The sequence below is a fragment of the Muntiacus reevesi genome, chromosome 9 (assembly GCF_963930625.1).
Source record: "Muntiacus reevesi chromosome 9, mMunRee1.1, whole genome shotgun sequence".
NCBI classification, from domain to species: Eukaryota; Metazoa; Chordata; class Mammalia; order Artiodactyla; family Cervidae; genus Muntiacus; species Muntiacus reevesi.
This window is the reverse complement of record NC_089257.1, coordinates 44,998,884-45,070,972: the sequence shown is the minus strand read 5'-3', so window position 1 is coordinate 45,070,972 and position 72,089 is coordinate 44,998,884. Positions and strand designations below refer to the sequence as shown.

General features: G+C 39.0%; 1 pseudogene; it reads left to right on the top strand.

Moving 5' to 3' along the window:
• The first annotated feature begins 20,061 nt into the window (after positions 1-20,061).
• Positions 20,062-50,948, top strand: LOC136174780 (interferon-induced very large GTPase 1-like; annotated as a pseudogene).
• The last annotated feature ends 21,141 nt before the right edge of the window (positions 50,949-72,089 follow it).

Sequence of the window (72,089 nt, the reverse complement as noted above, 5' to 3'; positions counted from 1 at the left end):
GGAGAAGCACAGGTACACTGGGTGTGGAAGGGGAAATATGAGATGGCGTAGGGAGACTTTCTAGAGGTCCTGGGAAAATGAGTATGAGGTTCTCCTCCAAGAAGACATGTGTAGACATACACAGCTTGAAACAGAGGAACAACGGAGCAGGCAGTACAGTTTACAAACAAAATCATAATGAATTAAATCATGCTGTAAGATAATAATCAATGAAACAAAATGCTTTATATGAGATGTGGACTATATAGAGGGTCTGTACCAGAAAACCCTGGAGAAGGAAATGGCAACCCACTCCACTATTCTTGCCTGGAGAACTCCATGGACAGAGGACCCTGGTGGGCTATAGTCTGTGAAATCTAAAAAAAAAAAAAAAAACTTATACAAATGAACTTATTTACAAAACAGAAACTACCTCAAAGATTTAAAGAACAAACTTACAGTTACCAGGGGAAAATGGTGGAGGGAAGAGATAGATTGGGAGTTTGGTACTGACATGTACACACTGCTATTTTTAATATAGTTAGCCAACAAGAACCTACTGTATTGAACAGGGAACACTGCTGAATATTCTGTAATGACCTAAATGGAAAAATAATTTGAAAAAGAATAGGTACACACGTGTTGCTAGTACACTTCAAACTTTATACCATTTATGTCCTCAGACTTGTATTCTGGGGCCATAAAATTAACTACTTACTTATTCATCTCTCTCAAACTTTACTGGTAAGTTTTAAGCCCTCCAAGGCATGACCCTGTTTTATACTTCATTCTTTGGTCATCCTGTTGCCTCACACATAAAATGACTCGATTTATTTTTGGAAAGAATATAGCATGTATTCAAAAATGATAAACAATGAAACCGCTTTGACATAGAGAAATAACAGTCATTATCCTTGTCTTTTTTTCTTTCTAGAGATTTAAAAATATCTTTCAAATTATGTCAAAGAAAACACCCAATGAAACTGCCTCTTCTCACAGAGACACTCAACTAGTCAATAATAAGGAAGAAACAATCCAGAATCAACACTTTCCTGACTTGATCAAGCGGCTTAATCTGGAAAGTTATTATCCCAAAAAGATGACCAAAGTAAATTCTCTTTTGATGAATAAGGCCTTCTTCCATTAGCTCATGTTAATGTTGAATCATCCAAATCAGTTAATACAATTTTGAAACTTTGTTAATTTTCAAATCAACCACACAGCTAGAACAATAAAGCAGTTAAAGCAAGCTCCATGAGGAAGATATTCCAACCTGCCTTTGTCTCTTTTCCAAAATTCTTTCCATATCCTGTTTCCTCCCATGTTCTTTATCTGGTGCTCACCCCAGTCAGTTCAGTTCAGTCGTTCCGTCGTGTCCAACTCTTTGCGACCCCATGAATCACAGCTCGCCAGGCCTCCCTGTCCATCACCAAATCCCGGAGTTTACTCAACCCATGTCTATCAAGTCGGTGATGTCATTCAACCATCTCTTCCTCTGTCGCCCCCTTCTCCTCCTGCCCCCTAACCTCCTAGCATCAGGGTGTTTTCCAATGAGTCAACTGTTCCCATGAGGTGGCCAAAGTATTGGAATTTCACCTTCAGCATCAGTCCTTCCAATGAACACCCAGGACTGATCTCCTTTAGGATGGACTGGTTGGATCTCCTTGTAGTCCAAGGGACTCTCAAGAGTCTTCTCCAACACCACACTTCAAAAGCATCAATTTTTTGGCACTCAGCTTTCTTCACAGTCCAATTCTCACATCCATACATGACCACTGGAAAAACCATAGCCTTGACCAGATGGACCTTTGTTGGCAAAGTAATGTCTCTGCTTTTTAATATGCTATCTAGGTTGGTCATAACATTCCTTCCAAGGAGTAAGTGTCTTTTAATTTCACGGCTGCAATCACCATCCGCAGTGATTTTGGAGCCCCAAAAAATAAAGTCTCTGTTTTCACTGTCTCCCCATCTATTTCCCATGAAGTGATGGGACCAGATGCCATGATCTTAGTTTTCTGAATGTTAAGCTTTAAGCCAACTTTTTCACTCTCCTCATTCACTTTCATCAAGAGGCTTTTCAGTTCCTTTTCACTCTGCCATAAGGATGGTGTCATCTGCATATCTGAGGTTATTGATATTTCTCCCAGCTATCTTGATTCCAGCTTGTGCTTCTTCCCAACCAGTGTTTCTCATGATGTATTCTGCATATAAGTTAAATAAGCAGGGTGACAATATATAGCCTTGGTGCACTCCTTTTCCTATTTGGAACCAGTCTGTTGTTCCATGCCCAGTTTTCACTGTTGCTTCCTGACCTGCACACAGGTTTCTTAAGAGGCAGATCAGGTGGTCTGGTATTCCCATCTCTTTCAGAGTTTTCCACAGTTTATTGTGATCCACACAGTCAAAGGCTTTGGCATAGTCAATAAAGCAGAAATAGATGTATTTCTGGAACTCTCTTTCTTTTTCGATGATCCAGTGGATGTTGGCAGTTTGATCTCTGGTTCCTCTGCCTTTTCTAAAACCAGCTTGAACATCTGGAAGTTCACAGTTCACGTATTGCTATAGCCTGGCTTGGAGAATTTTGAGCAAGTGCCCTTGTCTCTTTTCTGAAATTCTTTCCCTATCCTGTTTCTCCCATGTTCTTTGTCTGGTGCTCAGCCCAGGCCACCATAAATAAACATGCACACATACCACCCCCACCCCCGCCCCCAACGTTAGTTGGGGGAATCACAATGTGAATACAATTATAAATCACAATTATCTAATCATAATTATATAAATAAATATAAATCTCAAGTATAAATAAATGAATGATTGAAAGAATGAATAAATAAATAAGATTCCTTAAAATCAGCTGATTTTTTAAAAGAGGGGGGGGGGGAAACAAAAGTGAAACCAGTTTTTCACTTCCTGCTTGCCCTTTCACCACAGAGGGAGCTGGAGTCTAGGCTGGAGATATAAATAAGGAAACTGCCAGACTCTGGGAGGGAACCTGCTCTGCTTTCTCTTTAATGTCTCTGGAGCAAACTGAAGACAGAAGCTTGGCCTCAAGGAGACAGGTAAGTGAAGGGAAAGGAGAGAAATGGGTAGACAGGGAGATACAACAACATACTCAGAGACTAAATAAAAACAGAGATTGATGGAAATGGGAATAGGGACAGTCAGAGATCAAGGCAGATTAAGGCATGATGAGAACACAAACATCTAACATTCTCATTGTTCCCACAACAGTTCCAAATCTGAGGGAAAGGGAGTACATTATCAAAAGAGACAAACAATTTGGTAACTTCTATCGTCAAGTAAAAACAAATCTACACTTACATAAAAACAGACTTCATTTGAAAGGATTATTTAAATAAAGGGAAAGAGACTATTGTAATAGAGAAAACAATTCAAACAGAACTGCAAGCATCTCAAAGGACAGGCAGAAAGGAATTTTCTTTTGTAGGGAATGGTAAACAGGCTAGAATGAACAAAGAAAAGAGGGTGTGTATAAAAAAATATTTTTATTCTTAGGAGGGATCATTAAGGAGGGGTTGTATGCTGGATCAGAATGAGGATGGGTCAACCTTAAGGGAGCTAAAAAGGAGAGAAGTTTAATTAATGTTTAGTTTCAAACACTCCAATTGATCAGGGAGACAAAGAGCTCAGTGAAAGCTTCATGAGGCAAAGAATAGAATTTAAAGGGTCTTTGTCTATATTTAATATAAGTAACCAAGAAAGATCTGCTGCTGCTGCTGCTAAATCGCTTCAGTTGTGTCCAACTCTGTGCGACCCCATAGATGGCAGCCCACCAGGCTCCCCCGTCCCTGGGATTCTCCGGTAAGAACACTGAAGTGGGTTGCCAGTTCCTTCTCCAATGCATGAAAGTGAAAAATGAAAGTGAAGCGCTCAGTCGTGTCCAACTCTGTGCAACCCCATGGACTGTAGCCCACCAGGCTCCTCCATCCATGGAACTTGCCAGAGTCCTGGAGTGGGTCGCAAGTTCCTTCTCCAAGAAAGATCTACTGTATAGCAATAAAGAAAGAAAGAGAGAAAGAAAAGCAGTTCATTTTTAAAAGGGGGGTCTGTGTCTGGCCTCCTTATAAGTAATAGGGAAGCACACAAATGAGTCTTACCTAAGTCATATGCAAAAAGGTGGCTCTTTGCAGTAGGTTAATTCTCAGGGCACAAAAGTTTGCATGGATTTCTTTTAACCATCACTACTTTCCAAGAGCAAAGGACTCTGTGAAAAGTTTAACTATTATGACTCATGTAAGTAAGAGGTGCTATGGTAAATACAGTGAAGAGGGGAACTAAGCAGACCTGGAAGAATAAAAGAAGGCTTCACAAATAAGGAGAATTGGGCTAGGAGTATAGTATCCTGGGAAATACTTATCTAATATAATATTTTGCTGATTTAATATTTGAATTGATACAAAACAGATGAACAGGACAAAGTCAAGTTTAATTACATACTTATGTTGCAGGAAGGGGGACCCCTTCCAGGGCCTGAAACTGGGCACTTGGAAATGAATTGTCCAAGGAGACACATGTGCTGGCAAACCAAGAGATTTTATTAGGAAAGGGCACCCGGGTGGAGAGCAGTAGGGTAAGGGAACCCAGGAGAACAGCTCTGACATGTGGCTGGCAGTCTTGAGTTTTATGATGATGGGTTTAGTTTCCCGGTTGTCTTTAGTCAATCATCTGACTCAGAGTCCTTCCTGGTGGGGCATGCCTTGTTCAGCCAACATGGATGCCAGAGAGAAGGATTCTGGGAGGTGGTTGGACATGCAGTGTCTTCTTTTGACCTTTCCTGAACTCTTCTGGTTGGTGGTGGCTGATTAGTTCCCTGTTCCTAACAGGATCTCCGGGTGTAAAACAGCTCATGCAGATGGTTACTATGGTGCCTGGCCAGGGTGGGTGGTTTCAGTCAGTGTGCTTCCCCTAACTCTTACAGAATCCCCACCAAGACTCAAAGATGGTCTGGCAATTGAGGCATATATACCATCTCAAGCTAAGGAGAAGGCAGTAGGGGTCTGGGGCTTCAAAGAGGGGGGAGACAATTCACAAGAAGATGGGAAGAGCAAATGATTGGTAAGCAAACGTTTGCGATGCCGTGCAAATATGTCTTTCTGATAAAAAACTGTCTCTGGTAATAGCTCTTTCTGGTACAGTGTTAGCCGCTCAGTCCCTCCAACTCTTTGCTACCCCACGGACTGTAGCCCACCAGGCTCCTCGTTCCATGGAGTTCTCCAGGCAAGAATACTGGGAGTGGGTTGCCATCTCCTTCTCTAGGGTTTTCTGGTACAGACCCTCTATATAATATTTTTAGGCAGTTCAAGGACAGGTAAAAAAGTTTTTCCTGCAACTGATGGGTCTGAATTGCCTTCTGCTCAGAAAAATCCACATGTCAAAGTGGCAGATTTGAAGGTGGCATATTCTGTTCCATCTCAACATACAGGGTTAAAAATACTATGAGATTGAGGAAAGATGACAACGTAAAGCTTTTAAGGGAAGAAAAGTGAACTAGAAGTTCGGAAAAGGGAAAAGAGTGGTTGTAAAAGGAATTGTGTTGGGAATTCCCCGTCACTCCAGTGGTTAAGACTTCACCTTCTGTGGTTCAGTCCCCAGTGGGGGAGCTAAGATGTCACCTGCCTTGCAGATGGAAAACCAAACCAAAAAAACAGAAGTAATATTATAACAGAAGGCTCAGATGGTAAAGCATCTGCCAACAATGTGGGAGACCCGCATTCAGTCCATGGGTCGGGAAGGTCCTCTGGAGAAGGAAATGGCAACCCACTCCAATATTCTTGTGGATTCCATGTTCCAGAATCCAGTATTCCATGGATTCTGGAAAATCCATGGACAGCTACAGTCCATGGGGTCACAAAGAGTCAGACATAACTGAGCGACTTCACTTCATTTCAAAGAAAAAAAGAGGAGATTGGGTTGATTGTTGCCAGATTATGAGGGGCACTTAATGCTAGGACCAAGTAATTTGATCATATCATAAACCAATGAGGACTTTTCAAATTTTGTAAACAAGTCATGACTTACTTATGAGTTTCAGGATGCACTGTGAAAGGTGGACCATACAATGATAGAAATACAGATTTGAGAGCTTTTTATACTGAGCAGTCAAATAGCACAAACTAATGCCCAGCATTTAGCAGGTAACTAACAGGGGCTTCCCTGGGGCTTCCCCAGTGGCTCAGAGGGTAAAACGTCTACCTACATTGTGGGAGACCTGGGTTCTATCCCTGGGTTGGGAAGATCCCCTGGAGAAGGAAATGGCAACCCACTCCAATATTCTTGCCTGGAAAATCCCATGGACAGAGAAGCCTGGTAGGCTACAGTCCATGGGGTGGCAAAGAGTCGGACACGACTGAGCGACTTCACTTTCACTTTTCAACAGGGACATAGTTTAGGTGAAGAAGTAGGAAAAAAATGGCTTTCAAGAAATAAAAGGTGCCCACATCACCATTTGCCCATCAAATGGAATAATACTCTCAAAGGGCCAGAGTTAGGAACTCAAAATAAGTTTCTAACTGGATAATTCATTCAACACCATAAATCTAAGCCCAAAGAAGAGCTACAGAAATAGTAAAATCTACAATAGGAGGTAGAGATTAAGAGGTAAGCTAACATTTTGTTACTTTTTTCTCTTTGATTGAGGTATAATTCACATATAATATTAGTTAAGCTGTGCAACATTATTCCATATGGCTATATATTGCAAAATGATAACCTTCAGCAAGCCTAGTAAACATCTGTCACCACACAGTTATAGTTTACTTTTCCTTATGATGAAAATTTTTAAGGTCTTCTTAGCAACTTTCAAATCACAATATAGTATTACCAACTATAGTCATCATGTTGCACATAACATTCCCAGGACTCATTCCTTTTATAACTGGAAATTTCAGCCATTGTACCTCCTTCACCCATTTTCCATCCTTCTCCCCCATCCTTTGGCAACCACCAATCTGTTCTCTGTATCATTTAGCTTGTTTTTGGTTATGTTATGTTTTGCTTTAGATTCCATATGTAAGTGAAGTAATATGGTATTTATCTTTGTCTGACTTATTTTACTTCACAAAATGTCCTCAAGGTCAAACCATGTTGTCACAAATGGCAGGATTTCTTTCTTTCTCTCTCTCTCTATCTTTTTTTTTTTTTTTTTTTTTTTTGGCTGAATAGTATTCCATTAGAAATGTACCACACTTTCTTTACCCATCCATCCATCAATGGACATTTATGTTGCTTTCAACCTTGGTTATTGTAAACAATGCTGGAGTGAACCTGGTCAGGGATGGGGAGGATCTTTTCAAATTAGTATTTTCTCTTCCTTTAGATAAATACCCAGTGGTGTCACTGGTGGATCATGATATTTGATAGAAACTGGAAAAGGCTAGACACTGCATAAAGAGCCTAAAGCAGCTCATGATTAGCAACAGAGTCTTTGAACACATATTCTGTAACTACATGATTAAAAGCAGTCTCAGGTTACTCTCCATCCAATTATCTGATTGTTCCTTTGATAACACTTAACCTGAAATTATTTTCCTTCTTCAAATATTTTGAAGTTTATGGTCTGCTTCTCTCAGGTAGAGGTAAACACTGTAGAGGCAGGGATCTAACCTGCCTTATTCATTAGTCAACACACAGTACTTAAAACATTTCTCAGCATGCCGAAAGCCCTCAATAAATATGTGTGAAATGTGTTAGTTGGTTGCTCAGTCATGTCTGACTCTTTGCAACCCCGCAGACTGTAGCCCACCAGGCTTCTCTGTCCATGGAATTCTCCAGGCAAGAATACTGGAGTGGATTGCCATTCCCTTCTGAAGAGGAATTTCCCAACCCAGGGACTGAACCCTGGTCTCCTGCATCGCAGACAGGTTATTTACCATTTGAGCTACAGGGAAGTCCTAAATATGTGAAATAAATGTTGACATTTAAAAAATCTTTACCAAACTTCCAATCGGCGGTACTTGTATGATCTCATTCACTCAAAGGCACATTATCATGATGGGTAAAAGAGAAGAGCGATGGTCAACAAAGAGGAGCTCCCAGATTTAACAGGATAGAAGGCTGGAAAGGCTCCCTGGGCTGGAAAATTAGAATGTGAATATCAGGCTTCTAGAGAACTTTTTCTTAAAAAAGGTGAGGGTGCAAGCGAAACTAAATAATAATATGTGGATAGGATACATTCAGTAATTTATTTCATCAACAAACATTTACTGAGCCAGAAGTGCTAAACCTGAAATTCCTTTTTGAGAAATCTGTCAATAAAAGAAATACAAAGGAAAGCTTATGGAGGAGGCAAGATCCACTCTATATTTAAACAAAATGGGAAGATGTATGTTTTCTTATCCAAAGTGAAGCAACCACAAAAGTAAAACACTCAAGATATTTTAGACCCAAGATAAAGAAAAAGAAAAAGAAATAGCTCAATGGGAGGTGAGTAGCAGCAGGATTTGGAGGGCAGAGTTAGTATTGCAAAGAGGTTAGGGATGCCTCTTCCTTAGGGACCAAGGGAAGAACACAAGAATGGATAATACTCTTAATTTGAAGGTGACAATCTTTGAAGATGAGGAAGATCTGACCACATAGCTTCTACACTCTGTAGAAATGGAAAGGGACATCACCAAATGTGAGAGGAGCCTCAACTAATGCTCTCTTTGATGTAATCTTTCCTGCATTCATAGACCCGTCTCAATGCTTCTGGACTATCGATTCAAAGGACCTACTCAGCCTTTTTCTTATTTATCTCTCTAACCCCATTGTCTCCAAAAGGGCCTGGCACTTAGGAGTAGACCAATAAGTGTAAATTATATGTAAAATTATGCAGATGAGTTGTTTGATTGTGGGAAGTGAAGAAGAGAAAGAAGAAGAATCAAACTAGACTTTTTGGGGGCCTGAGACACAGGGAAGATGGATGCATTGAGAAAACAAAAGGCAGAAAGAGGTTTAAACAAGTTATTGGGTGCAAGCTGGGATGCACTTATATTCCACCTCAAGGGTCTCACCTGCTGGTAAGTACAACTCTGTCCTAAGCTGTTCCCATACTGGTTTCACATTCCCTTGGGACCCCAGGGATTCAACTTTTTTCTTCAGTTTCCTCAGTTATCCAAAAACATCCTCTATACACTTGGCTGCTCCTGTTTCAGGTACCAGTTCAGTTTCGTTCTGTCCTCAAGACAATACTTCATGTTTCAACTGTAGCTAAGGCATTTGCTACTAATCACTAGATACGAGAAGAAAACAATGTAAAAACCAAGGAAAGGGAAAAGATCTTCTCTTGCTCTGTGGTTTTAGAATGCTCCCAGAAGCCTCACTAGTCTAAAAGCAAATTAGAATATGGGAATAAAATCGTCTCAAAGAAGTCATGTCTAAGTGTAAGCATACACTCCCGCATAAATGGACCCTATGTTCTCGCACTTGAAAGGTCCCACAGAAGATGGAATCATGTGGCTTCCTCTATCCTAGTTTAAAATTATTTTCTTATTTTTATGTCAATTTTATTAAGAAATAACCTATGCACACAAAAAAATGCATCCATTTAAGATATACATCTTGATAAATTTTGCCAAGTTGTAACCACTAACCCCCAGAAACCATTCCCATAATCAAGACATAAAATATTTTTATGATCCCCCAAAATTTACAGTGCTCCACTGCTGTTTATTCCTCCCTCTGCTCCAGTCCCGGACAACCACTGATATTCTTCGGGTTACTATAAATTAGTTTGCATTTTATATAAATGGGATAATACAATAAGTATTCTTTCGTTGATGGCTTCTTTCACACAGCATAATAAATTTTAAATTCAACCATGTTGTTGCTTGTATGAGTAGTTATTCATTTTTATTATTAAGCAGTATTTTATTGTAAAGCATATTTTGTTTAGCTATTGGATTGGCCAGAAAGTTCATTCAGGGGATGTTACACGAAAACCCAAAAGAACTTTTTGGCCAACCCGGTATCTACCTATTTATGGACATTTTGAGTATTTCCAGTTTTTAGCTATTATGCAAAAATCTACTATGAACTTCTATACACAAATCATCATGTGGACAAAGATTTTTCATTCTCTTGGATAGATACATAGAAGTGACATGTCCAAGTCATACCGTGTGTGCATGTTCCACAAGTACCTAACAAGTTCCTGGAATGGTTACTACCAATAGTGAGGCATGTTCTAGCTGCTCTACATCCTCTCTGACACTTGATATTCTCGGTCTTCTTAATTTTAGCTTTTCTAATGAGTTTGTTCTGTTTTCTCATTGCAGCTTTAATTTGAATTTCACTAATGACTAATGATGTTGACCATCTTTTCACGCACTTACTGACCACTCAATATCTTCTTTTATGAAATCAGCTATTCAAACACTTTGCCCTGTTCTTACTGCATTCTCTTACATATTATTGAACTGTAAGTGTTTCTATATAATTTGGATACCAGTTTTTTGTCAGATATGTTCATTGAAAATATCTTCTTCCATTCTTTAGTTCGACCTTTAATTATCTTAATGTAATTTTCAGAGAGCCGAATTTTTCATTTTGATTGTTTAATTGATCAGTTTTTTTGTGGCTCATGATTTTAGTGTCCTAAGAAAGTTTTGCTCACTGCAAGGCCATGAATATTAATATTTTTCTCTCTTCTTTCAGTCAGAAGTTTAATAGGTTAATTTTTACATTTAAGTTTTGGTTTATTTTGAGTTATTTTGGGTGTGGTGTGATGAGCTATCTTGGGTGTGGTATAAAGCAGGGTCAATGATCAGGTTTTTTCCACATGGATATCCAATTGTCCCAGCACCATCTGTTGAATAGATTTTCCATTCCTCTTTGAAAATCGGTGTAGCATATATGTATGAGTGTATTTCTAGATCCTCTGTACTCTTCCATTTCCATTGACCTATATCTGTCTTCATTAATACCATCTTGTTCTAGGTAGCTGTATGTAAGTCTTTTTTTTTTTTTTTTTTGTATTCACACTTTTTTTTTTCCAGTGGGCTTTGTCATACATTGACATGAATCAGCCATAGAGTTACGCGTATTCCCCATCCCGATCCCCCCTCCCCCCTCCCTCTCCACCCGACTCCTCTGGGTCTTCCCAGCGCACCAGGCCCGAGCACTTGACTCATGCATCCCACCTGGGCTGGTGATCTGTTTCACCATTGATAATATACATGCTGTTCTTTCAAAACATCCCACCCTCACCTTCTGCCACAGAGTTCAAAAGTCTGTTCTGGACTTCTGTGTCTCTTTTTCTGTTTTGCATATAGGGTTATCGTTACCATCTTTCTAAATTCCATATATATGCGTTAGTATCCTGTAATATTCTTTATCTTTCTGGCTTACTTCATTCTGTATAATGGGCTCCAGTTTCATCCATCTCATTAGAACTGATTCAAATGAACTCTTTTTAACGGCTGAGGAATATTCCTTGGTGTATATGTACCAAAGCTTCCTTATCCATTCGTCTGCTGATGGGCATCTAGGTTGCTTCCATGTCCTGGCTATTATAAACAGTGCTGCGATGAACATTGGGGTGCATGTGTCTCTTTCAGATCTGGTTTCCTCAGTGTGTATACCCAGAAGTGGTATTGCTGGGTCATATGGCAGTTCTATTTCCAGTTTTTTAAGAAATCTCCACACTATTTTCCATAGTGGCTGTATTAGTTTGCATTCCCACCAACAGTGTAAGAGGGTTCCCTTTTCTTCACACCCTCTCCAGCATTTATTGCTTGTAGACTTTTGGATAGCAGCCATCCTGACTGGCATGTAATGGTACCTCATTGTGGTTTTGATTTGCATTTCTCTGATAATGAGTGATGTTGAGCATCTTTTCATGTGTTTGTTAGCCATCTGTATGTCTTCTTTGGAGAAATGTCTGTTTAGTTCTTTGACCCAATTTTTGATTGGGTCATTTATTTTTCTGGAATTGAGTTTCAGGAGTTGCTTGCATATTATTGAGATTAATCATTTGTTTCTTCATTTGCTATTATTTTCTCCCAATCTGATGGCTGTCTTTTCACCTTACTTATAGTTTCCTTTGTTGTACAAAAGCTTTTAAGTTTCATTAGGTCCCATTTGTTTATTTTTGCTTTTATTTCCAATATTCTGGGAGGTGGGTCATAGAGGATCTTGCTGTGATTTATGTCGGAGAGTGTTTTGCCTATGTTCACCTCTAGGAGTTTTATAGTTTCTGGTCTTACATTTAGATCTTTAATCCATTTTGAGTTTATTTTTGTGTATGGTGTTAGAAAGTGTTCTAGTTTCATTCTTTTACAAGTGGTTGGCCAGTTCTCCCAGCACCACCTGTTAAAGAGGTTGTCTTTTTTCCATTGTATATCTTTTCCTCCTTTGTCGAAGATAAGGTGTCCATAGGTTCGTGGGAATCTTCTCCAGAATAGGTCACATCCTGGGCCATAAATCTGGTCTTGGAAAATTCAAAAAAATTGAAATCATTCCAGTCATCTTTTCTGACCACAGTGCAGTAAGATTAGATCTCAATTACAGGAAAAAAATTGTTAAAAATTCAAACATATGGAGGCTAAATAACACGCTTCTGAATAACCAACAAATCATAGAAGAAATCAAAACAGAAATCAAAATATGTATAGAAATGAATGAAAATGAAAACACAACAACCCAAAACCTATGGGATACTGTAAAAGCAGTGCTAAGGGGAAGGTTCATGGCAGTACAGGCTTACATCAAGAAACAAGAAAAAAGCCAAATAAATAACCTAACTCTACACCTAAAGCAATTAGAGAAGGAAGAAATGAAGAACCCCAGGGTTAGCAGAAGGAAAGAAATCTTAAAAATTAGGGCAGAAATAAATGCAAAGGAAACTAAAGAGACCATAGCAAAAATCAACAAAGCTAAAAGCTGGTTTTTTTTAAAAATAAACAAAATTGACAAACCGTTAGCAAGACTCATTAAGAAACAAAGAGAGAAGAATGAAATTAACAAAATTAGAAATGAAAATGGAGAGACCACAACAGACAACACTGAAATCCAAAGGATCATAAGAGACTACTACCAGAAGCTCTATGCCAATAAAATGGACAACTTGGATGAAATGGACAAATTCTTAGAAAAGTATAACTTTCCAAAACTGAACCAGAAAGAAATAGAAGATCTTAACAGAACCATCACAAGCAAGGAAATCGAAAGTGTAATCAAAAATCTTCCAGCAAACAAAAGCCCAGGATCAGATGGCTTCACAGCTGAATTCTACCAAAAATTTAGAGAAGAGCTAACACCTATCTTACTCAAACTCTTCCAGAAAATTGCAGATGAAGGTAAACTTCCAAACTCATTCTATGAGGCCACCATCACCCTAATTCCAAAACCAGACAAAGATGCCACAAAAAAAGAAAACTACAGGCCAATATCACTGATGAACATAGATGTAAAAATCCTTAACAAAATTCTAGCAAACAGAATCCAACAACACATTAAAAAAATCATACACCATGACCAAGTGGGCTTTATCCCAGGAATGCAAGGATTCTTTAATATCCGCAAATCAATCAACGTAATACACCACATTAACAAATTGGAAGATAAAAACCATATGATTCTCTCAACAGATGCAAAGAAAGCCTTTGACAAAATTCAACACTCATTTATGATTAAAACTCTCCAGAAAGCAGGAATAGAAGGAATGTACCTCAACATAATAAAAGCTATATATGACAAACCCACAGCAAGCATCACCCTCAATGGTGAAAAATTGAAAGCATTTCCTCTGAAATCAGGAACAAGACAAGGATGCCCACTCTCACCACTACTATTCAACATAGTGTTGGAAGTTTTGGACACAGCAATCAGAGCAGAAAAGACGTAAAAGGAGTCCAGATAGGAAAAGAAGAAGTGAAACTCTCGCTGTTTGCAGATGACATGATCCTCTACATAGAAAACCCTAAAGACTCTTCCAGAAAATTACTAGAGCTAATCAATGAATATACTAAAGTTGTAGGATATAAAATTAACACACAGAAATCCCTTGCATTCCTATATACTAACAATGAAAAAACAGAAAGAGAAATTAAGGAAACAATACCATTCACCATTGTAACAAAAAGAATAAAATACTTAGGAGTATATCTACCTAAAGAAATGAAAGACCTATATATAGAAAACTATAAAACACTGATGAAAGAAATCAAAGAGGACACAAACAGATGGAGAAACATACCGTGTTCATGGATTGGAAGAATCAATATTGTCAAAATGGCTATTCTACCCAAAGCAATCTATAGATTCAATGCAATCCCTATCAAGCTACCAAGGGTATTTTTCACAGAACTAGAACAAATAATTTCACAGTTTGTATGGAAATACAAAAAACCTCGAATAGCCAAAGTAATCTTGAGAAAGAAGAATGGAACTGGAGGAATCAACCTGCCTGACTTCAGACTCTACTACAAAGCCACAGTCATCAAGACAGTATGGTACTGGCACAAGGACAGAAATATAGATCAATGGAACAGAATAGAAAGCCCAGAGATAAATCCACGAACCTATGGACACCTTCTCTTTGACAAAGGTAGCTGTATGTAAGTCTTAAAATGAGACAATGTGATGACCTCTTTCTTTTTCACATACACACCCAAACCACACATACATGTGCAATTTACTTAGGACAAAAGAGTAAAAAAAATCCCTATTTCTGAGAGAAGACTTCTTGAGTTTGAATAGCTCAAAGCTTCCTGACAATCTCAGCAACTTGGAATTAATAGTATTCATGAACTTTAACAAGCTAGAGATCAATATAAATTAGAAAAATGAATGAATATCTGAACTTTTATAACATCTATGTCATCAACTATATCCCTTATACTGAATTTCTGCTAAATATAACTGAGAGGCCTGTTCTCCACATTATTCCTCTTTAGAACCTGAGGTATAATAGAAAGGGAACTTTGAGTTAGGAGATGTCAGAGAAGATCTCTGAATACAAATTATCTGATGTTCTTTTCCTGTCACATAGATGTCCACACAGATTTATCTGTGTTTTTCTTAGACAACAGGAAATTAAACAAAGAATTATGCTCTCCTTTTTACAGGGGACAAGTCATTTAATAATAAGCCTCAGTTTACCTGCTAGTCTCTGAAAATCTCCATTTCCCAGTGACCTGACCCTTAACCTAAAGAACTACAAGTCTTTCTCTAGTCCCGTCCAACTGTACCCTCAAATCTGTCTCAGACCGACCATCTTCAGGCTTTTTAGCTCAGGAAATAACAAACAGGTTCTCAGGGGTTTTCCCATATAAGGTCTGAGATTATCTGCTTTCTGTTTATGTGACTATGAAAGATTTGAGCCCAATAACCATAAAACATGTGCCTGTGACTTTACCCTGATTAGGAACAACACAGATTAACTTGACAGGCCTCCTGGGATGGAACAAAGACTGCTTTGGTCTTTTCTCCTGGTCTCTTTGATCCTTCCTCCACTGACCAATCACTTCTCAACCCATAGAGAAGCTCACGTCATGAAATTAGAGTCTACCAGCATCTATAGTTTAATGAAGTAGCACAAATTTACCATGTAAGCATGCCCAAATGGAGTATTAGAACACGGCCCATATTCCAGAACAATCTCTCATACTCTTAGCTACTTATCATTAATCCCTCTACTTCCTAACAGTTTAAACTAGTCATTACGCAAACTTGTCATATTACAAATTCATTTTGGTAGGTATTTATCTTTCTGTATATGCAATCATAGTATATGTATTCTTTTGTATTTGACTTGTTTCAAAACTTAAAATTGTGAGATTTACCCATACTGTTGTGTATCACCATGATATTGTTTTTATTATTATATGAATATATAACTTTTTATTTACCATGAGACTGTGAAAGGACATCAGAATTGTTTCCAATTTTTTGCTTTTATGAATAGTGGTGCTATGAACATTCCGGTATATGTCTTGATGTATGTTTACACACAGTTCCATTGGCATATACTAAGGATGAAAAACTTGACTTATTCCTATCACCTATTTACATGTACCCATAATTTCTTCCTTTGAATTTTTTGTTGCCTACTTTTGTGATACCAATTGAGATTTCTTTATTTCATTTTATTATTTCATTAGTTAGGATGATGGACAGAGAAGCCAGGGGGACTACATTCCATGTGGTCACAAAAAGTTGGACATGACTTAGCATGCACACACACACAGAGAAAGAAATCACCCTTTTATGTCATCACTAACTTTCATTCTTATCTGTTAAGTTCAAAAATAAATTTTTACCACCTTGGTACATTTTCACTCTCATTATCACTAAACACACACAGACACACACACATACACACACACACAGTATCCTCACCTCACCTATACCACCTCGTCCTGTATTGAGCTAACTGGAATTTTTTAAGTTTTTATTGAAGTATAGTTGCTTTATAATATTGTGTTAGTTGCTACTGTACAGCAAAGTGAATCAGCTATACAAATACTTATATCCTCTCTTTTTTGGATTTCCTTCCTGTTTAGGTTACCACAGAGCACTGACTACAGTTTCCTGTGCTATACAGTAGGCTCTCATTTGTTATCTATTTTATACACAGTATGTACATGTCAGTGCCAACCTCCCAATTCATCCCATCCTCCTTTCCCCCTTGATACCTACGTATTTGTTCTCTACATCTGTGTCACTATTTCCGCTTTATAAATAAGATCATCTATAGCAATTCTTTCAAATTCCACATATATACATTAATATATGATTTTTTTTTCCTTTCTTGACTTAATTCTCTCTGTATAAAAGTCTATAGGTCCATCCACATCTCTACAAATGACCCAGGTCCATTCCTTTTAATGACTGAGTAATATTCCATTGTATGTATGAAACACATCTTCTTTATCCATTTCTCTGCTGATGGACATTTAGGTTGGTTCCATATCCTGGTTATTGTAAATGGTGCTGCAATGAACACAGGGGTGCATGTGTCTTTTTGAAATATGGTTTTCTCTGGGTAACTGCCCAGTAGTGGGGCTGTTGGGTCACATTTTAGTTCTATTTTTAGTTTTTCAAGAATATTTATACTGTTCTCCTTAATGGCTGAATCAATTTACAATCCCACCAACAGTGCAAAGGGTTTACCTTTTCTCCATACCCTTTTAAGCATTCATTGTTTGTATGAACTAGCTAGAATTTTCATTATAACTGTTTTTAATTTTTACCTTATACAATAAAAATCATTTACACTAGTAGCGTTACTTTTTCCTTTACTAATTTGGTTGACAGATAATCTTAGGATCCAAATCATACACCTTAAGAATATTAAAAATAATGCTATAATACCATGTAGCAATACCATGCTGCTACTGGGATCTCTGACATCTGTCTGCTTTTATTAATAAGGTATCTGTAAATAACCAAGATTGTTCATTTGTTTAATAGTCAAACTCTTTACTATCTATTCTATGAATAGGAGAGTATTTCTAGGATCTATTAATTTAGAGTTGTTTCTGTCGTTGCTATTAACTTCATACAACGTTTGATCTAAATTTTCATTATGGCCAATCAGGCCTACTACAGCTCTGGGAAATAGCCTATTTTTTTACTTTAATAATTTCTGAAATTATCAGAAATTTCAGGTAATTTTTCTGACCATATTAGACTCAGTCATATGTCAGCAGCATTTCTAGATCCAGCCCACCTGTTTCCTTACAAAGGTTTATATCTCTGTGCAGGCCTTTCCATTTCTTTATCCTTTGAAGTTAAAGTCTTAAAAAATTTAACTCAGTTGAACGTTCTAGCACAGTAGTTGAATTTTCATGTGTATTCATTCAAATACTGAGATAGAGTACTTCAACTGGAATCTAAGAAGTAAAGACAGTCAAATGATACATCATCATGTTCAGGCCAACTGAAATGGCAAATTAGTTTTTTATATTCCCACCTTTTCTCCACTAAAAAATGTTTTCTTAGAATAGAGTTTTTTTTTCCAAAATGTGATTTACCACTTGGCAGCATTTGTAGAATGAAAGTTGAGGTGTTTATAAAAACCAGAGTTCCTGAGCAATAAGCTAGACACTCTATGTCAGATTCTCTGTGAGTGGGGCTGGGAATCCACATTTTTAAGATATCCTCAGGTAATCATTATGCAATATAAAGCCTGAGGACAACTACTTTGAAAGATTAACTCATGTTTTTAACTTTAAATTGGTTTAAAACCAAGTCAAGTTCAATCAGACAGAGGAGTGAGGACATTAGAATCCTTAATACCTGCATTAATTTGCTGCAATTTCTGCCTTTTTTGAATAGATTCCTGCCTTTTTTAAATCTGTCTCTATAATTTGGCACTCTAATAACCCAAAACGATACACTTGCCTGGTGACTCAAACGGTAAAGAAACTGCCTGAAATGCAGGAGACCTGGGCTTAATCCCTGGGTTTGGAAGACTTCTTGGAGAAGGGAATAGCAACCCACTCCAGTCAGTATTCTTGCCTGGAGAATTCCATGGGCAAAGAAGCCTGGCAGGCTGCAGTCCATGGGGTCACTAAGAGTCGGACACGTATAAGAGACTAACACTTTCACTCCATTTTCACATGATAAGCAAGGTAGAGAAATCATTGATAAAATCTTTCCAGCACCACGAAGAATGGGTAAATAATCTACCTCTAGCCCAAAAGTCCTTCACTGTAAGCAAAAGCAAAGTAGACAGGAACTAAAAGAATCTTTTTTTCTCCTCAACCTTCTTCCTACTACACATACCTCTACTTCTCTTTCATTGACACAACACCAGTATCAGCTCTGAGGCACACAAAGCTACAAAGGATGATATCAATATCGTTGATATTGGAAACTATCAGAACAAGTGCCTTATACACAAATGCTCAAATATACAAACTGTTTTATATGTATTTTTCTTAGAGAATAAGTCAGTGAAAGACAAAACAGGATCTTCAACAATGATATAGTTTTATGATTATTACTATGACTAGATCCTTGCTGGAACTGACAAACTGGATTCTTATATGACTTCAAAGGATTTCTTCCCAGATACTCTAGTTGGAGACGGAAAGGAGGGATCCTGGTATACAATTTAACTGTAAAACGAATTTACTCTTGAGGAAAATACTAGTGTGTTCTGGACCTACATATACCTAGTAAAGGCCTTTGCATTCATCTTCAGCAGAGATCATTTTCTTAGGTTACAATAGATACCAAGGATTCAGTCTTTAGCAAGAATTAAACATATGGATTGATTTCCACATGACACTTTCTGTAGTCAATATAAGATTTTACTTTTACCATGCTGCTTGGTGTACAAAGGTTGTGTTCATTGGGGTATAAACCAATGCTCTCAAATCACAGGCAGATCATCTCCTAATGTGTGGATATATCCATAGTGTGCCAGTTCCCATCAGGAAAGGTAATCTTGAAAAATATCTTCTAACACATTCAACCCCTACCCAACACTCAGTACAGTTACTCATGCAGAATGAAGAATTACAGGAGCCTGACAGTATAACAGGACAGACTCCCCAGCCTTCCAATGTCACAACAATATCTGTCCAAATCTGAACCAGATTGTCCAGAAGAAACAATCATTGAGAAGTCTACCCTCCTCCCTATGTGGTTTGTCTGTGTCCTCAAACTGACAGCTCCGAGAATTCTAGGTCAGTAGACTTAGTGTTAAAGCCTTAGAAGGAAAAACCAGCTACACCTACTGTCCCACATTTTTTGTTCCTTCCTGACCTATATGGAGGTCAAAGACTATGGGATTGCAAATGCTGAAGAGGCCTTCTTTGGGTTACCATCTCCCACATATCCTGAAGGAAAGCATCTCCCCATTTTGAGACAATAAGAAAATAATAGAATTGCTAAAAACATTAGCAGAAAAGACAAACAGCATCTCCATTAACTTTCAGTCTATATCAAAATGTTGAAAGTTATTTTCCATGTTGCAGCAATTTCCATATTGCTACTTCCTATTACTTCCTAACTGGAAATTGGAAATTTCCAAATTGCTATTTCCTAATATTGCCTATTATCTCCTGGCAGAAGCTTCAGGAAATGGGAAGTCACTTCTGAAAGAAAACCTACAGGATCAGCGTTCCTGACTGCAGCTGTGGTATGTAGTTTCTGGTTAAAGTAAAAATCAAACAAACAAACAAAAAAACCTTGGCCTTAATTTAGACCCTTAAGTCTTGATCTTTCCTTTCATTCTTCAATGTATGTAAGCTTCCCAATCTTTATTGGACTTGACATATTATCATTAAACCCTATATTTATTCACCGTACAGTGGTGGGTCTTACATTCTACTTTCAATCTTCATGGTTTCCTGGAGATGGGAACCTGCCTCTACCTTGGGGAGCTTCTCTTTTTCCTACATCTCCATTCTTGGTCCCCTAAGATGCTCTAGTCCTTGGAATTTATTCATCCCATTCAAACAGGCTTTGTCTCGTTTCATGATGTTTTCCCTGATACACTTGCCACTTTCCAGGTTACTTTAGTTCATGGGCCAATCTCAACTGAATATCATCTCTTAAAATTTGCCTCTATCACCTGGAATAGGTATAGGCACCAAATGTATTCCAAGTACAGGACAGCTCAGTTATAATCCTAAACCACCTAAACTCCAAGTCCCTTTGGTCAACTAAAAGGATATCCTGAAGGTTATATGTATCTCCATATAACAGCCATCTTACTTGTTTGGATGGCATACGCTCCCCGCACTATTCTTCTCTCTTAATTCCTTTCTATACTCTACCTTAATGCACTGAAAAATTCCCTGGAACCTAATCTGCATATGTATTCTGTCCAAGTTCTCTGGTTTAGGTCTTCAAGTCTCCACTAACAGTTGCTCTCTCCAGATTTTCCTAAACTGTGAAGCATGCTCTCATAAGTAAGAGACTCCTATTCTCCTTTGGCTAGGTGGTGGCAAACTGCTTTAGATCCTCCTCCCCTTCAGTGGGATTTACCTCATTGAGTCCCACATCCCTCTGGGCACTGAGACTGCGGTTCCAACAGAAATTTTAGAAAAATTGAAAGATAGGAGGTGTTAACATTTATTGAGCTCTTAGTCTGTGTCACACACTGGACTGAGGATTTCACACACGTTAGTTACCACTTGGCAGGCAGATGAGGGCAGCTCCATGATTCCAGGCCCACCTGATGGCCTCCCTTTGCTGCTAAAAAATAGAATGTGCCATAGATGAGGGAATTTTCAGATAAAATGAAGGTCCCAAATCAGTTGATTTTGCTTTAACCAAAAGGAAGATTATCCTGGATAGGTTCAACTTAATCAGGCCAAAGGCCTTAAAGAGACATTCAGCCCTTCTTTAGAGATAATTTTCCCTCCAGCTGACATACAGAAGTAAGCTATCATGTTGAGGGAAAGCCTATGGAAAAGATAATGTGGCCAGGAACTGTGAAGAATCCTAAAATCTCAAGAAAATTAATTCTGTCAATACGTATACGCTAAGAGCAGCTTTTCTAGTTGAAACTCTAGATGAAAATACACCTCCGTCAACACCTGGAGTGCTGCCTTATAAAACCTTGAGTACAAAATGCAGCTAAGTCATTCCAGACTCCTGACAGAAACTGGGATATATTTGTGTTTAGAGATACTAAGTTTGTGGTAATCCATTATAAAACAATATAAAAATAATACAGATTTTGATGCCTAGAAGTGGTACCTAAAAACTTGGAAATAGCTTTGAAATCAGTCAAGTGAGCAGAGACTAGAAGAGCTTTCAGAGAAAGCCTATATGTTTTCAACAGACTGTTGGTAGAAATCTAATCTTTAAGGATGCCACAGTGAGAGTCAGAGGAAATTGAGAAACATGTTATTAGAAACGAAAGGAGGAAGATTCTTGTTACAAAGTGATGAAAAAATAGCAAATTATATCCTGGAGTTATGTTCAAGAAAATACTTAAAAGCTGGTTCTATACTTAGGGAGACTTCAAAGTAAAGTGTTAAAAGTGACCTTTGAATTCTTTTTTCTCTTTCTGATAATATGTGAGAGAAGAATGATAAATTGAGGAAAGAACTGCTAAACAAAAAGAAATCAAGACCTTATGAGTTTGAAATTTCTCATCATCTGTAAGAATTAAGAGACTCACAGTCTTAATCTCTGTTTAGTATGATTGTACAACTTCTCCCTAAAACTTCAGAAAGATTAAAAAGTAAAGGAATCAGGCACAAAAATAGGTCTTCCTATCATTTTAGGATAAAAGTTCCTTATAAAACTAAGAATAAATCTACCATATGACCCAACAATCCTACTACTGGGCTATATATACCCTGAAAAACTCTTAGTAACTGAAAGAGACACCCATACCCCAATGTTCACTGCACAACTATTTATAATGGCTAGGACATGGAAGCAAACTAGATGTCTATTGACAGATGAATGGATAGAGAAGCTATAGTATATATATAAAACAGAATATTACTCAGCCATAAAAAGGAATCCATTTGAGCCAGTTCTAATGAGGTGGATGAACTTAGAGCCTATTATACAGAGTTAAGTAAGAAAGATAAAAGCAAACATTGTATATTAACACATATATATGGAATCTAGAAAGACAGTATTGATGAACTTATTTACAGGGCAGCACTGGAAATAATCCTAAAAGATGATGCTATGAAAGTGCTGCACTCAATATGCCAGCAAATTTGTAAAACTCAGCAGTGGCCACAGGACTGCAAAAGGTCAGTTTTCATTCCAATCCCAAAGAAAGGTAGTACCCAAGAATGCTCAAACTACCACACAATTGCACTCATCTCACACGCTAGCAAAGTAATGCTCAAAATTCTACAAGCTAGGCTTCAACAGTACATGAACCGCGGACTTCCAGATGTTCAAGCTGGTTTTAGAAAAGGCACAGGGACCAGAGATCAAATCACCAACATCCGTTGGATCATCAATAACAGCAAGAGAGTTCCAGAAAAACATCTACTTCTGCTTTATTGACTATGCCAAAGCCCTTGACTGTGTAGATGACAACAAACTCTGGAAAATTCTGAAAGAGATGGGAATACTAGACCATCTGACCTGCCTCCTGAGAAACCTGTATGCAGGTCAAGAAGCAACAGTTAGAACTGGACATTGAAAATGGACTGGTTCAACATTGGCAAAGGAGTATGCCAAGGCTGTATATTGTCACCCTGCTTATTTAACTTACATGCAGAGTACATCATGCAAAATGCCAGGCTGGATGAAGCACAAGCTGGAATCAAGATTGCCCAGAGAAAAATCATAACCTCAGATATGCATATGACCCCACCCTTATGACACAAAGCAAAGAAGAACTAAAGAGCATCTTGATGAAGGTGAAAAAGTTGAGGAGAGTGAAAAAGTTGGCTTAAAACTCAAACATTCAGAAAGCTAACATCATGGAATCTGGTCCTATCACTTCATGGCAAATTTATGGGAAACAGTGGAAACAGTGACAGATTTTATTTTGGGGGGCTCCAAAATTGCTGCAGATGGTGACTGCAGCCATGAAAAAAAAGATGCTTATTTTTTGGAAGAAAAGTTATGACCAAACTAGACAGCATATTAAAAAACAGAGACATTAGGTTGACAACAAAAGTCCATCTAGTCAGAGCTATGGTTTTTCCAGTAGTCATGTATGGATGTGAGAGTTGGACTACAAAGAAAGCTGAGCACTAAAGAATTGATGTTTTGAACTGTGGTGTGAGAGAAGACTCTTGAGAGTCCTTGGACATTGAGAGTCCAAGGAGATCCAATCTGTCCATCCTAAAGGAAATCAGTCCTGAATATTCATTAGAAGGACTGATGCTGAAGCTGAAATTCCAACACTTTGACCACCTGATGTGAGGAACTGATTCATTGGAAAAGACCCTGATACTGAGAAGGATTGAAGGCGGGAGGAGAAGGGGACGATAGAGGATGGAAAGGTTGGATGGCATCATCAACTCAATGGACATGAGTTTGAGTAAGCTCCAGGAGTTGGTGACGGATAGGGAGGTCTATCGTGTTGCAGTCCAAGAGGCTGCAGAGTCAGAGACGTCTGAGCAACTGTACTGAACTGAATGGAAACACAGACACAGAAAACAGATTTGTGGACACAGTAGGGGAAGGAGAGTTTGAGATGAATTCAGAGAGTAGCATGGAAATACACATTACCATATGTAAAATATATAGCCCATGGGAATTTGCTATAGGATGCAGGGAGCTCAACCCAGTACTCTGTGACAACTTAAAGGGGCAGGATGGTAGGTTGGAGGGAGGTCCAAGAGGGAGGAGACATATGTATACCTGGCTGATTCATGTTGCTGTATGGCAGAAACCAACAGAATACTGTAAAGCAATTATTCTCCAATTAAAAATGATAATAAAAAAATAATTTTAAACACACCCTTCCCAAAAGAGAGGATAAGGGTTTGCCTCACAGATATCAACCAAACTAGAAGTCCTCTAGGAAGCTTAAGGGTACTGTTTCCTACTATTTCAGTAGGAGGGAAAGACTTAGAAGGGTTTGTCTGGAAATGATGTATAAATGTGGCTTTTGCGTACAGGAGTGAATCCCACTGACCTTTACAGAAGATCCACAAAGTTCTTGAGAAAATCTGTTCAGCAGAAACACTACAAAGCTGAGGTTGGAGAGAGTGTCTGTTTGTGTCTGTCAGATATAGCTGGTTTAGAGTATTATTGAACTCTCGTATTTGCTACTGATCTTCTAATTCTTTATCCATATGGAAAGGACAGCATTGAAATCTCCAACTATTATCTTAGAACTGTTTATTTCTGCTTTCACGTCTCAATTTTCACATCTCAACACGTTCTATGTTTTAGAGTTCTGTTGTTAGATTCCTAGGTTTATATATTCCTGATGGGTTCACATTTTAATCGATATTTAGTGTTCCTCCTTGCCTCTTGTAACAATTTTCAATTGAGTCCATTTTATCTGATCTGAGCTCTGATATCTCAGTTCTCTTTTAGTAACTATTTGCCTGGAATGTCCTTTTCCATTCTTTTACTTTTGACCTATTTGTCTTGGATATAAAATGAATCTTTTCTAGACAGCATATAATAGCATTTTGCTTTAATCTATTTTGAGAATATTTACCTTCTAAAGAAGAGTTTAATCTGTTTATAATTACTGATAATGAAACATTTATTTCTGCAATTTTGCTTCGTCTTTCATATGTTTCATAACTTGTTTGTTCCTCAATGTCACCATTAACTGCCTTCTTTTGCATTTGGTATTTTTGTAGTGTAAAATTTTTATCCCTTTATAATTTATTTTTCTGTATATTTAAAAGTTATTTTAGCACTGGTTGTGCTGGCACTTACAATTAACCTCACAAATATGTAACAATCTATTTTGAATTAATATCATATTAACTTCCATAGGTATGTAAAAATTCTGATCTTCTATTTCTCCATCCCTCCCCCTTTATGTTACTGTGTCACAAATTACATCATTCTACTTTGTGAGCACATTTAACATAGGCTTATCGTTATCATGTCATGATTTGTCTTTTTGATCAAACTGGGAAAGAAAAAGGAGTCACAAAGGAAAAATACACTAATATTGGTTTTTATATTTCTTTACCTGTGTTATTTCTTCACATGGCTTCAAGTTTACTGTCTAGTGTCCTTTCATTTCCTCCTGAAGGGCTCTTTTTAGCATTTCCTATAGGACACATCTAGCATCACCAACTCAATGAACATGAAATTGAGCAAACTCCAGGAAATAGTGAAGGACAAGGAAGCCAAAGCCTGACATGCTGCAGTCCCCAGGGTCACAAAGAATGGGATACAACTCAGTGACTGACCAAACAGGACACATCTGCTAGTGGTGAATTCCCTCAGCATTTGTTAATCTGGGAGTGTCTTAATGTCTCCTTTATTTTTCAATGATAGTTTTGCCAGATATAGAATTATGGGCTTTCTCTTTCTTGAGGTACTTTAAATATGTCATCTCACTGCCTTTGGCCTCCATGGTTTCTGCTAAGATGTCCAGTCTTTTTCTTAATGCTGCTAAGTTGCTTCAGTTGTGTCCGACTCTGTGCAACCACATATATGGCAGCCCACCAGGCTCCTCCATCCATGGGAGGACTCTTTCCAGCAAGAGTACTGGAAATTTTTCTTAATGAGTCTCCCTTAAATAGGACATTCATATCTCTTTTGCTGCTTTCAAGGTTCTTCCTTTGTCTCTGGTCTTTAAAAGTTTTATTAGAACTTGCCTCACTGTGAATCTCTTGTTTTTCTGTTCTAAAGTTCATTGAGCTTCTTGAATATGTAGATTCATGTATTTAATCAAAGTATGACTTATTGGTCATAGTTTCTTCAAAATTCTTTTACATCCCTTTCTCTCTATAGGATAGAAAAGTTTTCTATCCTTGCCAAGGCATTGCTGAATTAACAAAAAAACGAGAAAAGCTACTGTTTCTGGAAAATGAGAGAAAGAGAAATAAAACTCAAAACATTCCCACAGCAGTGGGTAGAAGCAAAGGAGAGGCTCATCCTGACAGCTGGGTGATGAATAGGGCTTATATGTGTGATGTTCCACCCAGGGCACTCACACACATACACTAACAAGATAACCCACCTTATAATCAGTGTCCTCTTCTTATAATAATATTATATTATATTATATTATTATAAAATATATTATATATAATATATATTATATTATATTATATTATTATAACACCATAAGATATTGTAATTAATATTATATTGTTATTATTTATTTATTATATTATATGAATTTATGTATGAATTATCCATCTCCTCACCATGGGTGAGCAAGGACATCTCTGTCTTCTTCAGCAAGCAATCTATAGAACCTAGAACATTACTGGCAAAAAAAACAGTATTGGTAAACACTGAAATAAATGTGGGGCATCCTTGGTTTGGGCTTCCCTGCTGCTTCAGATGGTAAAGAATCTGCCTGCAATGTGGGAGACCTGGATTCAATCCCTGGGTTGGGAAGATCCCCTGGAGGAGGGCATGGCAACCCACTCCAGTATTCTTTGCCTGAAGACTCCCCATGGACAGAGGAGCCTGACAGGCTACAGGCCATGGGGTCACAAAGAGTTGGACACGACTGAGTGACTAAGCACAGCACAGCACACCTTGGTTTATTTTTGCTCACTCTGATCTATAACATTTACTGAATTAAACTAGCTTAGATAAACACAAGAAAGAAGAAGAAGGTTTCATTGGTCTTAACAATAAGGAAGATGAAGAGAGTACAAAAATGTTATTTAATTTAGCAACCAGAGACTGAAGGACAGGATTGTGTTATTAAAAGTCATAAGGTACAACCAAAACTTATGAAAAAATAATAAACTGAATGCTCATTAGCTTATTTAGTCATCGTATATTCATATTTGGGGGCTTCCCTGGTGGCTCAGATGATAAAGAATCCGTCTGCAGTGTGGGAGACTTGGGTTCAATCTCTGGGTTGGGAAGATCCTCTGGAGGAGGGCATGACAACCCTCCTCTAGTATTCTTGTCTAGAGAATCCCCATGGACAAAGGAGCCTGGTGGGCTACAGTCCATGGGGTCACAAAGAGTCGGGAGAGACTAAATGCATTCATATTTGATGACTCAGAGAGTAAAGAATCCACCTGCAGTGTCGGAAACCCAGATTCATCCCTGGGTTGGGAAGATCCCCTGGAGAAGGAAATGACTACCCACTCGAGAACTGCCTGGAGAATTCCATGGACAGAGGACCCTGGGGTACTATAGTCCATGGGGTCGCAAAGAGTCAGACATGACTGACTGACTAAGCACAGCACAGCACACATAGTCACACTTACTAATATAATGTTTCAAGTGTTGGGAAATATTATAGTGAAAGGAATAAAGAGACTGAGAACTTAAAGAGGAGACAAACTAACTCCAACCTGCATTTATTTAGAATAGCAATGCCTGAGCTTGTCTGGGGGCTAATATGACACAATCAGGGGAACAAGACAGATGCAAAGTAAGAAATAAAGGATAAGTGAGAGAGCAAAGCTCAAAGAAGGTGGATGAACCTTATGCACTCTGGAGAAGGGAATGGCAAACCATTTCAGCATTCTTGCTTTGAGAACCCCATGAACAGTATGAAAAGGCAAAGGATGTGACACTGAAAGATGAACTCCCCAGGTCAGTAGGTGCCCAATAGGCTACTGGAGAAGAATGAAGAAATAACTACAGAAAGAATGAAGAGACGGAGCCAAAGCGAAAAAAATGCCCAGTTGTGGATGTGACTGGTGACAGAAGTAAAGTCCGATGCTGTAAAGAGCAATATTGCATAGGAACCTGGAATGTTAGGTCCATGAATCAAGGTAAATTAGAAGTGGTCAAGCAGGAGATGGCAAGAGTGGACATCAACATTTTAGGAATCAGTGAACTAAAATGGACTGGAATGCACGAATTTAATTCAGATGACCATTCTATCTATTACTGTGGCAAGAATCCCCATAGAAGACATAGAGTAGCCCTCATAGTCAACAGAGTCTGAAAGCAGTACTTAGGGGAAAACTCAAGAATGACAGAATGATCTCTGTTTGTTCCAAGGCTAACCATTCAATATCACAGTAATCCAAGTCTATGTCCCAGCCAGTAATGCTGAAGAAGCTGAAACTGAACAGTTCTATGAAGACCCACAAGACCTTCTAGAACTAACACACAAAGAAGATGTCCTTTTCATCTTAGGGGACTGGAATGCAAAAGTAGCAAGTCAAGAGATACCTGGAGTAACAAGCAAATTTGGCCTTCAAGTACAAAATGAAGCAGGCCAAAGACTAACAGTTTTGCCAAGAATAAGCACTGGTCATAGCAAACACACTCTTCCAACAATACAAGAGAAGACTACACATGAACATCACCAGATGGTCAATACTGAAATCAGGTTGATTATATTCCTTGCAGCCAAAGATGGAGAAGCTCTATACAGTCAGCAAAAACAAGACTAGGAACTGACTGTGGCTCAGATCATGAACTCCTTATTGCCAAATTCAGACTTCAATTGAAGAAAGTAGGGAAAACCACTAGACCATTCAGGTATGACCTAGATCAAATTCATTATGATTATACACTGGAAATGACAAATAGATTCAAGGGATTAGATCTGATAGAGTCCAATCCCAAGAAAAAGAAATGCAAAAAGGCAAAATAGCTTTCTGAGGACGCCTTACAAAGAGCTGAGGAAAGAAGAGAAGCTAAAGGCAAAGGAGAAAAGAAAAGATATACCCATTTGAATGCAGAGTTCCAAATAGCAAGGAGAGATAAGAAGCCTTCCTCAGCGATCAATACAAAGAAATAGAGGAAAACAATAGAATGGGAAAGCCTAGAGATCTCATCAAGAAAATTAAGGATACCAAGGGAACATTTCATGTAAAGATGGGCAAAATAAAGGACATAAATGGTATGGACCTAACAGAAGCAGAAGATATTAACAAGAGGTGGTGAGAATATGCAGAAGAATTATACAAAAAAGATCTTCATGCACCATATAACCATGATGGTGTGATCACTCACCTAGAGGCAGACACGTTGGAATACAAAGTCAAGTGGGCCTTAGGAAGCATCACTATGAACAAAGCTAGAGGAGGTGATGGAATTCCAGTTGAGCTATTTCAAATCCTGAAAGATGTTGCTGTGAAAGTGCTGCACTCAATATGCCAGCAAATTTGGAAAACTCAGCAGTGGCCACAGGACTGAAAAAGGTCAGTTTTCATTCCAATCCCAAAGAAGGGCGATAGCAAAGAATGTTCAAACTACTGCAAAATTTCACTCAACTTACTCGCTAGCAGTTCAGTTCAGTTCAGTTCAGTCGCTCAGTCGTGTCCGACTCTTTGTGACCCCATGAATCGCAGCACGCCAGTCCTTCCTGTCCATCACCAACTCCTGGAGTTTACTCAAACTCATGTCCATCGAGTCAGTGATGCCATCCAGCCATCTCATCCTCTGTCGTCCCCTTCTCCTCCTGCCTCCAATCCCTCCCAGCATCAGGGTCTTTTCCAATGAGTCAACTCTTCGCATGAGGTGGCCAAAGTACTGGAGTTCCAGTTTCAGCATCAGTCCTTCCAATGAACACTCAGGACTGATCGCCTTTAGGATGGACTTGTTGGAGCTCCTTGCAGTCCAAGGGACTCGCAAGTGTCTTCTCCAACACCACAGTCCAAAAGCATCAATTCTTCAGCGCTCAGCTTTCTTTACAGTCCAACTCTCACATCAATACATGACCACTGGAAAAACCATAGCCTTGACTAGATGGACCTTTGTTGGCAAAGTAATGTCTCTGCTTTTTAATATGCTGTCTAGGTTGGTCATAACTTTCCTTCCAAGGAGTAAGTGTCTTTTAATTTCATGGCTGCAGTCACCATCTGCAGTGATTTTGGAGCCCCCAAAAATACTCTGACACTGCTTCCACTGTTTCCCATCTATTTGACATGAATTGATGGGACCAGATGCCATGACCTTGGTTTTCTGAATGTTGAACTTTAAGACAACTTTTTCACTCTCCTCTTTCACTTTCATCAAGAGACTTTTTCATTCCTCTTCACTTTCTACCATAAGGGTGGTGTCATCTGCATATCTGAGGTTACTGATATTTCTCCTGGCAATCTTGATTTCAGCTTGTGCTTATTCCTGCCCAACATTTCTCATGATGTACTCTGCATATAAGTTAAATAAGCAGGGTGACAATATACAGTCTTGACGTCCTCCTTTTCCTATTTGGAACCAATCTGTTGTTCCATGTCCAATTCTAACTGTTGCTTCGTGACCTGCATATAGGTTACTCAAGAGGTGGGTCAGGTGGCCTGGTATTCCCATCTCTTCAGAATTTTCCACAGTTTATTGTGATCCACACAGTCAAAAGCTTTGGCATAGTCAATAAAGCAGAAATAGATGTTTTTCTGGAACTCTTTCGCTTTTTCAATGATCCAGCGGATGTTGCTAGCAAAGTAATTCTCAAAACTTTCCAAGCCAGGCTTTTACAGTACATGAACCGTGAACTTTCAGATGTTCAAGTTAGATTCAGAAAAGGCAGAGGAACCAGAGATAAAATTGCCTACATTCATTAGATCGTAGAAAATGCAAGAGAATTTCTGAAAAATAGTTACTTCTGTTTACTTGACTACACTAAAGCCTTTGTGTGAATTGCAACAAACTTTGGAAAATTCTTAAAGAGATGGGAATAGCAGACCACCTTATCTGCCTCCTGAGAAATCTGTAGCCAGGTCAAGAAGCAACAGTTAGAACCGGACATGAAACAACAGACTGGTTCCAAATTGTGAAAGGAGTACGTCAAGGCTGTATATTGTCACCCTGCTTATTTAACTTATATGCAGTGTACATCATGCAAAATGCCAGACTGGATGAAGCACAAGCTGGGATCAAGATTGCTGGGAGAAATATCAATAATCTCAGACACGCAGATGACACCACTCTTATGACAGAAAGCAAAGAGAAACTGAAGAAGTGATGAAATGATGAAAGTGAAATAGGGGAATGAAAAAGCTGGTTTAAAACTCAACATTCAAAAAATAAAGATCATGGCATTTCATCCCATCACTTCATAGCAAATAGACGGGGAAACAGTGAAAGAATTTATTTTCCTGGGCTCCAAAATCACTACAGATGGTGACTTCAGCCATGAAATGAAAAGATACTTGCTTCTTGGAAGAAAAGTTATGATCAACCTAGACAGCATATTAAAAGGCAGAGACATTACTTTGCCAACAGAGTTCCGTCTAGTCAGAACTATGGTTTTTTCAGTGGCCATGTATGGATATGATAGTTGAACTATAAAGAAAGCTGAGAGACAAAGAATTGATGCTTTTCAACTGTGGTGTTGGAGAAGACTGTTAAGAGTTCTTGGACTGCAAGGAGATCCAACCAGCGCATCCTAAAGGAAATCAGTCCTGAATATTCATTGGAAGGACTGATGCTGAAGCTGAAACTCCAATACTTGGGCCACCTGAAACAAAGAACTGACTCATTGGAAATGGCCCTGTCGCTTGGAAAGATTGAAGGCAGAAGGAGAAGGTGATGACAGAGGATGAGATGGTTGGTTGGCATCACTGACTCAATTGACATGAGTTTGAACACGCTCCAGAAGATGGTGATGGACAGGGAAGCCTGGCATGCTGCAGTCCATGGGGTCAAAGAGTTGGACATGACCGAACGACTGAACTGAATTAAGTTGAGAGCAAGATTCAAAGAAGGTGGATCAGCCTTATGCATTCTCTAGAGGATCAAGAACTAAAATTATTCTAGTGAGGATTAGAGGAGCTCCAGTTAAAGCTCTGTTTCGCCCTTCTCCTAGACTACTCATGATTTTCTTTCCTCCTAGAATGATGCAGAACCTTCTCTTACCATGTCTTTTTCATACCTATAACCCCATTTTCAATCAGAACACCTGATACCTAGTCTATGATATATACATGTTTGAACAAGATGGAAAAATTTGAGAATATGATGTCTGATTGAGGTGAGCTAAAGGGACACAGAAGTCAAAGAGAACTATTTGGAACCTGAGTAACTGGAAAAATTAGAGTGGGATGAATGTGATGGGAAAACAAAAAGAGGAAGAGGTCTGGAAATCTGGTGATAAGTGCAAATTGGGACATCCTTTTTTGATCCACCTTCATGGAGACTCCTTTCTGCTGAGGACCACATATCTGTCTTAGGCAGGTATCTAGATTGGCTCTTCAAATATATATGTTCATACCCTCACTCCAGGTATTCAACTTTCTTCTCTCCTTTCAACTGTCCACAAACACTACCCAAATATGTGTCTGTCCTCTGTCCAGATAAGCAGTTTGTTTGTGCCGAGACTAGAAGTTTCCCAAAAGTCATTAGAGACACAATGCAAACATGTTGTGAGCAGTTTTAAATGAGGACATTAGGTTGAGCTGTTAATCATATTATTTGAGTACTCTTTGTATTTACTGATTTTTTCTTGGTTTGTTTTATCAGGCACAAAATATATGGTAATACTAACTCTTTCCTAAAGTAGTTGTAGATTCAATTTTACAAGTCTGTAAACCTTGCTTTAACTTTATTGAATTTATTTTTTAGAGCATTTTCAGGTTTAGACAAAAACGAGCAGAAGTTAGACAGATTTCCCATATACCTCGTGGCCCCACAAATGAGTGATCTCCTGCATTACCAATATCCACCAACAAAGTGGCACATTTGTTATAGTGATGAACCCACACTGAAATGTCAATATCAGCCAGGGCACATAGTTGATATATGTCTTGCATACTCTATGGATTTTGAAAAATGTCTAATGAAGTGTAACAAACTTTTAAATATACAGAATAGGTTCATTGCCCTAAAAATCCTGTGTGCTCCTCCTTCTCACCCTTTCCTTATAGCCACTCATCTTCGTACTTTCACTATAATTTTGCTTTTTCCAGAATATATTACAATTGGAATCACAGTATATAGCCTTTATGATTTGGCTTTATACGTTTAGCAATATACATTTACATTTCCTTCATGGCTTTTTGTTTCATTTAATTTAATTCTTTTCATTTTTTTTTAGATAGAACTGAATAATATTCCATTGTCTAGAAGTATCACAGTTTATTTATCCACTCACTTACTGAAGGATGTCTTGGTTGTCTCCAAGTTTTTGAAATTATAAGTAAAGTTGCTATAGATATGTTTGTACTAGCTTTTGTGAGTATAATTTAGGTATAAATACCAAGGAGCATGAATGCTAGTCATATGGAAAAAGAACATTTAGCTTTGTAACAATGAAACAAGCTGTCTTTCAAAGTAGCCATTCCATTTGCATTCCCAGAAGCAATGAATAAGAGTTACTTTCACACCACACCCTTGCCAGCAATCTGTGTTGCTAGTGATCTGAATTTTAGCCATTCTAATAGGTGTACCTCTGCCAAAGAATGCTCAAACTACTGCCCAATTGAACTCATTTCACTCACTAGGAAAGAAATGCTCAAAATTCTCCAAACTAGGCTTTAGCAATACGTGAACCATGAACTTCCAGATGCTCAAGTTGGTTTCAGAAAAGACAGGGGAACAAGAGATCAAACTGCCAACATCCGCTGAATCAAAAAAGCAAGAACGTTTCAGAAAAACATCTATTTCTGCTTTACTGACTGTGCCAAAGCCTTTGACTGTGTGGATCACAGTAAACTGTGGAAAATTCTGAAAGAGATGGGAATACCAGACCACCTGACCTGCCTCCTGAGAAATCTGTATGCAGGTCAGGAAACAAAAAGTTAGAACTGGACATGGAACAAAAGACTGGTTCCAATAGGAAAAGGAGTACTTCACCCCGCTTATTTAACTTATATGCAGAGTGCATCATAAAAAATGCTGGGCTGGATGAAGCACAAGTTGGAATCAAGATTGCCAGGAGAAATATTAGTAACCTCAGATATGCAGATGACACCACCATTATGGCAGAAAGTGAAGAACTAAAGAGCCTCTTGATTAAAGTGAAAGAGAAGAGTGAAAAATTTGGCTTAAAACTCAGCACTCAGAAAACTAATATCATGGCATCTGGTCCCATCAATTCATGTCAAATAGATGGGGAAACAGTGGCAGACTTTATTTTGGGGGGCTCCGAAATCACTGAAGATGGTGACTGTAGCCACAAAAGTAAAAGACACTTACTCCTTGGAAGGAAAGTTATGATCAACCAAAACACCGTATTAAAAAACAGAGGCATTACTTTGCCAACAAAGGTCTATCTATCAAAGCTATGGTTTTTCCGGTAGTCATGTATGGATGTGAGAGTTGGACTACAAAGAAAGCTGAGCACCGAAGAATTGAAGCTTTTGAACTGCGGTGTTGGAGAAGACTCTTGAGAGTCCCTTGGACTGCAAGGAAATCTAACCAGTTCATCCTAAAGGAGATCAGTCCTGAGTGTTCATTGGAAGGACTGATGCTGAAGCTGAAACTCCAGCTACCTCATGCAAAGATTTGACTCATTGGAAAAGACTTCTGATGCTGAGAAGGATTGAAGGCAAGAGGAGAAGGGGACGACAGAGGATGAGATGGTTGGATGGCATTACCAACTCAATGGACATGAGTTTGGGTAAACTCCAGGAGTTGGTGATGGACAGGCAGGCCTCGTGTGCTGCAGTCCTTCGGGTCACAAAGAGTCGGACACGACTGAACAACTGAACTGAACTGAATAGTTATACAGGCATGTCTCATTTTATTGTGCTTTGTGGACATTGTTTTTTACAAACTGAAGTTTTGTGGCAACCCTGCATTAAGCAAGTCTATAGGCACGAATTGTTTTTCTCTCTCCACAACCCCTGGCAACCACTGATCTTTTTTACAATCTCCATAGTTTTGACTTCCACTATTTCGTATAGTTAGAATCATAAAGTTTGTAGCATTATCAGACTGATCTCTTTCACACAGCAATGTGATTTAAGATTCTTCTGTGTCTTTCATACCTTTATAGCTCAATTCTTTTTTATTTTTATTTTTATTTTTTTTTGCTAAATTGTAATAATAAACTAGATGGCTTATTAAAAAGCAGAGACATCACTTTGTCAACACAGGTCCATATAGTCAAAGCTATAGGTTTTCTAGCAGTTATGTATACAGATGTGAGAGTTGGACCATAAAGAAAGCTAAATGCTGAAGAACTGATGCTTTCAAGTTGTGGTGCTGAGGAAGACATTGTCTCTATAAAGTAAGTCGGAAAGAACTGATGCCTTAACAATATTAAACATAAATATCTCTCCATTTATATAGATATTCCTTGATTTCTTTCATCAGAGTTTTGTAGTTTTCCTTATATAGATCTTGCACACATTTTATTAGGTTTATATCTAAGTATTTATTTTGTGAGGGTGCTAGTTTAAATGGTACTGTGTTCTTAATCTCAAATTACAATTTCTTATTGCTAGCATATTAAAAAACAATAGCTTTTGTATTCTAACCCTTATATTCTACAATCTTGTTGTATTCACTTATCAGTTCCAGGAGATTTTTTGTTGATTGTTTGGTATTTTTTACATAGTGTCATCTACAAACAAAGACATGTTTTATTTATATCTTCCCAATCAATATGTTTTATTTCCTTATCTTATTAACTAACTCTTCCAATAGAATGTGTGATAGGAGTGATGAGAGAGGATATCCTTAACCTATTTTTCTTTCAGAAGAAAGCTTCTAGGTTCTTACATGAAGTGTAATATTAATAGTAGGGCTTCTGTTATTGCCTTTTATCAGGTTCAGTAAGTTCACCTCTATTCTTAGCTTGCTGGAAGTTTTAATAATGAGTAAGTATTGGATTTTGTCAAATGGGTTCTCTCCATGTAGTTTTTCTTCTTAGTTCCTTGCAGGGTATTACATGCATTGATTCTGAATGTTGAATCCACTTTGCTTACCTGAGGTAAATCCCACATGGTTGTGGTATATAACTCCTTTTTACATCATTAGATTTAATTTGTTAATTTTTTTCATCAGAGATATAGGTTTTCAGTTTTCTTTCTTGTAATTTCCTTAACTGGTATTTGTATTACTATAACACTGACCTCATGAACTAAATTAGGAAGTATTCCTTCTGCTTCAGTCCTCTGAAAGGGAGTGTAGATATTTGGTACAGTTTCTTCCTTAAATGTTTGGTAGAATTCACCAGTGAATCCCATTGGGACTGGTGCTTTCTGTTTTGGATGGTTGTAAAATATTGATTCAATTTTTTAAACAGACACAGGCCTATTCAGATTATTTATTTCCTCTCATGTAAACTTAATAGTTTGTTTTCCAAGGAAGACAAACCTTTTATCTAGGCTATCAAATGTGAGAGCAAACAGTTTTTCATAGTACTCTTTTTTTCACCCTCAATGTCTATAGGATTCATATCCATAACCCCTATTTTATTTCTGATATTAGTAATTTGTATCTTTCCTCTTTTCATAGTCTGAATTATTAGTGGTGTTGGTATTTCCAAAGAATCATGTTATACTTTTACTGATTTTTTCTATTGATTTCCTGTTTTCAATTTTATTGGTTTTTTAGTTCTTATGTCTTTTCTCTTGCTGATTTGGATTTAATTTTCTCTTCATTTCCTCTGATGGAAACTTAGATTATTGTTTTCATATAATTATTCTTTTGTTATGTATGCATTCAAGGTAAATATCTCTCTAAGCACGGCTTTCACTGTAGTCCATGAATTTTGATAAGTTGTATACTCAAATGTTTCTTATTTTATTTTCCTGTGTTAGTTTGACAGTTATATATTCTTGACTCTTATATTTGAGATTGTTCTAGAAACTGCAACATATATTCTACAAAATCAATAGAATCTTTGACCTTTCTCTCGAATACCTCAAGGAACTGAGGGTCCTTTAAATCCATTTGGCTGCACACTCCAGCCTAAATGCAACTGCCATCATGTATTTTAAACTCCACTGTTTTATGCATTTATTTAGATTTTTCCAAATAATTATTCATTTGTTGTTCACCATCTTTTCCTGCATCTCTGACTATTCATTGGTGATATTTTCCTTCTCCTGAAGAAAACATGCCTTAGTAGTAACTTCAGTGTGCATTTCCAGGTAACAAATTCTGTTACTGTGCTGTTTTCAATTATGTTTTTCTTCCACCATAATTCTTGAAGGATATTTTTAACTCTGTACAGAATCCTACTTTATCAGCTGTTTTCTTTCAGTACGTTTAACACTCCATCCTACTGCCTTTTGTCTTCCATCAGTGTTGTTGAGGTCATCATTCTCTCTAATTATTATTTGAAGATAAAATTCGCTTACCTCAGACAGGCCTCAGAATGGAGAAAATAATAGCAAATGAAAAAACTGACAAAGAATTCGTCTCCAAAATATACAAGCAGCTCATGTAGCTCAATACCTGAAAAATGAACAGTCCAATCAAAAAGTGGGCAAAAGACCTAAAAAGACATTTCTCCAAAGAAGACATACACATGGCTAATAAACACAGGAAAAATGCTCAACATCACTCATTATTAGATAAATGGCAAATCAAAACCACAATGAGGTATCATCTCACATTGGTCAGAATGGCCATCATCAAAGTCTGTAACAATAAATGCTGGAAAGGGTGTGGAGAAAAGGGAATGCTCTTAAACTGTTGGTACGAATGCAAACAGGTACAGCAACTATGGAGAACAGTGTAGAGATTCCTTAAAACTGGGAATAGAACCATACCACCCAGTAATCCCACTCCTGGGCATACACTCCAAGGAAACCAGAAATAAAAGAGACACATGTACCCCAGTGTTCAGTGCAGCTATTTACAATGGCTGGGACATGAAAGCAATCTAGATGACCATTGACAGATGAATGGATAAGGAAGTTGTGGTACATATACACAATGAAATATTACTTAGCTATTAAAAACAGTGCATTTGAGTCAGGTTCTAATGAGGTGGATGAGCCTGGAGCCTATTATACAGAGTGAAGAAAGTCAGAAAGAGAAAGACAAATACTGTATAATAACACATATACATGGAATTTAAAAAGACGGCACCAAAAATCCTACATGCAGGCCAGCAAGGGAGACATAAATATAAAAAACAGACTTTTGAACTCAGTAGAAGAGGGTGAGGGTGGGATGACTTTGAGAGAATACCACTGAAACATGTACATTACCATATGGAAAATAGATGACCAGTGCAAGTTCGATGCATGAAGCAGAGCATCCAAAGTAGGTTCTCTGGGACAACCCAGGATAGGGTGGGGAGGAAGGTGGGAAGGGGATTCAGAATTGTGGGGGACACCTATATACCTGTGGCTGATTCATGTTGATGTATAGCAAACCATCACAATATTGTAAAGTAATTATTCTCCAATTAAAATACATTAATTTGTAAAAATCTGCTTTTCTCTAAATGCTTTGCTTTTCCTATTGTATTTTCTGCAGTTTCACTATGATATGTCTGAGTGTGAATTTCTTTTATTTGTCTTCCGAGGTGTATGCCAAGGTATCCTAAATGTTGTCTTTAATTTGTAATGGAAGTGTTTCGCTTGCTTCAAATTTATTTACCTCTTCCATCAGATATTATTTCACTATCTATTAAATTCCTTGGGATGTCAAAGAATTTGTCTTAAAATGTATCTAGATATTTTAGATAACTCAGTTGGAAAAGTTGTTCTCTTTTTCTATTAATTTATGTTTTGGCTGCGCTGGGTCCTTACTGCTGTGCGCAGGTTTTCTCTAGTTGTAGTAAGTGGGGGCTACTTTAGTTGCAGTGTGCACATGCACACTGCATATATCTCATCCATATCCGGTCTTCACTTCCTTTGCATATGTACACAGGGCTTCTCATTGTGGTGGCTTCTGTTATTGTGGAGCACACCCTCCAGGGCACACAGGTTTTAGTAGTTGCAGCACATGGGCTCAGTAGTTGTGGCTTGTGGGCTCTAAGTACAAGTGCAGATGTGGTGCACAGGCTTAGCTGTTCCGTGGCATGTGGGAACTTCCTGGACCAAGGATCAAACCAGTGTTCCCTGCATTACAAGGTGGATTCCTAACCACTGTCCACCAGAGAAGCCCAGAAAAGTTGTTTTTTGAATTACCGAGTCTGTCATTAAATTTAGATTCAAATTTTAGTGACACCGGGGGAGATGGAAACCACAAAATCAAAATGATTGTAAGATGAGATGACAATTTAGTGATCCAATAAAGAAAAAAATGAAGGAAAAATCTAAGGGAGAGCTGATAGGGGGTTAAAGAGAATTGAGATTTAGAAGAGATTGGAAAGGATAATTTGAAAGGACAGGAAACTACATTCACATCAGGAGGAAGAAGGATGCATAGGATTATAACAGTGACATTCAGTATGACAGGAAATATAAGAAGAGAGGAAACCTGAATTATGTGTGAATTTGAAACCTGTGAAATCTCATCTCATATAATATGTCTCAAATATAGTGGGGTTAAAAATATAACATTGAGAAAACATTGAATATGAGAGTATTCGGTTCTACATATACACATTAAGATGGCATCAGAAGATAAAGAGAATTTGATTATATATATAGTTTATAGTATAAAATAGGTATATATAATATAATGATATTAACTAGTGTCAAAGGAAGAGTGAGAAGTGGGTGACAAGTATAAACCAGCTAAGAAGTGCATTTTATTTATTGAGATATAATTAACATACAACCTTGCATAAGTCTTAGGTATACAATGTACTGATATGATACATTTTTATATTGCCATATTACTAAGATAGAGTTAGCTAACACCTCTATCACATCACAGTATCATTTCTTTATTGTGGTGAGAACAATTAAGATATAGTCCCTTGGCAACTTTGAGGTTTATAATACAGTATATTGTTTATAATCACTGTGTATGCTATGTGCTGTGCTTAGTCACTCAGTCATGTCTGACTCTTTGTGACCCCATGGATTTTAGCCCACCAGGCTCTTATGTCCATGAGGATGCTCCAGGCAAAAATACTGGAGTGGGCTGCCATGCCCTCTTCCAGCGGATCTTCCCAACCTAGGGATCAAAGCCAGGTTTCCTGCTTTGCGGGTGAATTCTTTACCAACTGAGCCACCAGGGAAGCCTACATATCTAGGACTTATTTATTTACTGATGGCACATTTGTATCTTTAGACAGTATCAACCAAATTCCTACATCTTCCAACCCTTGGTAACCAATATACTACTCTGTTTTTACAAGTCTGGCTTTTTTAGATTCCACATGAAAATGATATTAACAGAATTTCTCTTTCTTGGTCTGACTTATCTCACTTAGCATAATGCACTCAAGGTCCATCCATGTTGTCACACACAAATGGCAGGACTTCCCTCTTTCTCATAACTATGTAATATTCCGTTGTGTGTCTGTGTCTGTGTGCATATGTGTGCATGCTGTATCACATGTCCTTTATCCATTAAGCCATGGACTGACACTTAAGGCTGTATCCATATCTTGGCTATTGTGAATAATGAGGCAGTAAACATGGGAGTGCATATATCTCTTCAATATCCTGTCTTCACTTCCTTTGCACATATACCCGGGGGTGGAATTACTGGGTAATATTGTGATCCTATTTTTCGTTTTTGAGGAAACTACAATCCTTTCCACAGTGGCTGAACCAACTTAAATTCTCAGCAGCAGTACACAGGGTTCCTTTTTTTCCATACCCTCCTAGCAATTATTATTTGTAGACTATATGATGATGGCCATTACGATTGGTTTGAGGTGATACCTCATTATGGTTTTGATTTGCAGTTCCCTAACAAATAACAATGTTGGGTGACTTTTTATGTGCCTGTTGGTCATCTATATGTCTTCTCTGGAGAAACATCTATTTATTCTTTGCCTATTTTTTCCTAATATTCTTTTAATGTAGCTATACAGTTTTCCCAGTACCACTTATTGGAACTATCATTTTTCCATTGTTTTTTTCACCTGTTTTGTCATAGATTATTGACCATGAATGTGTAGGTTTATTTCTGGGCTCTCCATTCTGTTCCATAGACCTGTGTTTGCTTTTATGCCAATATCATGCTGTTTTGATTAATGTGGCTTTGTAGTGTAGTCTGAATAGGGAACGTGATACATCCGGCTACTTTTTTCTCCAGTCAGCTTTGGCAATTGGGTCTTTTGTGATTACAAAAAAATTTTAGAATCATTTTGTCCTACTTTTGTGAAAGTGTCCTGGGTATTTTGATAGTGATTGCATTAAATCTATAGATTGCTTTGGATAGTATGGACATTTTTAACAACAATTAATCCTTCTAATCAAGGAACACAGCATGTTTTCCATTCTTTTTCATCATTTTCAAAATCCAAGTGCTCGGGCCTGGTACACTGGGAAGACCCAGAGGAATCAGGTGGAGTGGGAGGTGGGAGGGGGAATCGGGATGGGGACTACATGTAACTCCATGGCTGATTCATGTCAATGTATGACAAAACCCACTGCAATGTTGTGAAGTAATTAGCCTCCAACTAATAAAAATAAATTAAAAAAAATCCTTCATCAGTGTTTATAGTTTTCAGAGTATAGGTCTTTTGCCTCCTTGATTAAGTTTATTCCCTGGTATTTGATTCTTCTTAGTGTGATCATAAATGGGATTGTTCCCTGAATTTCCTTTTCTGATAGTTCATTTTTAGTGTATGAAATGTATTAGTGTAAAAGCAATAGATTCCTGCAAATTAATCACAGAACTCTGCATATTAACATGCCACAGGCTAACTGAGTGTCTTATCTTCACACAGCCATGTACACAGCAGAGTCTATGCCCAATGAAACCTTGTTCAGAGGCAAAAATGGGCAAGATCTCCAAGAGATACTCAGAGAAGTAGAACTGGCAGTTGAATACCAGTTGTCAAAGCTGCAGGAACAGATGGATGTGACTTCCACCATGCTATACAACACCTAGAAGAAAAAGACCTCCAGAAACTGAAATGCTGGGTGCAACATTCCTGGGAGAAAAGGGCCCTGGAGAAACAGTAAAGAAAAGGCAGAAGAAGGCAAAATGGGCACTTCAGAAATTAAGAGAGATGCTGTCAGAAGGGAGGCAGTGATAGGATGAGGCAGAATGGGGAAAGGAAGTGGAGCTGAGGCAGGCAATGGAGATCCCCAAAGAGTTCTGTACAGCTCCTGAAAAGCTGTAAGAGAAGTCATGGAAGACATGCAGAGACAACTCAACATAAAGAGGACACTGTCTCACAGGAAAAGTCTCCCAGATGAAAAACTGGTGAGACATGCATCTGGAGGACTAGCCCTACAGGGAATTTACAAAGCCAGTGACCAAAGGTGTCTTATACAGAAGAAAGAAGAGCTACTCTGTGTCCCCAAGGAGTTTGTACTCCGTGGCCCTGAGCAGGGTACACGGATGGAAACAAAGGAATTTATATCTTCTGAAGAAGAATCCATGTTCACTCAGACTGTAGAGAAGCTGGGCCTCAGTGTAACTGCCTTAGCAAAGGGTGGAGGTTGGGGAGTTAGCCTGGAAGCTGGTATGGATCAGAGCATGCATTCAGAAACCAAGAAAATACAACAGTCACATTCTAAACACTCTTATTTCTGCTCAACCAAGTTCAGCTATATACCACTCGCCTCCTTCCACTTTCCCATTGACAAGCTCCAACTTTCCAATGCTGCTCTCCAGGAAGTAAAATGCATTGAAGACCTTTTGGGTCAGTCAGAAGACCCAGAAAAACTACTCTTGCTGAGGCATAGGACTGAAGCCTTCTTCCAGAGGTTTGGGTCTCATGCTAATCAGGGCCCTCTGCACCTGGGAGGAATCTACTGGTGGAAAGCCATTTCAGAGGGTTTCCAAGAAGAGCAGCTGGCAGAAGTGAAACAGCAAGCAGCAGAGGCCCTGGAAATTTACATAAGTGGTAGTTACAGTGGCTTTGGAGTGAACATTGGTACAGGTATGGATATGTCAGACTCTCATTCGAAAAAAGCCTCTCAGAGAACAACCTTCAAAAATCTCCAAACCAAATTCCAATTATCTGTGGCCCAGACAGGTGGCCCACCAGAAGCAAATGACTTTTCTGACTGGAAAGCTGGTCTAGTTGCCAATAATCAAACCTGGTGTGTCATTGACCGTGGACTTCAGCTGGTACCTGTTTGGGACATTGTCCTCTCTAAACACAGAAGTGATTTTAAAGATCCTCTTAAAGTAGTTAACTGCCTGAAAGACAACTATACTGTTCTGACTGAACTCACTGCCCAGATCCAGGAGGGAGAATTACTGCGTATTGAGAAGGAGGTTAGGATTTTCCTAGAGGATGTGAAGTTCTGGAAAGTTTTTGATCCTAAAGAACAGCTTAAAAGGCTTATAAATTTCATGCAAAGATTGAGTCAAAAAACTAATAGTTATACCACTTGGACTAATATATGCCTCAAAGACTTGGGTCTGCAGAATTTTCTGGTAAGCACTGTCAACTTTTGCAAAAAATCTTCCATTTATGAAACTAAATTTATTAAATCTCAGTTGAGCAGACTTTTGGATCCTCACATCTATAAAGTAACAAACTTTCCTCAGGGTGATTCCATTATGCAGTGGATATTTCAGTCAGAACCAAAGGAAGACAATATCCATATCACCCAATTTTCTGAATTAATTGAAATGTTAAAAAAAATACAGAATGACCTTATGGAAGTAAAGACCAACTCTGAACACACAGAGTTAGTGAAGGAAGCTCAAAGAAAGCTGACTTATGAGGTCAGCTTGTCTCTTCGCTCCTTCTTGAAATACCTCCGAAAAAAGGGGAAGCCAGACACATACATCTTAGTACTTTTTATTGCAGCTGGCACAGGATATCATGTGGTTGACAATATATTTCAGTATCTCCTGGGGCATGATGAGTTAGACGTCCTATTGGATAAAATGCAAACTGCACAAAATAAATACCAAGAGCTCAAAAAGATTTGCAGCTACAGGGCTCAGGCATTCCTGGTGCTCACAGGTCTGACAGCAAGAGCGGGCAACAAAGCTGTTTCTCCAGAGGAGAAAACACAACGCTTGGCATTGATAAAACATCACATGGGACGATCTTTGACTAAAGAAGTTGTATATGTCCTCACCAAACTTGGAGATCACGATTGGGAATACCTAGAAAAAGACTTGAGATTGCTCATTTATGGGAATTATGAGGCCACTGTCTCTCCATTGCAAGTGGAGGAGGTGAGAAAACAATTGCAAAATGTTTTCCATGAAAAGAAAGAGTTCCATGAACCACACGATAATAAAAATAAAAAGGAAGAGGTCATAGAAAATGGAGCTTTCCAAGACTTACTCGAGCGTCTAGGCCTAGAACATTACTACCCAAGAAAAATGAGCAGAGCTAACTGCCAACTGATCCACAAGACTTCTGTATACAACACCCAGCCTTGCTCTGAAAGAGAACTTCCCTTCTATTTCCTACAGAAGCTATTGATGCTGGATAATGGGCTGAGATACCTGACCATCAAACATGAAAAATACACAGAGAACCAAGTCTATTCAAGCACCTCAAATCAAGAAAAGGAGGCTTTTGATTCATATAAAGATCTACTTGAAGACAGTGTTAGTCCTACTAAGCCTTCAGCAGCCACCAATGTCAGACCCTATGTTCACCCTATGGATATTCAGATGGCAATTCTTCACTGTGCAGATGATTTTGCCAGACAATACATTTTGGACAAACTTTCCGTTTGTCAGTTTGCCCTCCCCCTTCTCATACCTAATCCTTGCAATGCTCAAATTGAATTCTCTCTCTGGTCCCTCAGTCAAATTCGAAGGAGCTGGCAGCAAGAAGGGAAATCAACAAAAGGGGAGAAGGACAATTACACGAATCACCGGATGGTTCATGTTTCTGTCCCCATTGTGTCCTTCATTAGAGTTGGAAATGGCTTTTCTGCCTCCAAATCTCAGATCATGAACTACCTTCTCAGTGAACGCAAACATGATGTCTTTTTTCACCGACATTGCAAAGGAAGCAGCAGAGACTGTCTCTTGATGGGAGGAGTGGTGGAGGTCACCTGGTTCTGTCCTGGGGGGGAAGAGCAGGACAGATTTGACAACTGCTTGACCTTTACCAATCTTCATGGAGATGCAAAGGAACATGAGAAGCAACTTGCCTTTTTGCAGGAAGTCTCTTCCATAACTGTGGTCCTCATGTCAACTTCTGATGACAATAAAGGAAACCGAAAAATAGTCCATGACATGTGTCAGTCAAGAAAACCTTTAATATTTTTGCTTGATGATAAAGGAAAAGTCACAGTCAATAAATCTGGCTCAAGAGTGAGAATTGGGATCAGGAACAGAAATGAGGCAGAATTAATAGGGGAGCTCACAACTACAATCAGACGTTTGCTGAAGCTCTCTAACAGTGCACTCAGCTTGGAGAACTGTGCCCAAGTTGCTCGCAAGCAAGGAATGCTTATTGATGAAGACCAGAGAGATTGTAAGGAAGCCAAAGAAAAGGCAGAGGATCTAATGACCATATTGAGAGAAATGGAAATACCTCAGGTCAAGGAAAACTTACTACCTCTTCAGGGAAAACTGTGGCAACGTTGGTGTGAAAAGGACAGAGAACTCTATCATCTGAGAGAAAAGGGGAATCGCAGCATTGAACAACACAAAGGTGAGACTGAGACAGAAAAACAAATGATAAGACAGGAACAGTTGAGAAAAGCCTTTCCTCTCAATAATTTAATGCGTTCTTTCCTTGAAATTCTCCAAAATCATTCAGAAACTCACACCAAACTCTACTTCCTCCAATGGCTGAATGTAGCTTTGGACAACCTGACTGCACGACACTTGGAAAATTTAAATGAGAAGAAAAAGGCATTGGTTCAAAGACAAAAGCAAAAGGCCACAAACAGTAGCTCTCTGAAAGACTGGCAAAAGAGGACAGAAGCTATTTCCAGAGACATTAATGACTGCACTTTAGGAATTGAGCACATTCTCAGAGAAGTTGGCCAGATCTATGAAGCTTTGGAAGAAGTTTTACCCATGAAAGATACCCTATTTCTCTCCCTTCCCCACATAGCTGCAGATCTGATGATATCTGGTGTTCCCATTGAGCTGATGGATGGGGATGTTTCATATGTGCCCCTGACGTGGGTGGCAGCTGTTTTTGACAGGCTCTCTGAGAAACTTGGAAACAAGCGGCTCTTTGTTGTCTCTGTCCTTGGCCTGCAGAGTTCAGGGAAGTCCACCCTGCTGAATGCCCTTTTTGGGCTGCAGTTCACTGTCAGTGCTGGGAGGTGTACCCGGGGGGCCTACATGCAGCTTCTGAAAGTGGAGGAGACATTCACAGAGGAACTTGGCTTTGACTTTGTGCTTGTTGTGGACACAGAGGGACTTCGAGCCCCAGAACTCAGCAACAAGTCCCAGAATCATGACAATGAGCTGGCAACCTTTGTCATCGGACTTGGAAACTTGACTCTGATCAATATTATGGGGGAAAATCCATCAGAAATGCAAGATATTCTACAAATAGCTGTCCAAGCTTTTCTGAGAATGAAACAAGTAAAAATCTCTCCCAGTTGCCTCTTTGTCCATCAGAATGTGGGGGAAGTTACAGCTAAAGAGGAAAATATGGAAGGAAGAAGGCGGCTAGAGCAGAGATTGGATCAAATGGCAGCAACAGCGGCTGAAGAAGAGCAGTGCTCCGATGTAACCTGCTTTAGTGATGTCATTAAGTTTGATGCCAATACCCACGTCTACTACTTTCCTCACCTCTGGGATGGCAATCCCCCAATGGCCCCTCCCAATCCTCACTACAGCCACAATGTTCAGGAACTAAAAAGCAGAATTCTTGGGATTGCCCAACAGGAATCTCGGGGAAGCATCATGAAGGTATCAGATGTAAAATTCCGAGTTCAAGATTTGTGGAGAGCCCTACTGAATGAGAACTTTATTTTCAGCTTCAGGAACACTCAAGAAGTCATGGCCATGAGCAAACTGGAAACCATGTATAACTCCTGGAAGTGGGAGCTGAGGCGTCATGTGCAGAAATTACAGGACCAGCTGATCAACCAGATTCAGAATGGAAAAATCCAGACACTTGAAACATATGCCCTAGAGGCTCCAGTTACAGAGATATATGAAGCCATCAAGCAAAAACTTGAAAAATATTCTAATGAAGACCTGGATCGTGAAGTGCTATTTCAGTGGAAAGAAAATTCTGAAAATAAACTGATAACCCTTAAAGAGGCACTAATTTTAGATGCCCAAAGAAAAGCCAAAGAACTTATTCGTTTCAAAAAAATTCAAGAAAAACTGGATAACAAAATGTCAGGTTATGAAAAGGAATTATTGGAAAAAAGCCGGAATTTGGCTTCATTGTTAAATGGCACCAAATTGAGTGAGGAAGAGCTCCATGAGAAATTCAATCCACTTTGGGAAAAATGGGTCTATGATGTGTCCTCAAGTCTCCCTCCAGCCAAAGGGCCTGAAATTGAAGTGGATTCTGAAAACATTCTTTTGGAGTATTTCAAAAAGGTAAAAAACATGGCAAGCACACTGGAGAACTATTCTGGAGAAAAGTTTGAAATCAACTATGACAAACATGTTAAGATGAACAGGAATTATTGGGGACTCTCTACAATCACAATAGAGACCCAGGATATACACTCCATAAATATGACTACTGACTGCATTCTTTCAAAAGTTAATGAAACTGTTAACAAAATATCTCAGCAAAAGCATGATTACAATCCAGTTTATTTCTATGAAATCCTGAGAATAATAGAAGAGGAGGTGAAGTTTGCACCCACTCAGAAAAGATACACACTTACAAGAAGATATGAAATAGACTTATCATTGTGCTTATTCCAAAGAGCATCAGTGAAGTTTAAGGAGATGCACAAAGCATTCAAGAGGGCAAATGATCCTGTAAACTATCTGGAAAGCAAGAAAGATGATTTCTTCATGAGCTTTAAGATCTCTTATCAAGGAGCAACTTCAATTAAAACATTTGTTGATTTTCTGTGGAACAAACTCACACCTGCTGTCTCCAGCACCATAAGGAAAAACATGGCCCTCAAAATTGCTGGGGACATTCGAACCACCTGCCGGGCATTCAATGAAAACAGAGCTAACCTGGAGAAACACATTCTCATCTCTCTGGCAGAAGAGGAAAATTTTGATAACTACTGGCAGTACCTTCATCATCCAGAATCATTTTTTAAGAATTACATTGAAAACCATGTTAAAAGATATTTTTCTGACACAGGAAGTAAAAAAATAAAGACTTTTCTACAAATGAGTTTCGATGACATCAAGAATGCCATCCTCTTAGCTGTGCATGAATCTACAGCAAAAGCCAAAGATAAAAGCAGCACAGTGTCTGGGTGGTTAGATTTGTTCTGTGATCACCTGGGGAGTACCTTGATCTTTCCACGAAAAGACTTGATAAGCATTGAACACCAGGAGATAAAAGATACCAAGTTTCTCAAAGAGGCCTTGAGTGAAGCTTTGGATCCTGAAATGAAGAAGGTAGAACAGGACTATTTGTCTAGACTTGTAGAAGAAATGATTCCTGAAATCCAGAAAATGCTCTCTGAACATCTCTGTGGCTGCTGGAAACAGTGTCCCTTCTGTAAAGCAATTTGTACAAACCCAATCCCTAATCATGAAGGAGACCACAGTGTTCCCTTCCACCGTCCACAGGCCCTCGGTAGATGGATGTGGTATCAAACAGACCATTTTACCCTTAATTACTGTACTAGTTTAGTAGCAAGTGACTGCAATTTTGCTTTGAAAGATGGCAGGAGAATCCCATATAAGACCTATCGAGCAGCAGGAGGGGAATATGCCACATGGAGCATCACCCCAGACACATCCACCCAGCCATACTGGAAATGGTTTGTCTGTCACTTCAGATCAAAGCTAGAAGAAAAATATCAGAACAAATTTATCAGTAAAGGTGAAATTCCTGATGCCTGGAAGAAAATCACAAAGCAAGAGGTGCTTGATGACTTGAAAAAAAAGTAATACTCAATGACCAGATAAGAGTTCCAGTATCTAAACAAAGAAGACACATTACCAGAACAAGCCTAAAATACCACCCACTCAGAATGAAAACCTTCCTTGTATCAGGTTTTTTCAAATGAAACACCTAAAACTAAATCAATCATAGCAAGAGCTGAAGATTTCTTGAGTAAGAACTTTTATTTTTCTTTGCCTCAATTCCTTCTTCTTTAAAAACAGATAACTGATATACATGAGTACATGATCAAATCAAATAAAGTCCATTAAAAAGGCCAACTGTAATTTTTAAATATGTAATGTTATATAAAACTTCAAGAAAGTCATTTTCATAGAGGGAAGTTAAAATAATTGCAGACTGCTACAAATTCTATAGAATAACTATATGAATATTTTTATCAATATACAGTTATTCACTGGAAATTACAAATTTCTTTTCATTTCTATGTGTATTTTTTTCACTGTCTTAAATTGTGAGTTATTAATGCTTGAATGCAAAAACATTCATACAAAATTCAAGATTTCCAATTCTCAAATATAATGCCATTTAGAGCTATTCTATTATAGGAATAAAAAATAAAAAATCAGAAACTTGGCGACGATAGAGCCTGCATTAATTCAGGAAACAATATTAAACAAATATGAAAAATAGAAGTTAAATAACTTTTTGTAATTTACCCATTTTTCTCTTCTTCCTTGGCACATTGGCACTTGCCTGTGCATATTTTTTTAAAAGGTAAAGAAAAAATTCACAGGAGTTTAGGTATTCAAGGCCTAGAGCTCTATACAAGTCTGAGAAGGACCCGTTTATGGAACAAGATTTATGACCAGGGAAAAAGGACCATTTTAATCAAGGCTTTGGACCAGGTCGGGGCTTCCCTCATAGCTCAGTCGGTAAAGAGTCTGTGTGCAATGCAGGAGACCCAGGTTCAATTCCAGGGTAGGGAAGATTCCCTGGAGAAGGAAATAGCAACCTACTCCTGTATTCTTGCCATGGGCAGAGGAGCCTGGCTAGCTACAGTCCATGGGGTCACAAGAGTCGGACACGTCTTAGTGACTAAACCATAGTGATAATTCAATAAAAAATGTTTCTGTATATTGAAATGTAAGAAAATGATTATCTCCAGTCAAGCACTTTTGTGACTTTTCACACTATTCGAGCCATACAGTCATGATCAGAAATAAAAAAGAACATGCTGAAGCCAACCAACGACCTGAGAGGGGAGGAAATCTCCACTCTGCAAACCTTTACCTTCTGAAACAATGACTTATGCTAGGTTCTCAAACCTGATGATCTGAAGGAATCCTGATGCAAAGAAAACAATTACTCATGTTTGACATAGGGCCATTCATTGGCTTCCATTTAAGGTCACACTCTCTACCCCTCCACAGCCTGTATGAAAACATACAGAACAAAGAAGAACAACCAAAGCACTTGGATCTTTAGAACTGGGAGACAGGAGTGCTTACTCTGCTATCTTTGTGCCCCAAGCATACTCTTCAGTTTCATGTTAAATCATCACGTCTCCAGAAGAAATCATGACACAGAAAACCTATATAGAAAGCAGATGTTCTTGAATAGATGGAATTTCCTTTTGTTCTTTAAAAATAGTCTCACTGAGAGTTGGAGGAGCCTCCAAATAGGATAAAGTTGAAATAATGATAAAAACAGAACCCATGCACAATATACCATGGGTCTCTGATATCACAGCATCCTTGATAACTGTGCAATGTTAACATTTGTTCAATGCTTTTCATATTTGTTCAATAAGCCCTTTAAAACTTTTCACTAAGAAGCATTATAATTAACTTTGATTTTTGGGGAAAATTCTTGTGTATAAACAAATAATTTTTTATCAATTCCTCAGGCACTTAGGCAGAGTGATTACTAAATGTAATTCGGAGATGGTATCGAGTTTCCTACAAAATGGCTAGACATAAGTTGGGAATGAGGGTAGATGGAAACATATGAATGTGGTTTTCTATGATAGTAGTGGAGAGTAAAGTGCCATCAAGGTGGGGTCAGGATCAAAGTGTCAATGGGTTGAGGTCAGTGAGGGAGATCTTAGGAACACTGGAGTAGGGGGGATAAAGTTCATAGGGATGAGAATCATATAGTCATCAAATGTGGCAGAGGCCGGGCCCCGTGTAAGTCACAGGGATTAGAGATGGTCAGCGCTGCAAGGTCACCGGAGGTAAGGTTCACATGATCAGTAGAAAGAGTCTCTCAGAGTCACTGAAAATGTGGATCACGGAAACAAGGGAATTGGGGGTCACCACATCAACAGACAGAGGGAATTTCCAGAGTGATTTAAGCAAGAGAGGACAAGTCCTGCAGGAATGAGGCTAGGAGAGTGATGGATTCTAGGACAAGATAAATAACACAAATAAGATGTGAGTTGCTTCTCAGGTGGCACCAATGGTGAAAAACTCACTTGCCAATGCAGGAGATAAAGGAGATGTTGAAATTCAATCCCTAGGATGGGAAGATCCCCTGGAGAAGGAAATGGCAACCCATTCCAGTATTCTTTCCTGGAAAATTCCATAGACAGAGGAGCCTCATGGGCCACAGTCAATGAGGCCACAAAGAGTTGGACATGACTGAGCACCAGCACATGCTTTAAAAAAGATGGAAATTTACACTAAGAATATTTTCACTTAGGTCTCTAAGTGAATGAAGTGTATACAGACTATTACGGACTAATTATTTCTGTCATCTTTAAATCCATAGGGATTTAAGACAGACTTATATGTCTTTTCATTTGGAGGAGATATCAAGATTGAAGGCAAAAGGAGAAGGCAGCAGAGGATGAGACGGTTAAGATAGCATCACTGAGTTTGAGCACACTCCAGGAAACAGCAATAATGGTAGTTAACATGGAGGCTGGGGCTATCTGCTCATGATCACTAGAGTCCTCTACTCCTGAATAAGATGGTGAATTTCTCCAAGGTCCATGGGATACAGATTGGATCCTCTGCCCAACAGATTTTCCTCACCCCTTCCACATCTCTCCCAGACACAGCCCTGCCACACGATGCCCACGCTCCACCCCAAGCCCCTCACGCCCCTCCCACCTTCCCGCTCTCCCTACCACTCCCACGTCCCGCCCCGCCCATGGCCCATCCCCCTCATCCCTCCCATGCCCCACCGCTTCAGCAGAGACAACTGGAAATATACTGCCAAAGCAGGAATGAGGGAAAAGTCAGAGAACTTACCCTGGGATGTCAGCAAAAAGGGTCAGCAAACAGTACACTATCAGGTCATTAAGTGTATGGGGGCATTCTGAAGACTCCACAAAAGCACAACCGCAAGGAGCCCCTACTGTATGTTCAACAACTAAAAGAAAAATCACAAATAGCACCAGCTACCCTTCAGCTCTCATCCCTCAAACCAAATAATGAGAGTAGGAGGAGGAAAGGAAGTAAAGAAATGAGAAAAAGAAAACAGGCCATGACATACTTACTCCCTCCTGTCCTATGAATTTGTAAATCAGGCCTGAACTTGATGGAGGTGGTGAAAGGTGGTCAAGGAGCCAGCTTAGGATTTAATGAGAGATGGAAGTTTTGATAGTAGATAGGACTAAACTTTTTAATGCCTAAGACTTTAGATATTCTAATACCAAAAGTGACTAAAAAAGTCACTTTCCCAAAAATATTACCAGGAATGGGGGTGGGGAGAACAAAAATAACATGGTGGCAAGCAACAGTAGAGATAAATAAAGGAATACTCCAATTATACACCAATGAGTCCGGCTCACTCAATGACCAGGTTACACACAGATGAAGAAAAATGAGGAAGAGGGGCAAGAGAGGAAATAAACTGACAACAGAGATGAATCTTTTCTGGAAAAGGAAGGGACTGCTTCCAGAGGATGTTTTCAATTACTTCTCACTATTAACTAGTGCAATATTGTGATAAAATAATAAAGATATATCCAGTCTTTGTCCAGGTTTCTGGAGCAGAGCTTCTAGAATTCTTGGAACGTCATGAGTTACAGGGATGAGAGGAGCCTCTTTTGTTACTCCTAAAAAGTCCCTGTGGAGAATACCTGAGTTTATGTTAATGAGGTGACTCTAGATAGTTTCAGGATGGAGGTTGCTTGCGAAAGAAATGATGTGATTAGAGGGTTGGAACTTTCAGGCCAAATCCCCTCACACCTTCAGGAGGGAAACCAGAGACTGAGTTAATTCCCAGTTGCCAATGACTTAATCATGCTTATGTCATGGGACCTCCGCAAAACCGTAAATGAAAGAGTTTGGAGAGCTTCTAGGGTGGTGAACACTCCCTTATGCAGAAAGGTGGTGTACCCCAGCCTCCATAATCCCAGAAGCCCTTGTATTCAGGATACCTCTGTGCCTCATATTATTTGCCTCTTAATAAGGTTCTTCATTTATATATTTTCTAACATTCTTTATAAGGATACATAACTATATATCCTATATATATTAGGCTGTAAATAAGAAAAGTCCCTGATTTCCATGTGTTGTCATAGCAAATTATCAAACTAGAAGAGAGGGTCATGGGAATCCCAAATTTTAAGACAAGTCAGATAAATTGTGTGTAACTAGGGACCCAATATTTGCAATTGCTATCTAAAGTGGGAGGGCAGTCTTGTGGGGCTGAGCCCTTAACAAGGGAGGTCTGAACTAACTCCGGGTAGTTAGTGTCAGAATTGAATCAATTGTAGGACACCCAGTTGGTATCTGCACATAGTTAGAGAACTGTTTGGTAGGGAAAACCCACATTTTTAGTGTCAGAAGTGTTCTATGGTTGGGAATACACCTTAGTAATTATAACTAGACTTACACTGAAGAAAAAGTAGGGAAAACCACTAAGTAATTCAAGTATGATCTAAAACAAATCCCTTACAATTATACATTGGAAGAGACAAATAGATTCAAGGGATTAGATTTGATAAATAGAGTGCCTCAAGAACTATGGATGGAGGTTTTTTAACATTTTACAGGAGGCAGTGATCAATATCAGCACCAAGAAAAAGAAATGCAAAAAAGCAAAATGGTTGTCTGAGTCCCGTCACAGAATATTGGAAATCCACCTCCCAGAATATTGGAAATAAAAGCAAAAATAAACAAATGGGACCTAATGAAACTTAAAGGCTTTTGCACAACAAAGGAAACTATAAGCAAGGTGAAAAGACAGCCTTCAGAATGGGAGAAAATAATAACAAATGAAGCAACAGACAAAGGATTAATCTAAAAAACATACAGGCAACACCTGCAACTGAATTCCAGAAAAATAAATGACCCAGTCAAAAGATGGGCCAAAGATCTAAACAGACATTTCTCCAAAGAAGACAGACAGATGGCTAACAAACACATGAAAAGATGCTCAACATCACTCATTATCAGAGAAATGCAAATCAAAACCACAATGAGGTACCATTACATGCCAGTTGGGATGGCTGCTATCCAAAAGTCTACAAGCAATAAATGCTGGAGAGGGTGTGGAGAAAAGGGAACCCTCTTACACTGTTGATGGGAATGCAAACTAGTACAGCCACTATGGAGAACAGTGTGGAGATTTCTTTAAAAACTGGAAATAGAACTGCCATATGACCCAGCAATCCCACTCCTGGGCATACACACCGAGGAAACCAGATCTGAAAGAGACACGTGCACCCCAATGTTCATCGCAGCACTGTTTATAATAGCCAGGACATGGAAGTAACTGAGATGCCCATCAGCAGACGAATGGATAAGGAAGCTGTGGTACATATACACAATGGAATTACTCAGCCATTAGAAAGAATACATTTGAATCAGTTCTAATGAGATGGATGAAACTGGAGCCCATATACAGAGTGAAGTAAGCCAGAAAGATAACCACCAATACAGTATACTAACGCATATATATGGAATTTACAAAGATGGTAACAATAACCCTATATGCAAGACAGAAATAGAGACACACATGTATAGAACAGACTTTTAGACTCTATGGGAGAAGGCAAGGGTGGGATGATCTGAGAGAACAGCATGAAAACATACATATTATCAAGTGTGAAACAGATGCCAGTCCAGTTTGGATGCATGAGACAAGTGCTCGGGGCTGGTTCACTGGGATGACCCAGAGGGATGGGATGGGGAGGGAGGTGGGAGGGGGGTTCAGGATGAGGAACACATTTAGATCCATGGCTGATTCATGCCAATGTATGGCAAAAACCACTATAATACTGTAAAGTAATTAGCCTTGAACTAATAAAAATAAATGAAAAAAAAAGAAAAAGAAATCACTACCTAGACTCTGCAACTGAAAAAAACAAAACAAAAAAAATTTAACCAACAACAACAAAAAAAAAAAAATGGTTGTCTGAGAAGGCCTTTCAAATAGCTGAGAAAAGAAGAGCAGCTAAAGGCAAAGGAGAAAAGGAAAGGTACATCCCTCTGAATGCAGAGTTCCAAAGAAAAGCAAGGAGAGATGAGAAAGCCTTCCTAAGTGATCAGTGCAAAGAAATAGAGGAAAACAATAGAATGGGAAAGACTAGAGATCGCTTTAAGAAAATTAGAAACACCATGGGAACATTTCATACCAAGATGGGCACAAGAAAGGACAGAAATGGTATAGACCTAACAGAAGCAGGAGATATTAAGAAGAAGTGCCAAGAATACACAGAAGTACTAGACATAAAAGATCTTAATGACCCAGATAACCACGATGGTGTGATCACGCACCTACAACCAGACATCCTGGAGTGCTAAGTCAAGTAGACCTTAGAACAAAGCTAGTGGAGGTGATGGAATTTCAGCTGAGCTATTTCAAACTCTAAAAGATGATGCTGTTAAAGTGCTGCACTCAATGTGCCAGCAAATGTGAAAAACTCAGCAGTGGCCACAGGACTGGAAAAGGTCAGTTTTCATTCCAATCCCAAAGAAAGGCAATGCTAAAGAATGCTCAAGCTACTGCACAGTAGGACTCATCTCCCTCTCTAGCAAAGAAATGCTAAAAATTCTCCAAACTAGGCTTCAACAGTACGTGAACCAACAAATTCCAGATGTTCAAGATGGATTTAGAAAAGACAGAAGAACCAGAGATCAAATTGCCAACATTCGCTGGATCATAGAAAAAGCAAGGGAGTTCTAGAAAAAGTCTACTTCTGCTTCATTGACTATGCTAAAGCCTTTAACTCTGTGCATCACTACAAACTGTGGAAAATTCTTAAAGAGGTTGGAAAACCAAACCACCTTACCTGAGAAACCTGTATGCAGATCAGGAAGCAACAGTTAGAACGGGACATGGAAAAATGGACTGCTTCAAAATAGGGAAAGGAATATGTCAAGGCTTTATACTGTCACCCTGTTTATTTAACTTCTATGCAGGGTATATCATGAGAAATGCTGGGCTGGATGAAGCACAAGCTGGAATCAAGATTGCTGGGAGAAATATCAATAGCCTCAGAAAAGCAAATGACACCACCCTCATAGCAGAAAGTTAAGAGGAACTAAAGAGCCTTTTGATAAAAGTGAAAGAGGAGAGTGAAAAAGTTGGCTTAAAACTCAACATTCAAAAAAAGGAAGATCATGTCATTTGGCCCCAGCACTTCATGGCAAATAGATGGGGAAACAATGGACATGGTGACAGACTTTATTTTCCTGGGCTCCGAAATCACTGTGGATGGTGACTGCAGCCATGAAATTAAAAGATGCTGGCTCCTTGGAACAAAAGTTATGACAAACCGAAACAGCATAAAAAAAAAAGCAGAGACATTACTTTGCCAACAAAGGTCCTATAGTCAAAACTATGGCTTTTCCAGTAGTCATGTATGGAGGTGAGAAAGTGAAGAAGTGAAAGTGAAGTCCCTCAGTCATGTCTGACTCTTTGTGATCCCATGGACTGTAACCCACCAGGCTTCTCTGTCCACGGGATTTTCCAGGCAAGAGTACTGGAGTTGGTTGCCATTTCCTTCTGCAGGGGGTCTTCCTGACCCAGGGATTGAGCCCAGGTCTCCTGCATTGCAGGCAGACGCTTTACCCTCTGAGCCCCTAGGGAAGTCCAGTATTATGAGTGTAAGAGCTGGACCATAAAGAAGGCTGGGCGCCAAAGAATTGATGCTTTTGAACTGTGGTGTTGGAGAAGACTCTTGAGAGTCCCTTGGACTGCAAGGAGATCAAACCAGTCAATCCTAAAGGAAATCAACCCTCATTAGTCATTGGAAGGACTGATGCCGAAGCTCCAATTCTTTGACCACCTGTTGCGAAGAATGGACTCATTGGAAAAGACCATGATGCTGGGAAAGATTGATGGCAGGAGGAGAAGGGGACGACAGAGGACAAGATGGCTGGATGGCATCATCAACTCAATGGACATGAGTTTGAGCAAGCTCTGGGAGATGGTGAAGGACAGGGAAGTCTGCTGTGTGGCAGTCCATGGGACTGCAAAAAGTTGGGACACAGAACTGAGTGGTTGAACCACAACAAGAGAATCCATTTAGGATGTCAAGAGCATTATTACCTCCATCTTATTTCTTTGCACATTTATTTATAAAATATTCTAATCTCCCTTTTGACAACAAATGCCTTTCACAGACTAAGGGAAAGTCCTAATCATGCCATCTTCATCCACATCCCTATCTCCAATTTTGTTGTGTCTGATAACTACAAACCCTGTGCTCTTTTCCTTCAACTCCAGACTCTCAACCTTTCACGTTTAAGGAAGTCTGAAGATTAGAGGGAAACAGACTGGTAGAAAATTCCATGGTCACATCACATCATGCTGGTCTTGAATTCTCAACATCCTCATTTATTTCAAAAATCCCTTTACCATAAAGAGGAATGACACTTTTGAAGCTTGATCATACATTCAGTACAACTTACAGAGCACATATTGTGGACAGGATACTCTGACATTGTACCTTTCCTAGTACACTGCCCATGAACTACCACTATTAGTTTCCTATTGCTACTGTAACAAATTACCACAGGTTTGGTGACTTAAAACAACAGGTTAATTCTCTTATAGTTCTAGAGGTGATATGTCCAAAATTGGGTCTTATGAGAATAAACACAAATTATTGGCAAAGCTGCATTCCTTTTGGAGGCTCTAAAGGAAAGTCTGTTTTCTTGCCTTTTCCAGCTTCTAGAGGCTGCCCTCCTTCCTAGGCTCCCAATCTCCTTCCATCTTCAAAGCTGTCAGTGACCAGTCAAGTTGTCGCCATGAAACATCACTCTACCTCTGACCCCCACACCTCCCTCTCATAAGGACCCTTCTGATTACATTCCTCACAACTGGATAGCCCATAATAATCTTCCAATCTCAGTATCTTAGTAACATCTGAAAAATTCTTTTTGCCTTGTAAAGCCATATATTCACAGGTTCTGGGGATTAGAAAATGGATATCTTTTTTGGGGGGGTCCTTTATTCATTATATCACACCTACTCATAGAATGAAAGAGAAATAACTCTTGGAGAGTCAGGAGGCTATAAAAGATGCGATTTTTTAAACCTATTTTTAACTGAAATACAAGAGTTATACTAACAACAACAACAACACAAATTACACGTGTAGAGCTCATGGAATTATTCCATAACAAACACATCAATTTAACCACCATGGAGGAAAAGTTACAGAACATACCAACCTCCTAGAATCACCTCCCTCACAACATGTCCTCTTCTAATAAATATACAGTTTCTATTCCAGAGGTTCAACACCATAGATGAGTCTTATTTTTGAATAGGCAAATTAAATGATTCAGTTTAATTGTTTTGTGTCTGACTTCCATTCATCCAACAATTTTGGGGAAATTTACCTGTTACTAAATGGAGCTACAGCTGGGTTTTTCATCATTACATAATATTCCATTATATATCGCAATTCATTTATCCATTATACTACTGCAAACATTTAAATTTTCTTCAACTTGTGCTTATTTAAATACTGCTGGTCTAAGAATTCTTGCACATGTCTTTTGTTGCATTTACTCACACATCTCCATTATGTATATACCAGGAGAATAATTTTTGGGTCATAGTTTATCTACATATCTAGATATCTCTTCAACTTTAGGAGAGAATACCAGCCAATATTTAAAGGAGCTGTACAAATTTATAACCTTACTAGCAATATATGAGTGTTTCAGTTGCTTCTCATGTTATTAACACTATTATCACTCTTAAATTTTAGCCACTCTGGACTATATAGTAGTAAAAATTCACTATAGTTTGCATTTCCCTGATTACTGCTGTGACTGGACTGCCTTCATTTCTTGTGACTATTTGAACATTCACTTTTATAAAGTGCTTGCTCAAGTCTTTCATCCATAGTCATTTTGTGGTGATTTCATAGTTCTTTCCATATTTTGCATGTAGGCACTTTATCAGATATATGTGTTGCATAATGACTTCTCTATCAAAAAAAAAGTGCATAAAATTGAAATTTGAATGTCAATTGATTTCTTATGGATCCAGCTCTTATTTCCAAACTTATAACTATCAATTCACTCAGTGCAAGTGCCCCCTAAGCACACAAAGCCAAAATTAACAGGTATAAAGGGAGAAATAGACAGTAATACAATAAAAGTATAGGAATTTAAAAGCCCACTTACATCACAGGACAGACGATCCAGGCAGAAAATCAATAAAGAAATATGGGCCTTAAATAATGCATTTGATCAGGCTGACTTGTTAGATACACAAGAAATATTTCATTCAAATAAAACATAATGCACATTCTTTTCAAGTGTCCAAGGAACATTCTCAACAATAAATCATATGCAACTCCACAAAACAAGTCTTAGTATATTTAAGAAAACTATAATTATATCAACTATCTTGTCTGACTACAACAGGATAAAACAAGAATGTAAACAAAAAACCTAGAAAAATCTTAAACTTGTGGTCTAAACCACATGCTACTAAATAACAAATGGTTCCTTGAAGAAATCAAAGGTAAAATTTAAAAAACAATCTCAAGACAACTGAAAATGAAAATACAATGCTCCAAAACCTATGAGGCAGAACAAAAGAAGCTCTAACGGGGAGGTGTATAGTAATATAGGCCTACCTAAAGAAAACAAACAAACAAAGCAGTCTCAAATAAACAAACTAACCTCACCCCTAGAGGAATGAGAATAAAAAGTACAAACAAAACCTGAAGTTCATAAAGGAAAAATAATAAGCTTGGAGAAGAAATAATTGAAATAGAGACTGAAAAACAAGTGAAAAGATCAATGAAACTAAGCTAGTTCTTTGATGAGATAAAATTGATAAACCCCTAGTGAAACACATCAAGTAAGAAAAAGAGAGACAAAATAAATGAAATCAGTAAAGAAAGAGAAGCTATTAATAACTATGGTTTTACATTGCTCAACTTTACTATTGTAAGCTATTGGAATACATTTTTAGATAAATGTGGTTATATTGCACATCATTTTAAAGCACATTTCTCACTTTATGTTATTTTGCTAAAGACATTACTTTCTGTGTATTTTCTATTTATTTAAGACTATGGAAATTATATTAGACAAAAAGCAAATTCTAGCAATTTTCTTATTTGCATTCAAATTGGTTGTAAAGCAGCAGAGACAACATGCAACATCAACGTATTTGGCCCAGGAACTGCTAACGAATGCACAGTGCAGCAGTATTTCAAGAAGTTTTGCAAAGGAGACAAGAGCCTTGAAGGTGAGGAGAGTAGTGGCAGCCACTGGAAGTTGGCAATGACCAACTGAGAGCCATCATCAAAGCTGATCCTCTTGCAACTACGCAAGAAGTTGCTAAAGAACTCAATATCGACCATTCTATGGTTGACTGGCATTTGCAGCAAATTGGAAAGGTGAAAAAGCTCGATAAATGGGTGCCTCGTAAGCTGACCAAAATCTTAAAAGATCATTGTTGTGAAGTGTCATCTTTTCTTATTCTACACAATAACAACAAACCATTTCTCAATCAGATTGTGCAAAGAAAAGTAGATTTTATACAACAACCAGTGATGACCAGCTCAGTGGTCAGACTGAGAAGCAGCTCCAAAGCACTTCCCAAAGCCAAACCTGCACCAAAAAAAGATCATGGTCACTGTTTGGTGGTCTGCTGCTGGTCTGATCCATGACAGCTTTCTGAATCCTAGCGAAAACATTAGTAAATCCAAGAAGTATGCTCAGCAAATTGATGAGATGCACCGAAAACCTAAAAACCTCAATGCCTGCAGCCAACACTGGCCAATAGAAAAGGCCCAATTTTTCTCCAAGACAACACCCAACCGCATGTCACACAGCCAGCACTTCAAATGTTGAATGAGTTGGACTACAGAGTTTTGCCTCATCCTCCACATGCACCTGTGTGTGTTCAGTCGTATCCAACTCTTTGTGACCCCATGGACGGTAGCCCAGCAGTGGGCTGTCCATATGATTTTCCATTCAAAAATACTGAAGTGAGTTGCCCTTTCCTACTCCAGGGGATCTTCCCAACCCAGGAATCAAACCTGCGTCTCTTGCGTTGGCAGGCAGATTCTTTACCACTGCATCACCTGGGAAGCCCAATATTCACCTGAACTCTTCCCAACTGACTACCACTTCTTCAAGCATCTCAACAACTTGTTGCAGAGAAAAGACTTCCACAACCAGCAGTGACAGAACAATCTTTTGAAGAGTTTCTCAAAACTTGAAGCATGCAGTTTTATGCCACATGAATAAATAAACTTATTTTTCATTGGCAAAAAAGTGTTGATTGTAATGGTTCCTATTTTGATTAATAAAGATGTGTTTGAGTCTAGTTACCATGCTTTAAAATTCACAATCTGAAACCACAATTATGTTGCACCAACCTAATAATATTGGAGAGTTTCCTAAAAGACTATTTATATTCCCTAAGAATTTTTTTACATATATATTTTTTCCTGTGGCTCCCACCCACATCTCCTGCATTGCAGACAAATCCTTTACCATCTAAGCCACCATGGAAGCCCATAATATTGGGGAGTTTCCTAAAGTTATTTATATTCCCTAAAAATTTATTTTATATTTATTTTATATTTTCCCTTGTGGAAATATGACCACAATGGATAACTGGTAAGTACAATGCCTTTTGAAGAATTCCCAGGTTTTTTTGTGACATATTTTACTTTTTCCTTAGAACAAAGCCAGACATATTGCTTTGGCCTTTGATAGCACTGAATTTGCAAAATTCATTTTGTCATCTTATCACATCCCACCCCTCTATGTCATCAGAGAGCCCTGGGTTGAGCCTCCTGTGTTATATAAAATAGCAGCTTCTATTTTACACTTGGTGATGTACGTATATCAGGGCTACTCTATTAATTCACTTCTCCCTCTCCTTCCCCGCATGTGTCCACAAGTCCATTCTCTTTATCTGCATCTTTATTTCCATCCTGCATATAGGTTCAACAGGACAGTTTTTCTAAATTACTTGTATACGTGTTACTATATTACTTCAGAAGGTGTGGTACCCATATAAAATGGAATACTACTTGGCCAATTTTCTTGTTTTTTAACCTGTGTACCTGCCTATTGAAGTGATCTTCAGTCCTTACTCTATAGCTGTCTTTCCTGTTGGGATTTTTCTTTTCCTATGACTCTTACTTCTTTTCCATTGAGAGAAGACCCTTCAGCATTTGTTTCAGGGTAGGTCTATTATTGTGGAATTATTTTAGTCTTGCTTGTCTAAGTTCTTTATCTCTCCTTCTATTCTAAATGACAGTCTTACTGGATAGAGTACCCTGGGTTGCAGGGTTTTCCCTTACACCACTTTGAATACATCCTGCCATTTGCTTCTGGCCTGCAAAGTTTCTGCAGAGAAATCAGATGGTAGCTTTAGAGAGGTTCCCTTGTATATAACTTTTTTTTCTCTTGCTGCCTTTAGAATTCTCTTTAATTACTGCCATTATAATTATGGTATATTTTGGTGTGGGTCTGTTTGGGTTTATCTTGTTTGGGACCCTCTGTGCTTTCTATACCTGCATATCTGTTTTCTTCTTCAGGTTTGGGTTGTTTTCAGGCATAATTTCTTCAAATACACTTTCCATTTCTTCTCTGTCTTCTTCTTCTGGAACATCTATAATGTGAATGTTGGCACATTTAATGGTTTCCCAGAGATTTCTTAGATTCCTTACATTTTTTTAAATTTGAATTTTGTTCTGCTGTTCTGATTAGATGATTTCCATTCTCTATCTTCCATACAATGTATGTGTTCTGAACCACTTAGTCTGCTATTCATTCCTTCTAGTGGTTTTTTTTTAATCTCAGATATTGAATTATCTATTTTTGATTGGGTCTTTTAATATAATTTAATTCCTTATTGAAAGGAGCGATATTTAGATCAATCATCTTCCCTTATTCAGTTAACATTTTTACTATCAATTTCTGACATCTTTATCTGGTAAATTGTTTATTTGTTTTGCTGTTGTTGTTTTTCCTGGAGTTGTGTCTTCCTCTTTCATTTGAGAGTAGTTCTTCTGCTTTCTTATTTTTGCTTAATATTCTCTGCCTCTGTCAATCTAGGTGAAACAGTTACTGTGGCCCTGAGGGGGTATTCCTTTGTGGAAGAACTTCTCTACATATTAAATGTGTCCAGTGCCTTTGGTGAGGAGCTGAATTTGACATGGGCATCCGCCGCCTTTCCTCAGCGTCCACTGGCAGCTATCACCTTGGTAGAGGAGGGACTAGATATGGTGGAGCTACAGCCTACGGTCTTTCTGCAGGCTATAAGAACTTCCTCTCTGCCTCTGGGACTTCTCTCTACTCAGTGGCCATTCCACCCTTTCAAGGCTGGGGTCTGATCCCAAGTTGCTGATAGAAGTCCTTAGGGCCAGTCTTGTGTTTGCTCTGTTCCCTTAAAGTTATGTTTTCTTTCTCCCTGTTCCAGAACCTTGGCCACAAAGGAAGGGAATGAGGAAGTAAGTGGGGTTTCTGCACCTACGGAGGTCCTATGCTCTGCCTTTGGAGGCATCAGTGTATCCATGCAGATACAGCCCATGGTTACCTTTTCCCCTGTCTTAGCTACCCCAGATCTAATGCCACGTGTAAAATGTAGAGTAAGTGGATGGAGCGTTTGCTTGGTTGGAATGGGGGTGCACAAAAAGACAGTCATGAGAATCCTGGCAGCTGCACTGCAATCATAAATGTGGGCTGCTTGTGGGGCACTGCCTGAGTAAGGGCCAGCAATGGCTGACACCACCCACTTGTGCTCTGCCCTCGGAATGGGTAGCCTCTGCATTCCAAGGTTGAGTACTTTCCCTGGTCCTGGAAGCCCTAGGTTCTGTGCCACCCTGTGAAGTAAAATGCACGGGACCAGGGTGTTCACTCCAATTGGGGCTGAGGAGTACGGTGAGGCAGCTGCTAGGGCAGATGTCTCTCTACCCTGAGAGAGGAATTGTTCATGAATGGAACTGAGGTTTTTGTAGCCTTTTTATCTGTTCTTCAAAGTTCTCCAAACGGCCAGTGGGGATTGCCCCCTATGCATAGGACCTCGAGACTAGGATGGCAAGTCTGTGACTCAACCTCCTCATGACCCAGAGTGGATGCCCACCTGTGGGCTCTCCCTTTTCCACTGAGTTCCATTCTAAGGGCACAGGTCCCAACACAATCACTTCTCTTCCCAACCTACCTGATAACATGAGATCTTTCTAAGAGCCTTGATTGTATAAGATTCCTTCAGCCAGTTTCACGTTATGTTTTAGTGAGAATTATTCCACATGTAGATGAATTTCTGATGTGTTCATTGGGAAAAGTGAGCTCCACATCCTCCTACTCTGTCATCTTGATCTCTCCCAGAATACATTTCATGGTAGATCGAATAATTGCTTGAATTGGATATGTAAACAATAAACCAGATTCAAAAATGATCCCTTAAAATTGTATCTCAAATGACATCAAATCCAAATCTCTATCTGACTAAACAAACAAAATCTTGGACCTGTTTCTCCCTCAAATATGACCTGAAGCCCCAATAGTACCTTTAGTGATTAACAATCTCTTCTAATGCTCTCAATATTCACTGGTGTTAACAGAATGCAAGTGAGTCCCCTGCAGAGTTAGAAAAGTCCACAATTGCTGCCATATTACTGGAAGCATTTCCCTAAGTCCATCCCTACCACTACCCTGGGGGTTACTCTTTGAGTTAGTCTTCTGACTCAAATGCCCTTTGTCCTTTACCCAGTCATTACTGAAAATTCCTCAGGATCCTCTACAATGAGGGCCATCCTAAATTCCCATTCACTGCAAGTTCTCTACATTGACACTTCCAGATCCTTATTGGTGAATATTTATCCTAGATCCTAGAGTGCTCAATACATCTATTATAGGAAATTATGGGTTTCCCTGGTGGCTCAAAAGGTAAAGAATCTACCTGCAATGTGGGAGACCTGGGTTCGATCCCTGGGTTCCATCCCTGGGTTGGGAAGATCCCCTGGAGAAGGAAATGGCAACCCATTCCAGTATTCTTGCTTGGAGAAACCCCATGGACAGAGAAACCTGGTGACCTACAGTTCACGGGGTCGCAAAGAGTTGGACACAACTGAGCACAGCACAGCACGATGTCTAGAAATGTCTAAGAGGTTTTCCCCTTGGCTTGGTGGGGGAAGCTTCCTTGTATTCCATCTTCTGTTTTATGTCCCCACAGGAGGGTGAGATGGAATTTACACTGGAGGGTCCTTTAAGCAAGAGTTAAATGGGAAGAAGGGATGGAAAGAATTAAATTTTTGACTCCCTACTACAGGTAAAACACTGAAATTATCTCACTTGATCAACCCAATTTAAAGTGGTAAGAGGAAAGAAAAATTGAAAGATGAAGTCCCAAATCACAGAGTTAGAAAGTAGTGAGAAAAGAGAGGGGACTAATGATAATAGCTATCTCTTAACTGGACAAATCAGCCCAAATTTTCAGATCCCTGTCATTGGCAAGCATAATGCCACCTGATAATTTCCTCAGAACTCTATGTTTTCTGAAGTGAGTAGGATGGAGGTATGATCAGACAGCAGAAATAGGAGAAATTCAGGGTTCACAGGAGAAGAGGATGCTCTTCGTTTCTACCTCCTCCAACAAGCAAAGCCCTACTGTCTGCAGCTGGGCACTGCCCTGAGAGGGAGAGAAGGCCACTGAAGGCGGGATCTGATGCCTCTGTGTATTTCCCTGGTGTGGTATTGTGATTCATAATAAGAAATGTATATTTGATCTTCATTCTCCTTCCTGACATAGGGCTCCTCAAATCCTTTACTAATCACTTAACAAACATTTATGTTAAAAACATTTCTGGGACTTTGACATCAGACTGAGAAATGAAACCACAAGTCTGTTCTCAGCATTGGGAGTGGCTTGACTAACAAGCAGCAGCTATGTGGTGAAATAAACTTGTTTGTGAATCTGATTTTGAGTTCATGGGATTGCTTTACCCCCTAGTTAATTTATCATTTCCTAAAATCTTATCACATATAGAAAACGTGCTCACATTGTGAGAATCTAAGGTACATCAGACACAGGCTCTGTGATCTCTCCACAGCACAGCAATAGAGACAACACAGGCTGATACAAGACCCAGCACTGAGTGCAAAAAGAAAAAAGAAAACTCCACTCATACAGAAATACTCAGGTTCAAAGTAAACACTGAAGGAACACTGCAGCTGAAGACACTCTATTTGATATCTCTTGTTCAGACACATTTGATCGTCAAACAAATTATGTGCTGGGGGAGAAAAGGATTCATATCTGAATACCTGCTTCAGGTCAAGCACTGCATGGGACTGACCTATCTCATTTACCCTCATTAATGTTATGTGATGTAGCTACTGCTACTGGAAAATCATTCCACCACTGGACTGTTTCTTACTTAGGTAGCCCCCCACACCTAAATAAATACAGTTGCAACTACTAGATCCTGGACGATTGAAGCAGCACATGTTTTAGGACTCAATAAAGCATATATTCTAACATGTCTGTGATAATCACATTGAGGGTTCAAAAATATTTCCCTAAATGGTATCTCAAATTAAACCAACTCCAAGTCTCTATTTGACCAAACTTGGAAAAATCCTGGATCTGCTTCCCCCTCATATCTGACCCCAAACCTGAGGGATACCTTTAGTAATTAGTAATCTCTTCTAAAGTTTTCAATATTCATGAGTGGTACCAGAATGCAACTGAATCCCTTTCAGAGTCTGAAAAATCCATGACTGCTCCCACATTACTGGGAGCTCTTCCCTAAATTCATTCTTACCACTCCCATGGTGGACACTCTAAATTAAGCTTCTGACTTAATTTCCCTTTGCATGCTTCCTGGCTATTCTGAAAATCCCTCAGGTTCTTCTGAAATGGGGGCCACCCGATATCCCCAACCACTATAAATTTTCTACATTTGCTCTTCTAGATTCATATTGATGGATATTTACCCTGGATTCTAAAGTATTTCAATATCATCAATTAAAAAACCTATCATAATGTCTAGAAAGGCATTTCTCACCTTGGCTTGGTGATGGACGCTTCCTTGAATTCCATCTTCTGTTTCACACAGTGTGAAAGTGAAAGTTAGTTGCTCAGTCATGTCCAACTCTTTGCAACCCCATGGACTGTAGACTCCAGGCTCATTTGTCCATGGAATTCTCCAGGCAAGAATATTGGAGTAGGTAGCCATTCCCTTCTCCAGGGATCTTCCTGACCCAGGGATCGAGCCCAGGACTCTTGCACTGCAAGTGGATTCTTACTGTCTGAGACACCTTCAGTTTTGCATAATCAGTTTCAGTACCTCCGTCTGAGACTGAAATGGAGTTTACACTGCAGATTCCTTTAAGCAGAACTTAAATGGGAAGAAGAGATGGAAAGAACTAATATTTTGAGCCCCTACCTCGGATTAAGCCCCAGAATTCTCATTTCATCAACATAATGAAAAGTCGCAAGAGAAATGTTACTGAACTTTTACAAACTTGAGTCCATTAGCACATGTAAAGCCAATCTACTGACACCAAGTTTTGGTGAAGGAAAGTGAAAGTGAAAGTCACTCAGTCCTATCCGACTCTGCAGACTACACCCAGGGACTATATGGTCTACGGAATTCTCTAGGCCAGAATACTGGAGTGGGTAGCCGTTCACTTCTCCAGGGGATCTTCCCAACCCAGGGATCAAATCCAGGTCTCCCTCATTTCAGGCTGATTCTTTACTAGCTGATTCTTGGGAAGCCCAAGAATACTGGAGTGGGTAGCCTATCCCTTCTCCTGGGGATCCTCCCTACCCAGGAATCGAACCAGGGTCTCCCACACTGCAGACAGATTCTTCACCAGCTGAACTACGAAACATGCTGCATTTAATACAGAGCCGTACAAGGAGTCATATGGGCTCAAAAGGTCCAGATTCCCCAGTAGATTTCAGAAAAGACTTTTTTTTTTTAAGGCAAAGTGAGGGAGAGAATCACAGGTGTGTGATCAGCTTGTGCATAATTCTCTGATTAGCTGATGGTGATATAACAAGTTGGTGTCATAGGGGTTAATACCATCAATCCTCAGACTCCCATCAGCCTGGGGGCCATGTTCTCATAGTCATAATGCAGTTAACTTCTTACATCTGGTGAAGGTTTGCTAGTATTTGCAAAACAACTCAGACGTTGTATCAGACACCATTATCTATGTACTTCAGGAAGTAACTAAAGGTCCTGTGACTGCTATATGGCTGATCTGTTGTTTAAATTGTTACCAGTTCTCCTGGCCCAGCTGCTACTTTTTGTTACTACAAGTTCACAGTCTTTAAATCAAGTCGTGAGCCAGCCTTTTGTGACTCAGGAGAGACCTGGGAGACTAAAGCTTTTCTACAAAGAGGCAGATGGAGCACATGAAGGGCAGGCAGTTTGGTTTTGGGAAAGCCCTACAGGGTCCACCTTAGTTACTGAAAAAAGGGAGAAAGATTAAATGAGTGATCAAAGTTTGCATAATTAGAAAGTAACAACAAAGGAGATTAGGTCCACTTTCCATGTAAATATTTAAGGAGACTAGTACTGATAGCCATTCCTAAACTTGACAAATCAGCCCAAATTTTTATATCCCTGTCATCTGCAAGGATAATGCCACCTAAATATTCACTTAGAAATTCATGTTTTCTAAAGAGAGTAGACTGGAAGTAGGATCAGACAGCAGAGGCAGGAAAATCTCAGGGTTCACAGGAGAAGAGGACGATCTTCCTCTCTACCTCTACCTAGGGCTAGCAACACCCTGCTGGTTGCAGCTGGGCACTACCCTGAGATCTCAGGGGAGAAGCGCACTGAAGGCAGGATCTGATGCTTCTGTGTCTTTCCCTGTGAAATATTCATATTTATAATAAGAAATATATAAGTAATCTTTGTCCCAGTTCATAAAACAGGTTCTTGAAATGCTTACAAATTCCTAAGTAGTAAGAATGATAGAAGTACTTTTGTTCTAATCTGGCAAGTCTGGGTGGGCCCCTGGATGGAAGATGGTCACCAGAAAGACAAAGCCATGATTAGAAGTTTCATATGTTCAGTCCTTCACTTCCCATTCTCCAGAGAGGGGCTGGAAATTAACTTTAAAATAGAGGAATCCTATGTGAGAAAGCCTACATGAAATCCCAAGAGCATGGGGTTTGAAGGGCTTTCAGTTTGGTGAACACATCCACATAATACCAAGAGAGGGATGGACCCCTACTCCACAGGGACAGAACCCTGCCAGACCTCAACCTATCTATCTCTTCAGCTGTCTGTCCATCTGTATCCTTTATCACATTCTTTACTCAATTAGTAAACATAAGTCTTCCCTGAGTTTTAAAAGTTTCTCTAGCAAGTACATCAAACCTGAAGAGGCAGCTTTCGGGAACTTCTGATTTATAGCCAAGGCATACAGAAGTTGAGGGTTTTCTGGGGATCTACTGCCTGAAATCGACAAGTGAAGCCAGTGGCAGTCTCCTGGGACTGAGCCCTTAAACTGTGGGACCTGACAGTATATTCAGAAAGATCCATAGTGTCGGAGTCAAGTTAAATTGTAAGACACCCGGCTAGTGCTTCAGAATTGCTTGCTGTGGGGAAAGACCCACAGACATCTGGTGTTGAAACAAAGGAAAACTGTTTTGTTTCTTAAAAAAAAAACACACCTAGGTTGTCTGATTTTTTCTTCCATTTTTTCCTCTTTGATGGTACACAGTGCAGGTGACCCAACATGTCCCACTTTGGGGTGTAGATTATTTCAACCTGAAGTTTCCAAAAGAAGTTCCAAAAGACTCAGAAAGAAACTTTGAACTTCTACCTAACTGCCTAAGAGAACAGGATATAGAGCCTGTTCCAGGAGGGAAATCCACTATAGACAACTATAAAACACTGTATATATACCTATAGTATACTATGAACTAGGTGTGCTAAACAGGGAGGAACTTAGCAAGGCCAGTTTGATCAAAGTCCTCTCTGTGTCCTATTCTCTCTATATTGACCAGCGAACATTTCTTTAACAAACATTTAATCTCTACGTTTTCCTGTGAATTGCTTTACTTCCCTGTGAAGTCCCAGACTCCTACCTCTTTCTCCTTAGTCCAGTATGATTTATAAATGTATCTCACCTTGCCTTACTATCTTTCAAATTTCTCACACCTATGTTAATTCCTCAGACATATGTATTAAACTTATTTTCTACTGTGAATGTCTTATGTCATTTTAATTCTTTGACTAGCCAAAAGAAATAAAAGGGGGAAAAGGAAAATACTACACCCCTTTTTTGTTGGCAAGTATCACCCACCTGATTTCAGAAGAAGCCAACAGAGTCGCTTAACAGACATATTCTCTTAGTCAAGGAAGAGCCAATTAGAAGGAAAGAATCAGGGGAAAGTGTCAGACAAGAGAGACCCAGTGATCTCAGCTGCACTTTTCTCTGTAATCAATGGATTAGAGATGGATTGGTTCATGCCAGGACTTTTAGCTGAAGCTAAAAGAAGGGCTGAAATTCGGGTGAAGCAAGTGAGGCACCCATACTACAAAATTCAAATCTCTCTCACTCACAAGTTCCCTTGTACCCTAAACTCTTCTCTTGCCTCACCCTAGTTCCAGCCCTGGATGCTGGGCTCTCTGTATTATCACTGTGGAGGACTGGGTGATTTCCTTTTTGCTCAGTTTATTGAGAATAAGGCTATAATTTTTCAAAGAGAACTTAAGTTAAAAACTGGCAATAAAAAAAGAAACAAAAAAGCCTGGAGAAAACATCTTTCAAAAAACAGTCACTAGTCATTTAACCGAAGTTCATCTTAAAAACAAGCATTTCCTGGAGTTGAGAGAAAAGTGAAAAAGAAAGCAAAAGTCTGTTTTCTGTATTGGGCATTGACAGGGAGTAATGGGAGGTAAATGTGTGGTGAAATAAACTTGTTTTCAAATATGATTTTATTCTAAGGGATTGCTTTTATTCCTTCATTAATTTATACATTTACTGAAATCTTACCATGTACAGAAAATCTACTCACTCTGTGAGAGAATTTGAGGTGCATCAGACAGACTCTGTGATCTCTAGACCCAAATCATAGCAATAGAGAAGACACGGGCACTGACCCAAGCCCAAAAAAAGAATGCAAAGACACGCAGGTAACAGAAATACTCAAGGTGCAGGATGAACAGTGAGGGAACTCCGCCACTAAAGACCCGTCCCTTGATATTTCTTGTTCTGACAGATTTGATCATCAAACCAATTGTGTCCTGGGGACAAGAATTCATACGTGAACGTCCACTTCAGGCCAAGCACTGCGTGAGATTAACCTACCTCATTTTATCCTCATTAATACTCTGCAAGTG